Source organism: Arachis hypogaea, chromosome 1 (assembly GCF_003086295.3).
Source record: "Arachis hypogaea cultivar Tifrunner chromosome 1, arahy.Tifrunner.gnm2.J5K5, whole genome shotgun sequence".
NCBI classification, from domain to species: Eukaryota; Viridiplantae; Streptophyta; class Magnoliopsida; order Fabales; family Fabaceae; genus Arachis; species Arachis hypogaea.
Genome location: NC_092036.1, coordinates 25,329,264 through 25,401,352, shown reverse-complemented (window position 1 = coordinate 25,401,352; position 72,089 = coordinate 25,329,264). Strand labels below are relative to the sequence as shown.

General features: G+C 37.6%; 1 pseudogene; it reads left to right on the top strand.

Annotated features, from left to right (window-relative positions):
• Nucleotides 1–29,649: 29,649 nt before the first annotated feature.
• Nucleotides 29,650–35,351, top strand: LOC112800957 (uncharacterized; annotated as a pseudogene).
• Nucleotides 35,352–72,089: the final 36,738 nt, after the last annotated feature.

The following is a 72,089-nucleotide window of genomic DNA, read 5'->3' as shown; positions in this document are numbered from 1 at the left end:
AACATTAAACCTTTCTCAACAGAAAAGGCAACATACTTGAAATGTTGAATCAAATCATTAATTGTTAGCAAGTATTTTTGAAAAATGGAAAGAAATTGATTTTGAAAATATATGATTGAAAATATATGATTTGAAAAAGATTTGATTTTGAAAAATTATGAAAACTTGAAAAAAAATTTGAATTAAAAACAAAATCTTCCCTCTTGTACCATCCTGGCGTTTAACGCCCAAAACTTTACCTTTTTGGGTGTTAAACGCCCAGCCAGGTACCCTGGTTGACGTTTAAACGCCGGTTTTCCTTCTTCACTGGGTGTTTTGAACGCCCAGCTTTTTCTGTGTGATTCCTCTGCTGTATGTTCTGAATCTTCAATTCTCTATATTATTGACTAGAAAAGATACACTTTTGAAAAATTTTTTGGATTTTTTAATGATGAGGAATAATCAAAATGCAACTAAAATCAAATAAGCAATGCATGCAAGACACCAAACTTAGAAGTTTGTATACTACTAACACTAACAAATTGAGAATGCACATGAGAAACAACAAAACACACAAGACAAGAGAATTTAAAGATCAGAGCAAGTAAATCATCAAGAACAACTTGAAGATCAGTGAAGAGACATGAATGAATTCGAAAAATGCAAGAAGAATAGAAACATGCAATTGACACCAAACTTAAAATGAGACAATAGACTCAAACAAGAAACATAAAATATTTTTGATTTTTATGACTTTGTAATTTTTTTGAATTTTTCGAAAATTATATGGAAAAGAAAATAAAGAGATTCAAAATTTTTAATAAGAATTCTAGGAATCATGCAATGTTAGTCTAAAGCTTTAGTCTAAAGAAATTAGACATGGCTAGCCAAGCTTCAGCAGGACATTACATTGAAGAGCTATATTGATAAAAAGCAATCTGCTTTGGTGATGATAAAAACATCACCTTGAAACTCTAGAATTCATTCTTAAAAATTCTGAAGAAAAATACCTAATCTAAGCAACAAGATGAACCGTCAGTTGTCCAAATTCAAACAATCCCCAGTAATGGCGCCAAAATCTTGGTGCACGAAATTGTGATCATCAATGGCGCCATCAACATGGTACGCTCAATTGCAATCTCAACTATTTATCACAACTTCGCACAACTAACCAGCAAGTGCACTGCGTCGTCCAAGTAATAAACCTTACGCGAGTAAGGGTCGATCCCACGGAGATTGTTGGTATGAAGCAAGCTATGGTCATCTTGTAAATCTCAGTCAGGCAGATTCAAATGGTTATGGAGGATTAATGATTAAAAGATGAATAAAACATAAAATAAATATAGAGATACTTATGTAATTCATTGGTGAGAATTTTAGATAAGCGTATGGAGATGCTTTGTCCCTTCCGTCTCTCTGCTTTCCTACTGTTTTCATCCAATCCTTCTTACTCCTTTCCATGGCAAGCTGTATGTTGGGCATCACCGTTGTCAATGGCTACAGTCCCGTCCTCTCAGTGAAAATGTTCAACGCGCTCTGTCACAGCACGGCTATTCATCTGTCGGTTCTTGATCATGTCGGAATAGAATCCAGTGATTCTTTTGCGTCTGTCACTAACGCCCCACAATCATGAGTTTGAAGCTCGTCACAGTCATTCAATCATTGAATCCTACTCAGAATACCACAGACAAGGTTTAGACCTTCCGGATTCTCAAGAATGCCGCCATCAATTCTACCTTATACCATGAAGATTCTGATTAAGGAATCCAAGAGATAAACATTCAAGCCTTGTTTGCTTGTATAACATAAGTGGTTGTCAGGCACGCGTTCATAAGTGAGAATGATGATGAGCGTCACATAATCATCACATTCATCAAGTTCTTGAGTGTGAATGAATATCTTGGAACAAGAATAAGCTGAATTGAATAGAAGAACAATAGTAATTGTATTAATACTCGAGGTACAGCAGAGCTCCACACCTTAATCTATGGTGTGTAGAAACTCCACCGTTGAAAATACATTAGAACAAGGTCTAGGCATGGCCGAGAGGCCAGCCTCCATGATCTAAGGACTAAACGTCCAAAGATGATCCTAAGATCTAAAGTGATCAAAAGATGTCTAATACAATAGCAAAAGGTCCTATTTGTAGAGAACTAGTAGCTTAGGGTTTACAAAGATGAGTAAATGACATAAAAATCCACTTCTGGGCCCACGTGGTGTGTGCTTGGGCTGAGCATTGAAGCTTTCATGTGTAGAGACTTTTCTTGGAGTTAAACGCCAGCTTTTGTGCCAGTTTGGGCGTTTAACTCCCATTCTTGTGCAAGTTCCGGTGTTTAACGCCAGAATTCTTGAGCTGACTTTGGACGCCTGTTTGGGCCGTCAAATCTCAGGCAAAGTATGAACCATTATACATTGCTGGAAAGCCTAGGATGTCTACTTTCCAACGCAATATAGAGCACGCCTATTAGGATTCTGTAGCTCCAGAAAATCCACTTCGAGTGCAGGGAGGTCAGAATCCAACAGCATCTGCAGTCCTTTTTAGCCTCTGAATCAGATTTTTGCTCAAGTCCCTCAATTTCAGCCCGAAAATACCTGAAATCACAGAAAAACACACAAACTCATAGTAAAGTACAGAAAAGTGAATTTTTAATAAAAACTAATAAAAACATAATAAAAACTAACTAAAATATACTAAAAACATACTAAAAACAATGCCAAAAAGCGTATAAATTATCCGCTCATCAAACACCAATCCCTTTTTATTAAGTGGGTTGCAACTTCTGAACGGACATAGCATTCCAACTTGTTTGACTTTCCCTTACCTAGTAAGAGATAACTAAACAGGATAACCTTTAATTATAAATCAATTTAGAGAGTAATCCAACTATAATGGGGCTTCCAACTAATCAACTCCCAGTCAAGGCTTTTATTTACATTATTCAAATTCTCCAATTTTATTTCCTATTTACTCAACTCAAACCTTTTTGAAAACATCTGATTAATAAAATAGCACACTTTTCTGCAACTCGTTGGGAGACAACCTGGGATTCATACTCCCAGTATTTTAATTTTAAATTCCTGTGACACCTTTCTAAATTGATAAGTGAATTTCTGGTGAGTTAAGAACTATACTTGCAACGTATATATTTTAATAATTTTTTAATTCACTAATTTTCGCCGCATCAATTTTTGGCGTCGTTGCCGGGGAGTTGCAACAGTGTGTTAATTTATTGATTGGTATTTATTTTTTTTATTGCAATTTTTCTTCTCATTCTATCATTATGAGCTGTACGTTTCTTTCGTTAAATGACGCGTTCACTGCCTGACCCAAGCTTGCCAGCATTTGACCTTGAGATTGAAAGAACTCTTTCACATATAAGGCAAGCTAGGCGTCGGTGACTCCTTTTTGAGGACGAACCGGAACCGTCATCTAAGGAAGAAACAAGCTCCCTCTCTACTGATCCAGTTCATTTATGTGCAGGTGACATGGCAGCGCTCAGAAGAGTCACTATCCAGGAGGAAGGAGCCCCTAATTTTACGCTCCAACCATTCCAGGCGCACCACCCAGCAGTAGCTGTAGATTTTGAAATAAAGTCTTCACTACTCAACTTGATGCCCAAGTTTCATGGCTTACCTACTCAAGAGCCCATCAAGCATCTTAGAGATTTCCAGACCGCTTGTTCTACTGTTAAGCGTGATGGCACTGATGAAATCTCTATTCTATTAAAAGCCTTCCCATTTTCTCTGGAGGGAAAGGCAAGAGAGTGGTACTACACTCAACCCGGAGCAACTGTTTCCAACTTGGATGCACTTAGGAGAGAGTTTTTGGATAAATTCTTTCCAGCTGAAGTTGCCGATAAGCTGAGGAAGGACATGTCTATGATCGTTCAGGATGAATCTGAGACCCTCTATGAATACTTGGAATGCTTCAATACTCTTCGAGATGCATGTCCCCATCATGTGATTGACAAGATAGTTTTGCTCGGTTACTTTACACAGGGTTTGAAATCTCAAGATAGGACCACACTGGAAGGTGCTAGCAATGGTTCTATGAAAAAATACAAGACTACAGAAGAAGCATGGCAATTGATCAGGGACTTAGCTGACTCTACTAGGAATCATAGGCAGAGACAAGGTCGGTCAAGAGCTGTTGCAGAGGTATCCACTAGTAAAGAGACTGCTGCTATAGCTCAGAGCTTATGCAAAATGACTAACATGCTGAAGCAGATGCAACTAAATCAACAACAACCTCAGCAAGTTCAGCCTCCTCCACCACAGCACAGCCAGCAGTTAGTTCCACAAAGAGTGTGCAGAATCTGTGCAGATTACAGTCACTATACCGATGAGTGTCCGCAGCTCTAACAAGAAGACAACACTGTAGTAGCCACTCATAACTTTTATGACCGTCCCAATCAAGGGTACAATCAAGGTGGCAACTATAACCAAGGATGGCAGGATAATTTTAACCAAGGCTGGAGAGATAATTCTAATCAGGGTTGGAGAGATAATCATAACAGAGGAGGCAGAGATAACAATGGAAATCAGAGGTGGAATAACAATAACAACTTCAGGCAGCAGAATCAAACTCAGTCCTACAGAGCACCTCATTTAAGACAGCCTCAAGCATCTCAGCAGACTTCTCAAATCATTTACCCCTCTTCATCTCCTAATGATGAATTACTACAATCCATTGATCGGAGGCAACAGGCCATGGAAAACAACCTTACCTCTACTCTGAATGGTTTGAATTCTACTTTGCAAGCCCTTGTCTCATAGATTGGATCAATGAATAACTCCAATAATCAGTCCTTAAGCTCTGGTGGACTCCCCTCTCAACCATTACCTAACCCAAAGGGTGGTATTAATGTCATCACCCTAAGGTCCGGAACCACATTGCAGGAGAGGAATCAGGAAGAGCCAAGCCCACCAGAACACGCCTCAGCTGAAGAGGTAGTAGAAATAGAAGATGTTGAAGAGGAAGAGGACATACAGGACATAGCTGAAGAAGAAGAAGCTCAACCACAGGAGGAAGCACCAAAAGGCGCAGACACTGTAGAAAACCCCACTCTCATTCCATTTCCACAACTTGCAAGGAAGCCTAGGAAGCAGTTGGAACCTGACCCCAAAATGGTAGAAATCTTCAAAAAGGTTGAGGTAACTATTCCCCTTTTTGATGTCATTCAATAGGTACCTAAATATGCAAAGTTTCTAAAAGATTTGTGCATACATAAACACAAAATTAATGAATTAGAAACTATTCCTTTAGGAAGCTCTATATTTGCTTTAATGGGAAATTTACCTGAAAAATGTAGTGACCCAGGTCCTTGTATAGTTAGTTGTACTATTGGTGGTGTAGTAATTTATGATTGCATGTGTGATTTAGGAGCATGTGTTAGTATAATGCCTTTATCTGTATATGATGTTTTGAGGCTCCCTCCCTTAAAAAGGCCGGCAGCTCGTTTTGTGTTAGCATATAAAAGCATTATTACAGTAGCTGGAGTTGCTGAAGATGTTTTAGTGAACATTAAAGGGCTCACATTTCCCACTGATTTTTATATCTTGGAGATGCCCCATAATGACTCAGATAAGCCATCATCAATCCTACTTGGGAGACCATTCCTAAAGACATCAAAATTCAAATTGGATGCTTTTTCAGGAACATACTCTTTTGAAATAGATGGCCGAATGGTAATCTTGAATCTGAATGGAGTCATGAACAACCCTCCAGAAGATCGTTCTATCTTCCAATGTGACATCATAGATGAAACCTTAGCTAAAGTTCACCAGGAAGAGTTTGAGGATAAGTACATAGGACAAGGTCCAAGTGTGGGGAATTCTGAGGACAATGCAGTTCCAGACAAGTCAGAGCCAGACCATAACCAGAAGTTGGAATTGAAACCTCTCCCTCCACACCTCAAATATGCTTACCTTGAGGACCAGAGGAAGTTTCCAGTTATTATTGCACATGACTTCACTCCTGAACAGGAAGAGCAGTTACTTAGTGTACTGAGGAAGAACAAGAAAGCAATTGGGTGGAGTTTGGCAGACATAGTAGGCATCAACCCTCAAGTATGTGAGCATAGAATATTTTTAGAAGAGGGAGCAAGACCTATCCGCCAACCCCAAAGAAGACTGAATCCCACTATTTTTGAAGTTGTCAAAAAGGAAGTGACCAGACTATTTGAAGCAGGTATCATCTATCCCATTTCAGACAGTGAATGGGTTAGCCCAGTACAAGTGGTGCCCAAGAAGTCTGGAGTAACTACAGTGAAGAATGAGCATGGAGAGCTCATAGCAACTAGAGTACAGAACGCTTGGAGAGTCTACATTGATTACAGGCGTCTCAACCAAGCCACCCGTAAGGATCACTACCCACTTCCATTCATTGATCAAATGCTGGATCGCCTGTCAGGTAAATCACATTATTGCTTTTTAGATGGTTACACAGGGTATTTCCAGATTCATATAGCTCCTGAGGATCAGGAAAAGACTACCTTTACATGTCCTTTTGGGACTTATGCTTACAAGAGAATGCCCTTTGGCTTGTGTAATGCACCAGTTACTTTCCAGAGGTGCATGATGAGTCTTTTCTCTGATCTTATTGAGGACTGTATGGAGGTTTTTATGGATGATTTTAGCGTTATTGGTGATTCTTTTAGCCTTTGCTTAGATGGACTATCTAGAGTATTAGATAGATGTGTCAATACAAACCTTGTATTAAATTTTGAAAAATGTCACTTTATGGTAAAACAAGGGATTGTACTAGGACATGTTGTATCTAATACTGGCATTTCTGTAGACCCAGCAAAGGTGAATGTTATTTCTAGTTTACCTTACCCCTCCTCTGTGAGGGAAGTCCGTTCGTTCCTTGGTCATGCAGGTTTTTACAGGAGATTTATTAAGGACTTTAGTAAGGTAGCACTTCCCTTATCTAGATTACTGCAGAAGGATATTGAATTCGAGTTCAGTGAGGATTGAAAACAAGCGTTTGATACGCTAAAGACCGACCTGACTCAAGCTCCAATTGTGCGAGGACCTGACTGGAGCCAGCCATTTGAAATCATGTGCGATGCTTCCAACCATGCAGTAGGAGCAGCGCTGGCTCAGCATGAAGGTAAGGATCCTTTTGTTATTTCTTATGCGTCTAAGACTTTAGATACTGCCCAGTCCAATTATACTACTACTAAAAAAGAGCTTCTTGCTATTGTTTTTGCTCTGGATAAATTCCGAGCTTATTTACTTGGTACTAGAGTAGTAGTGTATTCGGACCATGCAGCTTTAAAGTATCTATTAGCTAAAAAAGAGTCCAAACCAAGGCTCATACGTTGGATATTGCTATTACAAGAATTTGATTTAGAAATAAAGGATAGGAGTGGTAACCAAAATCTAGTGGCAGACCACTTGAGTCGCCTTGAGCACATCAAGGATGATTCTACTCCTATAGATGATAATTTCCCACTAGATAACCTGCAAGCAGTATCTGAAGTAGTCCCTTGGTATGCACCTGTAGCTAATTATCTAGTTAGCCACACATTTCCTCCACACTTTTCTAAGCATCAAAGAGACAAGTTGAAAAGCGAGTCTAAATATTATATATGGGATGACCCATATTTATGGAGATGTGGCGCTGATCAGGTAATTAGACGTTGTGTGCCTCAATCAGAATTCCAGTTCATTTTAGAGGCCTGTCACTCATCTGAGAGTGGAGGACATTTTGGCCCTCAAAGAACAGCTAGAAAGATCTTAGACTGTGGATTCTGGTGGCCTACTCTTTTTAGAGACGCTGCTGAGTTTTGTAAATCTTGTCTCCCATGCCAAAAATTTGGTAATATATCCAAGATGGATGAGATGCCTCAACAAATTATGCTTTTTTGTGAAATTTTTTATGTTTGGGGTATTGACTTCATGGGTCCGTTCCCAAATTCTAATGGTTATTTTTATATATTGTTAGCTGTGGATTACGTTTCCAAATGGGTGGAAGCAATTCCTACCCGCACTGATGATGCTAACACTATTGTTTCCTTTGTGAGAAACCATATTATTTGCCGCTTTGGATCACCACGAGCAATCGTAAGCGATCAAAGCACCTATTTTTGTAACAGGAGATTCACAGGATTAATGAAGAAGCATGGGATAATTCATAAGGTTGCAACAGCATACCATCCTCAGACCAATGGGCAAGCTGAGGTGTCAAACAGAGAGATAAAGCGTATCTTGCAGAGATAGTCAAACCTCATAGAAAAGACTGGAGCATCAAGCTACAAGATGCACTATGGGCATACAGGACAGCATATAAAATACCCATTGGGATGAGCCCTTTCCGCTTAGTTTATGGAAAAGCTTGTCATCTCCCAGTTGAAGTAGAGCACAGAGCCTTTTGGGCAGTCAAGGAGTGCAACATGGGAATTGAGGAAGCCGAAGCTGAAAGGAAGTTGGAACTGCAAGAACTGGAGAGCCTTTGCCTAGAAGCTTATGAGAACTCGAGAATATACAAGGAGAAGATGAAGGCTATACATGATCAGCACATCAAGAGAAAAGAGTTCTAGCCTGAGGATTTGGTCCTCCTTTACAAATCTCGACTGAGGCTCATGCCAGGCAAGTTGAGATCAAGATGGGAAGGTCCATACAGAGTAGAGAAGGCCGAACCATATGGAGTTTATCACCTAAGCCATCCTTCAAGCTCTGAACTTAACAAAGTTAATGGACAACGTCTGAAGCTGTATCATGGCGAGAAGATGCAGAAAAACAAGGAGCTTGAGATCTTCCTCTTGGAAGATCCCCACATGGCAAAAGATTGAGCTAGTGGAGCGTCCAACTTACGGACGTTAAAGCAAAGTGCTAGGTGGGAGACAACCCACCATGGTATGATCGTTCTTTTCTTAATTTTTCATTTTTCTACTTAATAACTCTTCTCTTTATCAGCATATTTCGTGCATCTGCATTTGCATACAAAAAAATTCCACGCGACGCGACCGCATTAGCGACGCGTCCGCGTCGCAAGGAGAGGGGAGAAAATAAAAAACGAACAGAGAGTCATGCTGGAGCATGGCTGGAGGCGTGCCAGTGGCACAAAGTGTCCCACACGACCGCACGTCGCTGACGCGTCTGTGTTACATGGGAATTATGGCCTCCCATGTGACCGCGTGCCCCACGCGGCCGCGTGCCCTGATTTTTGACGTAAAAAGGGGTGCACAACGAAATCTTGTGCGAGAGTGGTGCTGGAATGGTGCTGGACGCACCAACCCTATCACGCAACTGCGTCGCTGACGCGTCCGCGTCATCCCTTCTGAAGCCCACTCATGCGATCACATGCCCCACGCGATTGCGTCACCCCAAATTTGGCAAATATATAAATTCGAACAGAGAGTTGTGCAGGCGCGAGGCTGCACTCGCGCCAGTAGCATAACATGGGTCACGCGACCGCGTGACCGACGTGACCGCGTCAACTAAATTAAAGTGCAATCACGCGAACACGTGCCCCACGCGGCCGTGTCGCTTGCGCCGCACAGCTCAACCTGAATTGCCAAATTATCTTATCTCTCTCTTCTCCAAATCCTAATTTTTCTTTTCCCTCCTTATTTCTTCCTTATCCCTTCTTCCTTCTATCTCACCTTTCACTCTCTCTCTCTCACCTCCATTAACAAGGTTTTATTTTCTTCTTCTCTCCTTCCTTTTCTATCATTCTTCTTATTTTATATGTTATTTTCTTTTCTTTTCTTTTTCTATTCTTTATCCATATTTTCTTTCTTCTTTTTTTCCTTTTTACATGGTGTTAGAAATTTATTTGAGTCCTTATTCCTCATTATATGCTTGTGGATTGTTGCAAATTGTTTGACAATTATATATTATTTTCTTTAAAGGGTTGCTTGCATGTTTGCTTTAATACTTTCTATACCTTATTTACCATGCATGCTATGTGTTTGTGAAAAAGCCCATATGGCATTATGCACTTCTCTATTATACTTCCTACTACTCAAAGCATGTTTTTCACAAATTCCCTTTACTATTTTATTAATTGAATTTAATTGTCAATACAAAGGCGATAGTTTGTTACGAAGTGATGCTTGATCTATGCTACTCATGCCCTTGCCGGCATGCCAATAATCATCTTGCATCTACTTCCCTATCGTGCACTTATTCTATTCCCTTTCTTGATCTTTTCACATGTTGTCATGACCATGTGTTTATTTCATTCATCTTTACCATGTACTGATTTTCACTCACTATATCCCCTTCCTTTCTTTATTTCTTTGGATTTAACTTACTTTCTCTTCCCTTTTTCAGCATGGCCACCAAGAAAGGCAAAGAGAAAGCTACCCCTAAACCCACAGCAAGGAAAGGAACGAAGAGAGCATTAGTGGCAGGACCTTCTTCAACTGCAGTCAAGCCCTCAACAAAAAGAATTAAAAGGATTATCAAGGTTGATGAAAAGGAGAGAGCCTTCCCAGCCAAGGACACTGCACGATTCCCAAATCGCTACTGTGAGCAGATGTTCCCCATTCTGGCAGCTCAAAATTACAACAATGAACACCTTCTTATCCTTCCGCCTCGTATCACTGAATTTGTTAAGCCACAAATCGCACAAAGACATTGGGGATTCTTACAGAGACAGCCACAACAGGTTAATCTTTCTTGGGTTGTTGAGTTCTACTCCAACTTCTACCTGCCGACTCTGCAGTCCGTCTATTTACACCAGAAGCAAGTCCCCATTACAGAAGAGGCCATACAACAAGCCTTAGATCTCCCACCTACTCCAGAAGGATTGGACGCCTTTCAGAAAGTCACAATCAAGCGCCAGGCATATACCTTTGACTGGGACACTGTTCTCAGAGTTATCGCTCGACCTGGCAGTAAATAGATCTTCGGATACCATCGTTCCCGTCCTAAGGGAATCTCAGCTTCTGCACTCATCTTAGAGGCTCACGTATAGGCACAGATTATGTCCCATTACGTCTTCCCGAGTACTCATGAGTCCTCCTTCACAGCGGACATGGCCGTTCTACTATGGTGCATCCTCACAGACCAGCCTCTTAATTTACCAAGACATATCCGGAATGCTATGGAACATGTGCAGATCGCGGGCAACCTACCTTTCCCCGCATTGGTCTCTGATCTTATCTCAGCAGCCAGAGTATCCTACAGAGCTGGAGACGCCAAAGCCATTCTTCCACGGGATGATCAGTATGTCCCTAACGGGAGATATCTCCGACCTTAACTTGCCACTACCAGCCAGTCCACAGAGGATGCTGCAGCTCCTCCCCCATCTACTAGTCAGCTGCTGCATCAAATACTGAAGCGGTTGGAAGCACACGAAAAGAAAGCCAAGCTCCGAAAGCGCCGCAACCAACGCCGTTTCAACTACCTCAAGGAGCTCCTCACAGGCAATCACAGACCCGATGATGATCCAGGCACTCCGGACTCCACTTCCTTCACCAGCACAGGGAGCCATGATGGCCTCGACTGTGGAGACACTGCCACCAGCCCACCATTGTTCCTGACAGATGGCACGAGGACGGTGCAAAGCCTTAAGTGTGGGGAGGTCGGTTAGTACCTAACTTTCGGAGGTAATTTCTCTTCCCTAGCACCAATAAATTAGGATATTTTAGTTAGATTTTCTTTCTTTTATAGAATAGGATAAATTGCATAGTAATAGGTTAGTTGCATGCATGTTCTACTTGATTGAAAAGACAATAAGTTTCTTCTAAAAAGCTATCTTTGGAACAAAATTTCACTAATTTTAATCAAAACTCTTATGTTAAAATTGCTTGAAGTTGTATTTGGAACATGATTTTTGAGCTAAAGAACACACAACCTGTGAAAAGTTGAGCCTTTATGCATGGTTACATTATTTAACCATAATTATTTTATTCTTGTGTGTTTACTTTTCTATGATTGTAATCTATATTTTGTTTCATCCTATATGTCCAATATTTATTATGTTTATATGCTTGCATGTGATTGAGGCCATAATTTATTTAAACTCACTTATCCAAATTAAGCCTACCCTTTTTAATTACCTTTGTTAACCACTTTAAGCCTTTAAATCCCATTTGTTCTATATTTTACCACATTACTAACCTTAAGCGGAAAAATAATTGTATATCCCAAATTGAATCTTTGGTTAGCTTAAGATAGAATTGTGTATGCTAGTTAAGTATGGGAATTTGTGGAAACAAAAGTTATTAAGGGAATGTGTCATGATAATACAATAGGAATTTGGATACTTACTCATGTGAAACTATAAGAATTAAAAATCTATGTGCATTGATAAGCTATGTTTATTTTTATAAAAAAATCAATAAATAAATAAGGGGACAAAATTACCCCAATGCTGAATTAAAAATTCAAAGATCAATGCACATATGACAAAATTTGATACATGAGTATAGAATGTAAAAGGGAATTCTGGGTGACTAGGTATGAATTCTAAGGTTATATAAAATATATAGGTTGGGTTAAAGTTTGGGTTAATTAAAGATTCAATTTATAAGCTCACTTAACCATATATGTATCCCTACCCTTACCTTGTGTAGAACCTATGCACAATTACTCAAGAGGGGGGGTGAATTGAGTATTGCAACAACAATGAATCTTTTTGCGAAAGTTAAAGACAATATATAAAAGTGTTATTGTACTAGTATTTTTCCAAGAGCTTAACTCAATTGCTAAGCATTTATAAGGAGCTTTTACTTTCCAATAGACACCAACTCAAATAAATTGATCAAGCTTTTCACCAATCGGACTTAAGCTACTCCTTAAGTACTTACGAAGCTACTTTTCGATCACAATTTATTTGCTCAAAGGTAAAAGACAATAATATTGAAGAGATGAGTTTGGAGAGATGCAAACGCTATTTAGAGTGGTTCGGCACAATCCTTGTCCTACGTCCACTTTCTTTCTCAATCACAATTGAGAAGTTCCACTATTGCCAAGCTTCAAGGTGCTCGCGCAAAACCTTTTACAATCCGAGTCCTTAGTTTCTAACACCTCACGGTATATGATCACCACTCGTATACTAACCCACTCCACTTAGAGATACCTTCTCTAAGATTTGCCTTGAGTACTTAGTATACCTCTTTGGTATCCTCACCGACTATAGTGTTTATAACTCTTGACTCAACCTTGGAGATCACACTCCAATTTACAAAGTGTACAAGAAAACAATTCTCAAAGAATTGTTGAGATGAAATGAGTACTCTCTAGAAGAGTGTATGATTACAAGTTTAGCACTATTGAACCAATTGATATTGCTCTCTCAAATTGTGTATTATAACACCTTAAAAGATGTGTAGAATGAAAGAATATGAACAAGATAGTTTGCAAAAAATCCAGTCTTTTGAAATAAGGCTTCAATCCATCTATTTATAGACTCCCCAAACCTTAGAAATGTTGGGGAGTTAATGGGATGGAGCCTTTTTGTCAAAACTAGCCGTTTTTTATGTTTTTGAAATATTTGCATCGATGCATAACACTTTGCATCGATGCAAATGTGTCTTTGAAGCTGAAATTTGAATTTTCAGCTAGGTTGCATCGATGCAAACATCTTTGCATCGATTCAACAAGTCGTCGCATGTTTTGCATCGATGCAAGATGAGTGTGCATCGATGCAAACCTTAAAGAATGGCTTAAAATCACTTTAAAATACTTAGGATTGATCTCAAACTTGTTGGAGTCAATTCCTATGCTTTTGTACCTTTGAAAACAAGTTTTAAACCATTTGGCTAGCATCGAATTGCAAGATGTGCATCAAAACATTTTGTGAGTGTGTGCTGAGAGATTTAGCAATTGGTTCTTAACAAGAAGTTACCTAAGTCCTAAGACACTATACTTGTCTCCAAATGTTGTGGACTTGAGTTTCTTGTTGTTGTTGTGTTGCTTTCAACTCTTCATGCTTGTTCATTCAAGTTGTTTGTTGGTTTGTCTTTCATGTCGTTTGTTGGTTTGTCATTCATCAAAACCTACGAATACAAACTTCGCATACAAGCAACATGATTTACAATTTCCCCCTTTTTGATAATGACAAACCAATTTTGAGGATATGCATTTATAAATGATTTTGAAAGCAACAATAATGCACTTTGTTTTATAGAAAGCTTTGGAGAAGACTTCAAAAAAATTTTGCAGGAGTTCCCCCTAAATATGTGCATTTGTTCCTTTAAAGGGCGTTTATCAAAGAAAACGATTTAGATATCAAAGTTTTTGCTTAGCGGAAGTCTTTTTGAAATCATTGTTTCGCAAACTTATTTCTTCTTTTCAAATCCTCAAACTTCTTCTTTTTCAAAAGTTCAAAACTTCAAATATCCTCAAACTTTTCTTCCCCCTTTTGACATTATCAAAAAGAAGGGAGTTTGAAATGTGTCATAGAAGCATGCATAAAACAATGAATTTTTTTTTTTAACTTCAATTTCTCTATTAATCTCAAGGATGAGATATTCCCATTTTCAAAAAGAATTTGATTTCCTCTTTTTATATATAATAAGCATGCATAATTCCCCCTAAAATATATCAAGGCATGCACATTAACTTAAAATAGGGGTACCAAGCCTATTTTGAGTTATTCACCAAATAAGCATACAAGCATTAATCATTAAACAAAATTATGAAGGAAATATCAAAGTATTTAAACCATAATAGAAATCCTTAGCTTACTAGGAGTTAGTTTAACAATTCATATAATCAAATAAACATAAAGCAATAAAAAGTGACTTGATGAAAAAGTGGGGTTTTGTTGCTCAAAAAAAAAATGCCAAATTCACGTGTTTTTGTGCAATTTGGTCGTGTTTGCATCGATGCAAAGCTTGGTTGCATCGATGCAACATGCATCATTTTGCCCAAAATCACTAAATTTTCATCCTTTGGTGGTTCTTTCTTCAATCCTTTGAGTTCCATCATGTATATACTCACTTAAACCTTTATAAACTTCAATTTGTTGATCCTCCATTGTTTATAATCTTCAAATTTTTTAATCTACCTCAAGATTAATCACTTATTCATCAACTCATAAACCTACAAAACAATGGCTAATTGGATATCTCCAATGCTTAAGTTAGTAAGAGATACAAAAATAGCAATATAAATACAATGAATTCAAACAAATCATATTAGATTAGAATCCAAGATACCAAGTTCATTTCGGATGTTAAAAAAACTTTCTTTACATAAAGGTTTAGTGAAGATGTCCGCTAGTTGTTTACTAGTTTCGACAAATTCAATAACCACATCACCCTTTTGAACATGGTCTCTTATGAAGTGATGTCTAATCTCAATATGCTTGGTTCTTGAATGTTGAACCGGATTCTTGGTTAAATTTATTGCACTAGTATTATCACATTTGATAGAAATGTGATCAAGCATGAGTCCATAGTCCATAAGTTGTTGTTTCATCCATAAAATTTGGGCGCAACAACTACTGGCGGCTACATATTCAGCTTCGGCGGTAGACAAGGCTACACTTACTTGTTTCTTACTATGCCATGAAACAAGAGAGTTTCCTAGCAAGTGACAAGTGCCGCTAGTGCTTTTCTTGTCCAATTTGCAACCGGCAAAATCGGAATCGGAATAACCAATCAAATCACAAGTGGATCCTTTCGGATACCACAATCCAACATTTAATGTTCCTATGAGACACTTCATAATCCTTTTCACCGCACTTAAGTGAGATTCCTTAGGATTAGCTTGGTATCTCGCACACATGCATACACTAAACATGATATCTGGCCTACTTGCCGTTAGATAAAGTAATGATCCTATCATGCCTCTATACTTCTTTACATCTATGCTTTTACCTTGTTCATCTTTGTCAAGGTAGCAAGTAGTGCTCATTGGTGTGTCCATTGCCTTAGCATTGTCCATTCCAAATCTTTTGAGCAGTTCCTTGCAATATTTGGTTTGGCTAACGAAATTTCCTTCTTTTCCTTGTTTGATTTGCAGACCAAGGAAGAAGTTGAGTTCGCCCATCATGGACATTTCAAATTCACTTTGCATGAGGTTTGAGAAAAACTTGCAAAGTGATTCGTTAGTTGAACCAAATATTATGTCATCGACATAAACTTGTACCAAAAGGATATTTTTGTTTTCAATCAAGATAAATAAAGTTGTATCAACCTTCCCTCTTCTAAAACCCTTTTCTATTAAAAACTTGCTCAAACGTTCATACCAAGCTCTTGGAGCTTGTTTAAGACCATAAAGAGCTTTCTTGAGTTTAAAAACATGATTAGGATTTTCATAATCCTCAAAACCGGGAGGTTGTTCAACATATACTTCTTCTTTAATGAAACCATTAAGAAAGGCACTCTTAACATCCATTTGATAAAGTTTGAAGTTATAAGAGGATGCAAAAGCAAGTAACATCCTAATTGCTTCTAATCTAGCTACGGGAGCATAAGTTTCGTCATAATCAATGCCTTCCTCTTGATTATAACCTTTAGCTACTAATCTAGCTTTGTTTCTAACAATTGTACCATTTTCATCGAGTTTATTTCTAAAAACTCATTTTGTTCCTACAATTGTTTGATTACTTGGTTTAGGCACCAATTCCCAAACGTCATTTCGTTTGAATTGGTTAAGCTCCTCTTGCATTGCCATAGCCCAATGTTCATCATCAATTGCGGACTCAATGGTAGATGGTTCAATTTGAGAAACAAAAGCACTATATGCAAATAAATTTCTAAAAGTGGATCGAGTTGTTACCCCTTTCGAAACATCACCAATGACGTTGTCTAGAGGATGATCCTTTGAAGTACGCCAATCCTTTGGAAGTGCATTTATTTGTGCTTGTGATGGTTCAATTTCTTCAACTTGAACGCTATCCTTTGTTGAGCTTGTAGAGGCTTCATTTAAATCTTTTTCTTTGTCTTCACCATTCAAATTTAGTGAATCAAAGTTTTCTACATTTTCATCAAAATCTTTTCTAGCACAACAACGGTTAGTTTCATCAAAAGCGACATGAATACTTTCTTCCATAGTCATGATGCGTTTATTATATACTCTAAAAGCTTTGCTAGTTAAAGAGTAGCCTAAGAAGATTCCTTCATCAGCCTTAGCATCAAATTTGCCTAAGTTATCTTTTCCATTATTTAGAATAAAGCATTTACAATCAAAGACGTGAAGGTGGGAAATATTTGGCTTTCTTCCTTTGTACAATTCGTACGGTGTTTTCTTAAGAATAGGTCGAATGATAATCCTATTCATAACATAACACGCGGTACTAACCGCATCCGCCCAAAAGTACTTAGGAATATTAGCCTCATTGAGCATAGTTCTCGCCATTTCTTCTAAATGACGATTTTTCCTTTCAACCACACCATTTTGTTGTGGTGTTCTAGGAGAGGAAAAATTATGCTCAATGCCATTTTCTTCACAAAAAGTTTCAAAAAGATTGTTTTCAAATTCTCCACCATGATCACTTCTAATAGATGATATATGCAAATTCTTTTCATTTTGAATAACTTTGGCTAATCTTTTGAATGCTCGAAATGCATCACTCTTGTTTGCTAGGAACAAGGTCCATGTAAATCGAGAGTAATCATCAACAATAACTAAAGCATAGTAATTGCCACCAAAGCTCATAGTCCTAGAAGGACCAAATAAATCCATGTGCAAAAGTTGTAATGGCCTTGTTGTTGAAATAATGTTTTTGGATTTAAAAGAGGCCTTTACTTGTTTTCCCTTTTGACATGCGTCGCAAAGGACGTCTTTTTCAAAATGTAGCTTTGGTAAGCCAATTACTAACTCTTTAGAGACCAACTTGCTAAGATGGTCCATGTTAGCATGAGCTACTCTACGATGCCATAACCAAGTTTCATCATTTTTACTAACAAGGCATTTCGCATCATTTGAGGAAACTTCATTTAGATTAATCATGTATACATTGTCAACACGGTGCCCAATTAGCACAATTTCATTAGTGTCTTGCCTTTTTATCAAACAACATTTTGAATCAAAGGTGACTAAGTTTCCTTTGTCACAAAGTTGGCTAACACTAATGAGATTATGTTTGAGACATTTGACAAGTATAACATTATCTATGGAGGTAGAAGGATTTTTACCAACTTTTCCAACGCCGATTACTTTACCGGTGTTGTTGTCTCCATAGATCATGTTTCCTCCGTTTGTAGGCTCTATTGCGGTGAACTTTGATTCATCGCCGGTCATGTGTTTGGAGCATCCACTATCAACATACCAATTTGTATCCTTAGCTCCAACACGTACCTACAAAACAATTAAAATTGGGATTTAGGTACCCAAGTGAATTTGGGTCCTTGATGGTTAGTATGAGCATAATGCCCATAAGGTGCCCATCTCGTATCTTGACTACAAAAGTTTATATGTTTAATTCTAGTAAAGCATACGGGTGCTATATGACCTACTTTATTACAATAATGACATATGACATTTGGATTATGCATCCTATGCATGTTTCTAAATGGTTGCCTAGGTTGTTTCCTAAATGCAACATCTTTTGATCTATATGCATTGTGATTATAATTTCTAAATGAAGCATGTTGAGGAGGATGTTTAAACGCTTCATTCCTTTTAGGCATGCTTGCCTTTTGGGCTTGCGGTTGCCTAATAGGAGTTTTAGCATTTTTAAATTTTCCTTTTTCAAAACCTAAACCTTCCTTATTATGAACATGCTTTTGGTTTTTCAACATTTTATCTAAGTTCTTTGAAGATTCATTGAACTTAGCTAAAGTGTTCTTAAGATTTGTAATTTCATTTTCATGCATTTTACAAGATTTGTATGGATCACTACTTGTGCTACACTTATCTTTTCCAAGATTGATATTCTCGTTTTTCAACATCTCATTTTGTTTTAAAAGATCCATATTCTTTTTCTTTAGGAGAGAATAATCTTGGGTAAGTTTTGTGTACACCTCAAGTAAGGCATCATATTCATCTTGTAAATTAAAAGAAGTGGAGTTGTCATCACTAACCTTTTCTTCGCTTGCCATTAAGCAAAGATTTGCAACCTCGTCGTCATCGGAGTCGGATTCATCCTCGTTCTCCCATGATATGTATGCTTTCTCCTTTTTCTTAAATTTCTTGTTTTTGTCCTCCTTTTGAAGTTTTGGACAATTGGGTTTGATGTGTCCAACTTCTCCACACTCATAGCATTTTGGTACCTTTGTTTTGCTCTTGAAGTTTTTCTTCATTGCAAACTTATTGAATCTTTTTAATAAGAGTGCAAATTCTTCATCTCCTTCTTCTTCATTGTCATCACTCTCTTCTTGTAGTGATGTTGTTTTAAGGGCGAGACTTTTCTTCTTGCTTTCTTCACCTTTTTGTCTATTTAGCATAGTCATTTCATAAGTGAGAAGATTACCTCGTAGTTGATCAAATGTAAGTTGATCATAGAGCCTTCCTTCCACAATGGCGTTCACTTTAGAGTTCCATTTTGGTGTAAGGCTTGTAAGCACCTTGGTCACAATTTGTTTATCATTGTATTTTGTGCCAAGCATGCTTAGATTGTTGAAGATCTTGGAGAGTCTTTCAAGAGCTTCTTCAATGCTCTCTTCATCTTTCATTTTAAAATTTTCCCATTCATGAACCAACATAAATACCTTTGATTCTTTAACGTGGTCGGTTCCTTCGTAAGTGATTTGGAGTTTATCCCAAATCTCTTTAGCGGTTTCACATGTAGAGATCTTCATATAATCATGCTCGTTAAGTGCACAATGAATGAAGTTGATGGCTTTATCATTCATTGCCACTTTCTTCCAATCATCGTCACTATATTCATCTTCTCCTTTCGGTACTTGCTTTGAGACGGAGACTTCTCCTTCTTTAGCACTTGTTGTCTTTGTTGGAATGTGATTTCCATTCTCAATCACTTTCCAAATTCTGACATCTTGAGAACGGATCCAAATTCTCATCTTATTTTTCCAATAAGTGTAATTTGTTCCGCTAAAAAGAGGAGGTCTAGCGGTTGAGTTACCATCGCTAGTGTTGTTGTTGTTAAAGCTTGTGCTTGCCATGATCTTTTCCCTTAAACGGTTAAGTCTTTCAAAGGGTTAAGCTCTGATACCACTTGTAGAACCTATGCACAATTACTCAAGAGGGGGGGTGAATTGAGTATTGCAACAACAATGAATCTTTTTGCGAAAGTTAAAGACAATATATAAAAGTGTTATTGTACTAGTATTTTTCCAAGAGCTTAACTCAATTGCTAAGCATTTATAAGGAGCTTTTACTTTCCAATAGACACCAACTCAAATAAATTGATCAAGCTTTTCACCAATCGGACTTAAGCTACTCCTTAAGTACTTACGAAGCTACTTTTCGATCACAATTTATTTGCTCAAAGGTAAAAGACAATAATATTGAAGAGATGAGTTTGGAGAGATGCAAACGCTATTTAGAGTGGTTCGGCACAATCCTTGTCCTACGTCCACTTTCTTTCTCAATCACAATTGAGAAGTTCCACTATTGCCAAGCTTCAAGGTGCTCGCGCAAAACCTTTTACAATCCGAGTCCTTAGTTTCTAACACCTCACGGTATATGATCACCACTCGTATACTAACCCACTCCACTTAGAGATACCTTCTCTAAGATTTGCCTTGAGTACTTAGTATACCTCTTTGGTATCCTCACCGACTATAGTGTTTATAACTCTTGACTCAACCTTGGAGATCACACTCCAATTTACAAAGTGTACAAGAAAACAATTCTCAAAGAATTGTTGAGATGAAATGAGTACTCTCTAGAAGAGTGTATGATTACAAGTTTAGCACTATTGAACCAATTGATATTGCTCTCTCAAATTGTGTATTATAACACCTTAAAAGATGTGTAGAATGAAGGAATATGAACAAGATAGTTTGCAAAAAATCCAGTCTTTTGAAATAAGGCTTCAATCCATCTATTTATAGACTCCCCAAACCTTAGAAATGTTGGGGAGTTAATGGGATGGAGCCTTTTTGTCAAAACTAGCCGTTTTTTATGTTTTTGAAATATTTGCATCGATGCATAACACTTTGCATCGATGCAAATGTGTCTTTGAAGCTGAAATTTGAATTTTCAGCTAGGTTGCATCGATGCAAACATCTTTGCATCGATTCAACAAGTCGTCGCATGTTTTGCATCGATGCAAGATGAGTGTGCATCGATGCAAACCTTAAAGAATGGCTTAAAATCACTTTAAAATACTTAGGATTGATCTCAAACTTGTTGGAGTCAATTCCTATGCTTTTGTACCTTTGAAAACAAGTTTTAAACCATTTGGCTAGCATCGAATTGCAAGATGTGCATCAAAACATTTTGTGAGTGTGTGTTGAGAGATTTAGCAATTGGTTCTTAACAAGAAGTTACCTAAGTCCTAAGACACTATACTTGTCTTCAAATGTTGTGGACTTGAGTTTCTTGTTGTTGTTGTGTTGCTTTCAACTCTTCATGCTTGTTCATTCAAGTTGTTTGTTGGTTTGTCTTTCATGTCGTTTGTTGGTTTGTCATTCATCAAAACCTACGAATACAAACTTCGCATACAAGCAACATGATTTACACCTTGACCCCATTACAACCTTGAAAAGACCTCATGATGTTTGCATTGGTATATTAACTGTTGTTGATTGGTTAGGAGAAGAACTAAAGTTAGAGAGCATGATTAGAGAAGGATAGAGTGATTACCCTATACACTAGAGAGATTAGAGCGTACATACATCATCAGTGAGGGTTCAATACTTGAATTTCCATGTTCCCTGCTTTCATGAGCTATGTTCTTGCACTTTTATCTGTCTTACTGTATAATGATAGAATTAGTGGAATTTGATTTGTAATTGTTTTGAAGAGTTTATCTACTTTTGATCAAGTGGGCAAGAATCATATAGTTGCATCCATATATATAGGTTGCATTGCATTGCATGAGTTTCTACATGTTCATACTTATTTATCTTATCTCCTTCAGTTAAGCATGAGGACATGCTAATGTTTAAGTGTGGGGAGGTTGATAAACCACTATTTTATGGTTTATATTGTGTTTAATTGTGTGGTTTTATCATGATCCTTACCCACTTATTCATTAATTTAGCATGCATTTATATTTCCTTCCTGAAATTATTACATGATTGAAAACTGCTTCCTAGAGACTTTTAATTATGCATTTTAATTCTCCTTTATTCCATTCGATACCGTAATCTGTGTGTTAAGTGTTTCAGGCTTTATAGGGCATGAATGAGTTGGAGATTGGAAGAAAGGTAGCAAAAATGGAAGGAATACGAGAAATTGAGGAGATAACCAGCGAGAAGTGACGAGGCCGCATGGCTCACGCGTTCGCGCGAAAGAGGAGAAATCGCAGTGACGCAGCCGCATGGCTCACGCGACCGCGCGGATTGGAAAAGCACAAGTGACGCGGAAGCGTGGACGACGCGACCGCGTGGCAGGGAAAAACGCAAATGACGCGTCCGCATGGATGACGCGATCGCGTGACGAGCGCGATCTACACATTCATAGTTCTTAGGATTTTATTTTTCTACCACTTTTTGCATTGGGATACTGAGAAGAGTTATTACCTCATCAAGACTTCATCATTCTAGTTCGTTTTATTTACTTGGCTTTACTCTTCCATGTCCTTTGCTTTGTTAATTTTACCATTGGAATATTTTTAGGATTGTTTAATACAAGGATTACTTTCATTTTTAATTGATTATTTTGGTTTTTATTTACAATGTCTTTCTTTAATTTCTTTTCGCATGTTATGAATTTTACATTCTCAATGAGCAAGTAGTTTCCTAACTTGATGGGGAGTTGATTGAAAGGAACCCTTGAGTTGGAAGGCTTAAAAGAAAGATGGTAATTGGGTTTATTGTTGGATTGTCCTCTAGTCACTAACACCAATCCCTTTTTATTAAGTGGGTTGCAACTTGTGAACGGACATAGCATTCCAACTTGTTTGACTTTCCCTTACCTAGTAAGAGATAACTAAACAGTATAACCTTTAATTATAAATCAATCTAGAGAGTAATCCAACTATAATGGGGCTTCCAACTAATCAACTCTCAGTCAAGGCTTTTATTTACATTATTCAAATTCTCCAATTTTATTTCCTGTTTACTCAACTCAAACCTTTTTGAAAACATCTGATTAATAAAATAGCACACTTTTCTGCAACTCGTTAGGAGACGACCTGGGATTCATGCGCCTAGTATTTTAATTTTAAATTCCTGTGACACTTTTCTAAATTGATAAGTGAATTTCTGGTGAGTTAAGAACTATACTTGCAACGTATATATTTTAATATTTTTTTAATTCACCAATTTCCGCCGCATCACTGAGACCAGTGACGGATCTAGAAAAATTTGAGTGGGGGCAAAATATACATAATATGATAATAATTTTTATAATTATACTTTGTTATTATAAAATATAATTAGTCTTTAAATTATCGAACTAACAAATTAAAATACTAAAATAATAATTTAAATAATAATATATAAATTAAAATTTCATTTTTTAGGTTTTATATTTTGAAAAAATTAAATACAATCAAATCTAAAATTTCATTGTCAATACAATCAAATATCTCTCTTTTTATGTATGTCGTTAATAATCATTTAAAAATTCATCTCTTATACAATTACGAAATCGAATCTTTATAATATTCATATTTAAAAAATTCTTTTCAACTGACGTAGTCTAAAAAAAAAATTAAAGTTAATTTAAAAACAAATACTAATGAATAAATAATATTATTTTAATTTTGTTATTTTTTATTATTATTATTTATTTAATCATTTTTTATTTAATTATCAATAATATAATATTAATATTTTTATTAGTCATTTTTAATTTAATATTAAAATTAGTTTAATAAGATAATCGATTTCATTTGAAATTAATTTAACAGAATAATTTTATATATTTATAATCAAATCTAATAAAATATTAAGCTAAATTCTATTGATTATCAAATATTTTTATTGTTTTAAAATTAAGATGCTACCTAGTGGTAATTTATAGGAGAGAGAATAATATTTTGAAATATATTATTTTAAACGAAAAAAAAATTAAAATAGTATAAAAAAATTTACATTACTAATAAAAAAATAACTCTAAAAAGTATTAACAACAAATAAGTCCCAAAAAACTAGACATACATTAAATATATATTCTAAAAAAAGACTTTAAATGTCATATTTTGATGTAATTTTTTATAAATAATATTAAAAAATAAAATCTTTTCATTCTCAAAAATTTATAATTTCATGTCAACTGAATTTTTTTAAAATTTTTAATTGTGAAGGATTAAATTTTTTTTGAAAAATAAAAAAGAAAAATCAAGAGATAAAATTTTACTCTAAATATTTTTATGCATCTTCTAAATATTTATTCAAACGTTGATAAAATAATTCAAATTAAATGGATATGTCATTTATTAAATACGAAAATTTTTGTCACTTTTAATAAATATAATATTTATTAATTATTTTTTATCACAATTTTCAAATCATTCCAGGATTATTTTGTTTGAATCTTTTGGATATCAAATTAGTAGTTACCTCTGTTTTGAACAAATAATCAAATATATATATAATATATATACACGGGATAATAATAATATTCACTAAGTATATAAATAGTTTTTTTCAAATTTTAAGTTTATTTATTAGTTGCAATTATAAAATAACAAATTTATAATTATTTCACTCTTTTTTTTTAAAGATTATTGTAACAAATTCATTTGAATCTTGAATTATATTACCATTTATTTTTACATAATTAAAGTTAATGAGTGAAGTTCAATTATAATGAGATCAAATTGAATTATATAGTGGGGGCAAATAAATTTTGAAACTATATTAGTTAAAAAAATTTTAAATTTCACGGGGGTACTTGTTCCCACTCCCTTAAACATGCATCCGTTCCTGGCTGAGACTTAGTGAATAAATCCTGTTTGGATAAGAAAGAAGTCTAGGCTTAAATTTCAGTGAATTTGAAAACTAGAATTGCCTAGCGGGTTCATATAGTTTTATATAGTCTCTATTTAGATCTATTACTCTACTGAAAACTTTTGGATTATCACCTGTTGCCGGATTTTATTGACACAGGACGTAACACACCTCGCTGAACGTGCAGAATATCATGTGGCAAGCGAAAGCTTTACTTTTGGAGATGCTTTATGTATGATTTTTCTCCACTTTTAAAATATATTTATATATTTCCTCTTAGAAATTTGTTGTATGAAGAAATAGGATATATTTTATACACTAAGAATTGTAATATTGCCTAACTGAACTTTTTTTTGCAGATCAAAACTAGTACTCCTTATATATCTATTCTAGATCTTTTATATATATATATATATTGTTTTATTATACTTTTTTTCATAAACTCTTAGTTAAGCTATATTTTTTTAAAATATTATGTATAAATTTTTGGCTTTTAGGTGTCATAGTATTTTATTATCTCTGTTTTTTACGACTATAACATAAGAATTTATGTTGTAAGATGTTACAAATATCTAATTTTCTCAAAACAATTTATTTATAAAGCATTTAATTTTTAGATATCGTGATCACTCGTAAACCCATTAATAGATAAATAATGCTAACTATGTCTTGAACGAATAGTATAAATAAAAAATTCAAAATACCGACCTATCAGTTTAAATTAAATTTAATTTGTTTTTCTATTTTTATAATCTTAATATTTAGATTTAATTTAGATAATATATAATATCTATAAACTCCGCCTATGTTACACTTGCGGTACATAGTCGGTCCCAAGCTCGGATAAAGGAGGAGGGTTGTGTTAGGTCTTCGGCAACCAACGTAAAAATATAGCCGAACCCCCCCATGACATGAATCAAAGACATTATTACGCTAAAGTTAGGTCGTTACCCGGAAGTAACGCGCCGTATGGCTCGAGTACGGTGTCAAAGCAAGAGCCGCTGCATCGGTGCCCGGATGTAGTGTTAAATGAGCAAGGGTTCTCGCGTTTTCGTGAACGGACGAGGGTAAATAAGCTAGTTCACAAAGAAAAAGGTAAAGGTCGAAGCGACAAAAGGTTGAGATTGGGGACATGGAACATAGGCACTCTAACAGGAAAGTCCATGGAGGTGGTGGACACCATGACAAGGAGGAAGATTAACATTATGTGCCTACAAGAAACGAAATGGGTTGGTGCAAAGGCTAGGGAGTTGGATTCTTCTGGTTTCAAACTTTGGTATACAGGAAAGGTGAAGAATAGGAATGGAGTTGGAATAATTGTGGATAAGCAGTGGAAGAAGGACGTAGTTGATGTCAAGAGGGTGGGAGATCGGATCATCTCTATCAAACTTGTGGTGGAGGGAGGTGCTTTCCATGTGATTAGCGCTTATGCACCGCAAGTGGGTTCGGACGAACAACACAAGATAAGATTTTGGGAGGATCTAGAGAGTTTGGTTCAAAGCATATCTTTGGGAGATAAGATTTTTTTAGGAGGAGATTTAAATGGCCATGTTGGGAGAGAAGTGACTGGATATGGGAGTATTCACGGAGGCCATGGTTTCGGGGTGATCAATGCCGAGGGTAAAACTATTTTGGACTTTTCCTCAACTTTTGATCTTCTCATCGCAAATACATGTTTTAAAAAGAGAGATGAACATCTTATAACCTATAAGAGTGGCATGACAAGCTCTCAAATCGACTTCTTCTTGTTGAGGAGAGTCGACCGGAAATTTTGCATTAACTGTAAAATTATCCCGGGAGAGAGTTTGACAACACAACATAGGGTGCTCGTCATGGATTTTCGCGTTGAGCAAAAGTTGAGGAAAAGACATCATACGAAGAACCCAAGGACGAGGTGGTGGCGGATGAAAGGTGAGGAACAAAGAAGCTTCCTAAGACGGGTAGGAGAAGAGGCAAAGTGGGATGGGAATGGAAGCGCGGAAGAGATGTGGAGGGAGATGGCAGAAGTTATTAGAAGAACAGCAAAAGAAAGTTTTGGTGAATCTAAAGGAATAGGACCAAGAGACAAGGAGTCCTGGTGGTGGAATGCGAGTATACAAGAAAAGATAAAGATAAAAAGAGAATGCTTTAAAGAGTGGTCTTTATGCCGCAATGCAGATAACTGGGAAAAATATAAGGCGGCTAAGAAAGAGACAAAAGTGGCTGTAAGTGAAGCAAGAACAAGAGCATATGAGGGTCTCTACCAGTCTTTGGGCACGAAAGAAGGAGAAAAAGGTATATATAGAATTGCAAAGAGCCGGGAAAGAAGAACGAGAGATTTGGATCAGGTTAAGTGCATAAAGGATAAGGATGGAGAGGTGTTGGCTCAAGAGGAGAAGATTAATGAAAGGTGGAAGAGCTACTTCTACGAGTTATTTAATGAGGGACAGAAGACTCTTCCGAGCCTTGGTCGATTATGCACAAGGAAAGAAGATCAAAACTTTGACTACTATCGAAGGATTCGGGACTTCGAGGTAAAAGAGGCTCTAAAGCAGATGAAAAATGGCAGGGCAGTAGGACCTGATAATATCCCGATTGAGGTTTGGAAGGGTCTTGGAGGAAAAGGCATCAACTGGTTAACCAAGCTTTTTAATGAGATTTTAAGGTCAAAGAAGATGCCTGATGAGTGGAGAAAGAGCACCTTGGTACCTATCTATAAGAATAAGGGGGATATACAAAGTTGCGAAAATTATAGAGGGATTAAGCTTATGAGTCATACTATGAAGTTATGGGAAAGGGTGATAGAACGGAGGTTGAGAAAAGAGACACAAGTAACAGAGAACCAATTTGGATTTATGCCAGGCAGATCTACCACTGAAGTGATATACCTATTAAGAAGGATGATGGAGAGGTATCGTAGTAATAAAAGGGATCTACACATGGTGTTTATTGATTTGGAAAAAGCGTATGATAGGGTACCAAGGGAGGTTTTATGGAAGGTTTTAGAAAAGAGGAGAGTAAGGATCGCATATATTCGAGCAATTAAAGACATGTATGATGGGGCCACAACTAGTGTGAAGACTCAAGGTGGTGTGACAGAGGAATTCCCTATTGGTATAGGATTACACCAGGGATCATCCTTAAGTCCATACCTTTTCACATTAGTCTTGGAAGTACTCACAGAGCACATCCAAGAGCCTGTTCCATGGTGCATGCTTTTTGCCGATGATATCGTCCTTATGGGAGAGTCAAGGGAAGACCTAAATAAGAAGTTGGAGTTATGGAGAGAAGCTCTAGAAGTGTATGGTCTGCGCATAAGCCGTAGCAAGACGGAATATATAGAATGTAAGTTCAGTCTTAGAAGGGAAAACTCCAATATAGAGGTGAAAATTGGAGAGAACACCCTACGAAAAGTTAAAAGTTTTAAGTATCTTGGGTGCATCATACAGGATAATGGAGAGATTGAACATGATGTAAATCATAGGATCCAAGCAGGTTGGTCAAAATGGCGGAGTGCATCTGGTTTTATATGCGACAAAAAAGTGCCTTTAAAACTTAAAGGTAAATTCTATCGCACCGCTATAAGACCGGCTATGCTGTATGGTACGGAGTGTTGGGCAGCTAAAGGGGAGCACGAACATAAGCTGAGTGTGGCAGAGATGAAGATGTTGAGATGGATGAGTGGTCATACGCGATTGGATAAAATAAGGAATGAAGATATAAGGGAGAGAGTTGGAGTAGCACCCATTGTGGAAAAGATGGTTGAATCGCGTCTCAGGTGGTTTGGACATGTGAGAAGAAGACCGATAGAACATCCAGTCAGGAGGGTGGATGAGATGGAAGATGGACAAAGGGCGAAAGGCAGAGGAAGACCTAAGAAGACCATCCATGAGGTGGTCAAACGAGATCTACATGTAAATGGTCTCTCTGTAGACATGATACATGACAGAGCACAATGACGTCGTTTGATTCATGTAGCCGACCCCACTTAGTGGGACAAGGCTTTGTTGTTGTTGTTGTAATATATAATATCTATAACATTAGATCGATATGATATTATTATAACAATATTATCACAACACATGAAAAAAAAAATTAATCTAGTAAAATCTTTAGTTAACAAATGTGATAAAAGAATAAGATAGATTTAAGGAAAATCTAAAAATAAAATATTATATGAAAATTTAATTGAGATAATTGAATAATCATGAGTTAAACATTTTCATTTAGTTAAGAATCGTTCTAATTTACTTAATTAATTTTAAGCATTGCTAAGATTCACTTTTATATTAATATGTATTCTTTTTGTTTTTGGATAATTTTTTAAAAGAAATAGATTAAATTAGATCATATAAGTATATACCCCATTATATTGTTCCTTTATTATTAGTTACTTTAGCATTTTGTTCTAAAATATCTCTTACTCTCGTTTTTCTATACTAATATATTTATACATTTTTATTTTTAGGCAAGTATGTTTAAATAATAGAACGGTTAAGTTATATCATATATTTTTTTTATATATAGTCCATTTTTTTATTGTCACTTTCACTACTAGAAAATTTGTTATTACAAACAAAAATTTCCAATAGATTTTATTTCACGAAAATACAGATGAAATTTCAGAAATTTTTTGTCGGAAAAAAATGAATTAGTATAAATTATAGACGAAAAAAAAATACGTCGATAATTTTATTGGAAAAATTAATTTTTTTCGTGGAAAATAGTTACAGACAAAAAATCCGTCTGTAATTTAAAATTTCCATCTGTAATTTAAAATTTTCGTCGGAAATAATAAGCTAAACCTACCATTGCTCGAGCCCCATTCACAGCACATAAATCAAACAAGATAAACCAGCATTCTTCACCCTTCTTCTTCGTCAACACTGATAAACCAGCTACTTCTTCTTCTCCTTTTCTCACCCTAACCACCGTAGCTACCTTCTCCTTCTTCTCCTCTTTTTTAAACACTGAACCAGTAGAACACAGGCTCTGTCTCTCTCATTCTTTCTCGTTCGCAGAACAAAGCAAGATCAAGTTCCACCACCACCGCCCCTCAAGCTTGCATATCTTCTTAGTGCTACAGCCATCATCTCCTCCGGTCAATGCCGCGGCTACCTTCGCACAAGCCCTAGCTTCTCAAATCCATTCCTATATTTTCTCCTTCCTTTACTTCCCTCTCTTCAAGTTTCAGCCACACAAGTCAAGTTTCAAAGGCAACGCGAACGCAACCATGCTATGGTCTGGCCTCTTTGTTTCTCCTCTATTTTCACTTCTTGTCTCTTTTCACAGTGCTTAAATTTTCTAACTACTTCCTTATTATTTATTTTTTAGTTTCGAAATTCGTAAATATTTTGATCATCGGTTTGGGCACTTTGCGTTTGTGTTGCTGATCTTATCGGCTTCTTCCACATCCTCGATCTGATCATTGTATCATTCCCTTCCAGATCTGATTACTGATTTCCGTTCCTAATTTTAGTCTTGCTAACCCTAAAATTCATAACATGCTTTGGGATATCATCCACGGAATCTTCCCTCTAATTTGTTGAATGGATATCAAATTAGGGGTGAAGATCGAAATCACATAATTTTATTTTTCATTGAGGAACTATTAGCTACTCAAGTGGCAAAAATATTAAAGTATGTGTGAGTAATGATTCGTGTGGGTATCTGCTTGATCATAATTGCTTTGCTTTGGTGTGCCTTTCAATCTCTCAGGCAAATGCAGCTTCCAGATGATGACTGCAAGTTGCGGTTTTTGGAGCTCAAGACAAAAAGGACTCCCAGGTTCATAGTTTTCAAGATTGAGGAGAATTAGAAGCAAGTCATTGTGGAGAAGCTTGGTGAGCCAGCTCAAGGCTACGAAGATTTCGCTGCTTGCTTCCCTTCTAATGAGTACCGCTATGCTATATATGATTTCGAGTTCTTGACCGAAGGCAATGTCCCCAAGAGCAGGATTTTCTTCATTGCTTGTTAATTAGATGTTTGCTTCTTTGTTTGTTCATATGCCTGCTGGTTGCTTTTGCTGTTGATTGATATTAATTTGATTTTCGTGTGCCTTTGTGCCATTGTGATATTAATTTGATTTTCTAGTTATAAATTAATCTCTAAACAGTTGCATTGTGTTACTTATTCCAATTTTTCTTGCGTACTACTTGAATAGCATGATGAGGTTCAAAATTTTAAATTTCTTAACCCTGTGCGTTTCTTCTTTTTGACAGTTTTATACAGGAATATGATCCCTAGTAACTTTACTATGAGTACATCTAATGTGATGGCTAGTTTGGCCACAGATCTGCTGGTGAGTTATTTTTTTATTTTAATTTACAATGTTCTCTTTGCCTTGTGCTCTCTCCTACTAGGGAGCTAGCTCAACAAGTATGCTTCTTATCTTTTAATGCAAAGGTTGTTGTTTCATTGATTTTAGGCTCTTTATCTTTCAAAACCAGTGTCGTACTTTGCCTATTGCTTAGTTCATTGAGATGCAACATTACATTCAAATCTGTTTTGACAATAATAGATATTTCAATGTGTGGTAGCTTTAATTAAGTGTCTGCCTAAATGGAGTTATTCCTACTTAGTCAAAGGACTAAAATTGAATATTACCTCCTTGTTATTCACATATAATTTTATATATTTGTACACAAACACAGAAACCATGAGGCTTGATGGACTTCAACCTCCTATTTCAATAGTGTGCAAAGTACATGTCCTTAGCTATTAGCATATATCCCTCTTTTTTGGAATGCTATAATTTCCTGTCATTTGATGATGACCGTAATCTTGACTCATGATATATTAGTGAGATGGGTGTCATGATTTTCCTTCCTCATACTGTAAAAAATTTTCCTTGTTTGTTAAGGATATAACCTCTGGTGAATTTAACTTGGATCTTCGACTTAATGGGTACAGATGTTCCCAGCTGGAAATTATTAGTTCATATAACCTCTGGTGAATTTAACTTGAAATTATTACCACAATTTGTTCCCAGCTTATTTATTTTATTGAAGAAATTCTAATAATTTCCAGTTTGTCAAATGGTGATGTGTAGCGCTACTTGGCCCTTACCAGTTCATCAGTTAGCACAAGAGTCTATGGATCCCAATCCTGTAAAGGTCTTTATGGCTCTCAATGAAAGCACCCATGTTAAACCAAATTCAATATCAATTCATTAATTTTTTGTTCTCTATACAATGACTCAATATTCTTATTTATATTCCTAACAAACTCTAATAGACTAATCAACTAATTAAGCAACTTAATATTGATTAGAATTTAGAATAGAAGCTTCTTAATTCAATTAAGTTACTCAACTTCCCTTGAAATGTTATTATGCAGGGTCCATGCCTAAGCAAAGTGGGCACTACTGTTTCTTTTATCTAGTGATGGCACTACTGTTTCTTTTATCTCTTTTCTGTTCTTATCTTTTCGGTGGGTTTGGTTTGAATGTGAATATGATCTTTGCTTCTTTTTTTCTCTCTTGGTTCTTCAAGAATCCGACAATATCAGAGGGTGAAAACCAACGAGAGGTACTTTGCAGTTCTAATCTGATCAATTTTAGTAATGTAGAAATCTTTAAAATATTTTTGTTCTTTTCACGCTGATCTCAATTTCTTCCCCTTTAATATCACTTGAGTTTCTCAATATAACCCTAATTTCAACGACCTTTATCTGATTTCTCTCATTGACTTCCTTTAACTTGTCCATTTATAATTTGGGATTTTTAGCTACTTATATTGTACATAAGCATAGCTATGTAAGAATTCCCAAATTTTTCATTCTAATTTTAGGAAGAAGCAACTGAAGTAATTACTATTGTTTTGGTGTTTCTTTATTTAATGTTAAGCATGTGTTTAGCGTGTAATTAGCTAATTGGGATTAAGCTAGTGTTTGCCTTTGATTTAGTCTCTTCTGAGGAAGAAAACACTATGTTGGTTTAGTCTATTCTTAAAGGTGAGGATATAAATATGAGCATTTCACATGCTGCTGATTCTATTGGTTTGAAAGAGATACCAAGATATGAAGTTAAAATTATTGAGGAGGATGACTGGATGAAAGGAGATCAGGTCAGTTTGCTTCTTTTCTAGATCAATATCATGAAGTTGTTCTTGTCTTGCTTTAGAAGATTGGTCTAATATCTACGTAACTTCCTTGCTATCAAAGTTCTGCATTATTATGCTATATTCACATTTCTTCAGCATCTAGTCTCTGTTCTATGATATTTGGCAAAGTTTTTCATGAGAAAAATGTCTTGGTATGCCTTTCACTCGAAGGCAGAGTAGCTGAAATTTTTTGGTGTATCTTCTAGTGTTTCTGTTCAAATCAATTTTGGAAGGGCATGAGTGAAAATCAGACGGGTTCATCTTTTATGAACTAGAAATCGAGTCAATGAGGCAATGATGCTCTTTATGAAATTGAGTTAGTCCTGTGTTCTAGCTGTTAAATACTAACTGCTAATTGTTTAGTTTCTGTTTAATAGCTATTAAATTTACTGCGTTCCTTACTTAGCATTCTTATTTGGGGAATGATCACTTATTCATATTATGAAAAACTGTTAGTGCAAGAATGTTATTGGAAATTAACTTAGAAAAATTTCAATGCTTTTAGGAATCATTTCATCCAGTTGAAGTTACTGAAGGCCTATGGGTGGTGCCCAAGTGGATTACTCCACTTATACGCATATCTCACACTTATTTTTTTTGTCACAGTTTATCTTCCCTTTTCATTACAGATAATGTGTTGCTAAACTTCCTATAGTTAGTAATTATACATTGCAAATCTATTTAAGTATTGAATTTTTTGCATCTTGTTTGAATACCATTTTTAACTTTGACCATTTTTCTTCTTGTTTTTCCCACATCCTTTTTTTTAGAACTATTTGTTCATCCTAAATTGAATATTCTTTGTGAGACTAGTATATTCTAATGATCAATCTTGAATCTTACACAGGATATTCAAGCAATGAATATAATTCTTAATCCTAGACTAGCCTTTGGAATTCGAAACCATCCGACTACCAAATTATGTCTATTACTCCTACATGACCGTATAAAAGGAAGAGAATACATCTTGGACTATGGCACTGGCACTGAAATTCTAGCAATTGCAGCTCTAAAGGTATTTTATTGATGATCTGCATATGTTAAGAACTTAAAGTAAAATGAAAAGGCTATTTGGAACTGGGATACCTACTCCAGTTTCAGTTAGCTAAAATGCCTTTGCTGTACAGTAGAGCTCATTTTCATTCTTACTTTATTTCCTTGAACATCTCTGTGTGGAAAGCTAAATATTATAACTGTCTCTATCATATTCACATATTTTAACTGTCTTTTTTTGGTTAATTTTTTGTGGTAGCTTCGATGTAAGGAATTTTTTTTCATAGCATCGATTAGAAAATACTTGGATTATCAAATTAGTGAAAACTTTCAAGAGTTAATTGACAGAACCTATGTCAGATATAAATTTTTAGAGACATTTTGATATGACATGTTCTGTACTTATTGGGCCATATATAGGGTTTAGGGTTTAATTATTAAGTTAATATGAAAGAGCATATTATTGATGTAATAGAATCAGTTGAGAAATTAATCAAATGAGAGTTCAGGAAAGCAATTCTAGACCTTTTGTAGTTTCATATTCACCAATAATAGACCTTTTGCAGTTTGGTGCTGCCTTTGCCGTTGGAGTCGATATAGATTCACAAGCAATTGCATCAGCATCTGAAAATACTACTCTAAATAACATCAGACCAGACAAGCTGCAACTGCATTTGATTGCAAGCCAAACTTCTTCATCTTGCAGGGATGACTGGCCATCTAGAGTTGTCGAGGGAGAAAATCCTTTCGAGATAGACAGAGTCACTCACAAGGATAAATATGATGTGTTTTAAATCCTCTGTTAAATCTTGCTGATCAAATTATCTTTTCTACAAAGCCTGGAGCAATTATAGGTCTCTCTAGAATCTTAAGTGAACAGGTAGTTTAAATGTTCAATTAATTCTCATTATCGATTTTCTTTATTCGGAATGCAGCTATCTTTTTGCTGCCAAATGTAGATTCTTGTTGGTGGAACTACTTTAAATCATATTCTCCTCCTAAACTCATCTCCTTTGTTTCTTATGCAGGTCCAGAACTTATTAAAAAAATATTCACTATTCTTAGAAGGCATAGAAGTGTCGAAAATGGATGACTGGGCCTGTGTGAGTGGCAGAAAAAGAAAGAATATAGATATTTGCTGATTCGTTGCTGTAGATGCTTGGTTTAGAGGTTTACCTTTTCTCATCCAATCATTCTTTGCTGTTTTAATGCCACCCAGAATATTTTACAAGAAGCAGCATGTTGATGATATACTAGGAATTATAGTTGATGATCAATACATTTTGTTTATATTTTAAATTATATTGACTTGCTTGTTTATAGTACTTTTCTTTTACTTTGATAATACGATGAATTTGTTTATTTTTTGAAATATTATAAATATTTGAATACAAATTAGATAAAAATTTGTATTAAATTTATATTTATTTTGTATGAAAACAAGTTTATTTTGTAATTAGAAAAATAAAAAAAATCTATTTTACCTCACTGACGGATTTACAGACGAATTTTCTGTCTGTAATCAGAGTGTGAGATGATTTTTCAAAGTTCAAATTACAGACGAAAAATCCGTCGGAATGTTCGTCGCCTTCGGGAAATGAATGGAGAATTTACAGAGGAAAAATCCGTCGGTAATTGATAAAAATTCGTCGGAAATTTTCCGACTGAAAAAAATCCGTCGGTAAATAATTTCCGATGGGACTTTTACAGAGGGACAAAATTCGTCGGTAACCAAAAATTCGTCTGTAATAAAGACTAAATCTGTATGTATTAATCCATTTTCTAGTTGTGTTTAAATCTTTATTTCTCTTTCTTTCTTCTTTTCCCCCATAATATCAATACTATTTGTCATTGAATGATTAATCATGTTATTAACAATCAAATCCATTTATAATTACTCAACTAATCCTTTTATTCAATATTAATTAAATATTATTTAATATTTTTTTTAGATTACTCTTAATTCTAGGTTTTTCTAGTATACATCGATTTAGTTAAAAATAATAGATAAAGAGAAATGGTTGGAGTACATTTTATAAAATAATAGATAATTTTTTTCAAATGTTCTTAATTAAAATCATCTTTAATTCATGTTATTAGAACTATTTATTTATTTATTATTTTTGCACTACCTTGTATATTATAAATTAAACTAAGTGATCATAAATATCTTTAAGAGATACCTTAAATATGCTATAAGAGTGATACAAAAATTTCTTCCAACTAGGAAATTGACTATCTATCCATTATAAGGGAGGTGGGAAATAGCAGCTGTTATTTTTGCATTTTGCAGCGGTTTTGTTTTTTTGTAATTTATTTTGTCTTTTGTTTTTGTTAGCTTTGTAACCTAAAGAGATGTAATTAATTGAATTGCTTTTATAAAATTATTAATACAAGTAAATATCAAATTTTGTAAAATATGTTATTTAATTTGTATATAGTTGTAAGTCAAATAAATTTGTAGATAAATTATTCTAATCACTGCATGCATTGCATGAATAATATAAATATTGTTATACCTTGGACTCAAATGCAACATTCACTGATATAGTTAAGGAAACAGATAGTGTACTGATGATAGACTCATAAGTCAATTGGAGAGTCTTAAATTTCAAAAAACTTGTTATAGCCCTTGTGAGCACGGTGGGTGTTGATTAAGAAGAGCTGAAAGCAGATGTTGAATGAAAAAAGAGAACAACTTCAATAACTGATACAAGTTTGTGAGATGAGATGGTTGATATAAGAGCTGAGGAGGTTAAATTGATATATGAGGTAAGAGATTGATTAGAAGCCACATCTAAGGAAAAGTTGGTATGGTGTACAGAACAAGAGAGGTTGTGATTAATAATCTATAAATAAAAATAGTTTCGTTAAAAACTTTTCTAGAAATAAAAATTTTACAATCTTTTCTTAAACATTTATATCTTTTATATTCACAACCAATCCAATTAAGATGCAAGGTTGTAATTAATAATCTAATTTATGTTAGTTGTAGGGATCGGAGGAAGACGAGGAAAACAAAACATCCAAAAACTATAAGCAAACATAGCAAGGTAGTGGATGAAAAAATAGAAGATTTCGCGATCAGATTGATAAGATACATAGTCTTCCGTTTATTTATAAGTATGAAACACTTAGATATACATAGATACAAAGAATTAAAATCATATTTGACAGACGAGACATGACTATAATATGACTATAATGATTGTGTTTTGAAATATTGAATTAATATATTTTATGTTCTTCTTAATACAAAGAACATAAAGACACTACTAAGAGATATAACTTATTTTTCTATCAGTGAGGTGTAAAATCCAGTCAAACCATAATAAATTAAATAGGAGCGAATATGGTTAGAAAATTTAACAATCGGAAATTGATAATTTAAATATGATATTTGGACTCAGTGAGTTTTTCTGAGTCGGAAAACCTCGTTTTCTGCGTAAAAACGCGCACTGAAAATTTGACCGGCAGTATCGGCTGTGATCTGTCCGATGCTATGGCTGAGAAAATTAATTACAACAACAACAACAACTACAAAGCCTTGTCCCACTAAGTGGGGTCGGCTAGAAGTGAATATTTTTAAGAAATAAGAGAGTTTTAAAAACAGTAATTTAAAACTCCCAACATATATAAACATTAGTTATGAGCATTTAAACTCATTTACCCTAAAGGAAGAGGGTAGGGACGCAGCTTTGGAGAAGAGAGAAGAGAGGAGAAAACCTAATCTAAGTTCCAACTTCAAATCATCATAACTTCAAATTATGCAGATAATGATTCTAGATAATTGGGATAAATTGTGGCTATGAACTTTGATGGTTCTGAAATAGATGAGAAAATGATCGTTGATGCGTAATTGGATGTAGATGATGAGTGAGTGCAAGTTGTCATGTTTGAGAGATGAGTACTATGATATTTGGTCATGGTGACCTTGGATTTAGATTAAGATTTATGATGATTGGTTTTGAAGAACGAATTTGAAAACCATTAAATTGAAATGCTGATGTTGTACTGAGATTGGTTTGAGGAAACCCGTGACGGGTGGTAAACTCCATTTTTTAGGGGAGGTGCTGTCGAAATTTTTCCAAGATTTTGAAAGAGTGTTGGTTATGGTTTTGAAAATAATTTTTTATTTGAGTAACTTTAACAAAAGAGATGTGTTTTGAATGCTTTTATAAATTATTAAAGGAAATCGGATTCTTGTAATTTTGTTAACTTGTCATTTCAAACTCATTTGATTTTTAAAAATGAAGAGAGTTTTGATTAATTAGTCAAAGACTTTAAAACAGTAATTTATATAGAAATTCGAGGGTTTGAGAATAAGAAAGTAAGTCTGAAGGTTTATGCTTGGAGTTGAGCTATGATTAGTGGTAATTGGCGTGACAGAGAGAGAGGATAGTGATGGAGTATGATTAAGGTATAGTGATGATTTTTGGTTGATTATAGTGGTGGTGATATTATTGATGACATAATTTGAGATTTAATAAGATGTGAGTTGATGAGACGATAAAAGTAAGGAACGAGGCTGTTGGTCGAAGGATCGAGATCCTCGAAGATAAAAGAATCAGAGCACAACACGGAAGAGCACAGAGTAAAAAGATCTTGGAACTACTATGCATTAGATATAATGGCAGACTATGCTCACGTACTCGTGATGGCGGATAAAATTTTCGAGGGCAAAAATTTCTGTTAGGAGGGTAGAATGTAAAACCCGGTCCAACTGTAATTAATTAAATAATAAATTAAATAGGAGCAACTACGGTTAGAAAATTTAACAATCGGAATTTGATAATTTAAATATGATATTTAGACTCAGTGAGTTTTTCTGAGTCAGAAAACCTAGTTTTCTGCATAAAAACGCGCACTGTAAATTTGACCGGCAATACCGGCTACGATCTGTCTGGTGCTGTGGTTGAGAAAATTAATTAGAAGGGAATAATTTTAAGAAATAAGAATTTATAATTTGGGAAGATAGAAATATTTAAAATGCGATTTAAAACTCTAATCTTAAAGGTTTTGGCACAAAATTAGGCCAACGGATAAAAATAAGTGAACCGGACCCAAGTAGACCCAAGACCCAACATATATAAACATTAGTTTGAGCATTTCATCCATAAAGGAAGAGGGTAGGGGGCAGCTTTGGAGAAGAGAGAAGAGAGGAGAAAACCTAATCCAAGTTCCAACTTCAAATCACCATAACTTTTGATTCGGAACTCCGATTGACGAGCCGTTTGCAACCACGCGTCGATCTTCTCATTCTCTACGATTATATCTAAGTTTTTTGTGAGTATCCCACTGTTCTCTTCCCAGTTTTCATTTTTCTCTTTAAATTTGAATTTGGTTTGGATTTTGAGAAAATCTTGTGATTTTGGTTGTTTAAGAGTGCTCTAGTGTGATCCATGAGTGATATTTATCAAAACCTTTAGTGGGTTAAGATAAAAAACCCTCTAACCCTTGTGATTTATCATTTTCATAAACCCTAGGTTGATGTATATATGTGAAATTGGTTATGTTAGTGTATTTGGTGATTTTGGTGCACAATTGGGAGGTTGGTGTTGCTTGTGGAGCTTGGTGAGGCTTGGAGTTAAGGGTTGGTGGAGACTTCCAAAGAAGAGACTCAATTATTTTGGCTACAAAAGGTACGGTTTAAGTTTTATTTAAGTACCGTGTGGTGTGATGAGAATTCCTAGGCTAGATGCCCCTAGGATTAAGTTTGAATTGTGTAAATGGTTGTTGCTAATATGTATAGTTGATATGTAATGTAAATTAATGATTGGGTTGAGAATTGTGTGATTTGTATATTTGGTGTGTTGAGAATTTGATAAATTGGATAATAAGTATTAGTTTGTGGAATATACTTTTAAATTGTGAATTTGGGCTGGAGGCTGTGAATTTTGGGCCGGAGGCCGAAAAGAAGTAAGACAGGTAAGTTGATGTGTGTATTGTGTGATGATATAAGAGATTGGATGGATTTTTGATATTGAATGTGTGAATAATTGGTTTGGTTATTGAACAATAAGGTTTGAGGAAATTAAGGTGTGGAATTTGATAGTTTTGGGTGAAATTGTATAGAGGAGGTAGGTTTAGTTTAGTTGAGTGCAATTATATGAATGTGGTTGAGTTGTGGTCATTTGGATGAGTGGAAATGAATTTGGCTTGTGAACATTGGAAAAATTGGTGATTTCTATGTTTGGGTAAAAACTTATTTTTGACCAACTTCGACGGTCCGTAACTCAGTCTGCGAAGTTCAGAATCTTTCAAAAATGGATTTTTATGAAAGTTTATTCAAAGATCCTTCCAACGGTTCAGAAATGGTTGAAAAAGGAATTTTGTAGAAGAAGTTATGTGTGTTGGAAGTTTGGGGTTTAAAAGTGTAATTCTACAACTTTTTAAAGCCGAACTTCAGACTTCTAAGCCTCCATTTTCACCCTCTAGGTCCTATGGTAACCTATGGATGAAGTAAAGTAAGAATCAGTGATGAATGATGAGTAATGATGATTGTATGAGTTGCTGAGGATGCTGGTGAGAGTGTTGTACATGTTATGAGCTGAATGACCGTGACAAACATTGAAATATGGCTGAGTATGTATATGTATATGATTAATGATTAAATGATTATGATTGATTGAGGAAGCTTGAACATGTGGCGAGTATGCCGAAGATGCATATATGATTAATGAATGTGGTAAATGAATAATGATAGAGAGTGTTGAGTGTGACGTATGACCCCGGGTAGTAGGCAGTGGTGTTGTCCACTTGCTCCGGGTATGAGATGGGGAAGGAGGATTATGATAAATGAGTTTAATTATGGAGTTTTGAATAAATGTGTATCTGTGATATCTGGGTAGTAGCAAGGGTCGTGATTATAATGAATGTGTATTTGTGATACCTGGGTAGTAGTAAGGGGTGGTGGTTCGTCCCGCTTGCTCTAGGTTAATGTTTGAGATCCGATAACAATGATGATTGATTTTAAACTGAATGAATGTACGTTTTGAGATCCTGGGTAGTAGCAAAGGTTGTGGTTCATCCCACTTACTCCAGGTCAGAGATTGTAACGCTTGGGTAGTAGCGGCAGTAGTGGTGAATCCACTCGCTCCAGGTTGAGCTTTTAAACACCCGCCTGGGTAGTAGCCGCAGTAGTGGTTATTCCATTGGCTCTGGGTTGAGCAGGTAGTAGCAAGGGGGTTGTAGCTCAAACCTACTTGCTCCGCGATGGGTGTTTCTGTCCATTGTTAGCTACCAGGACATGTCGGATTGGCTATATAACTGACAGATGATATCATCAGTCGTAGGGCAGGCATATGTTTGAATTGTTTGGGTTTGCCTATTTGTTTTGGATTGCTATATCATATATGTTATGTTACCTGATTATGTGCTACTTGTTCTACTTGTACTTTAATTGTGTATTACTCGTCTGTATTGCTTGTATTTGTACAACTGAGAGGTCCCTCATGCTGGTGTCGATGGACGCCGAGGGCTGTGCTTGATGAGATCAATTGATGATGTAATTGAATAACAACGATGACTATTAAATGAGATAATTTGAGCTCTCTGGGTAGACGCAGTGAAGTGATTTCACTAGCTCCAGGTGAAGATATGATATATTGATATAGCATTGCTGAGACAGAACAACTGGTGATGGTTTTGTTTATGATTCTGATTTTGATTCGTTGGAGAGTTAGAAAGTTGGGAAGCATGAGGAAGATGAATTAGATTTAGCATTTCCTTATGACAGTTGCCTGTTTATGGATTAGCGAGAACATAGGGTGAATATTTGGTGAAAGGAAGTTTAGGATGCTTAGTGAGTTTTTATTGCAGTGCACTATATTTATTTGGCACTTTTACCGTATTGGGAACCCATGGGTCGGGGGTTCTCATTCCATATATATCTCTTGTTTTTCAGATACAGGTCTAGGTGCTCAGAAGTGAGCTGTGGTTCATCTGAGAGATGGCGAAGATCTTTATAATCTCTACTTTATTTTGTGCTTAGAATCTCTCTACCTTTATTTTGAAAAGCTTATTATGTATTGAACTCTTCTGAGCTTGCCTATAGAGGCTCTCATGTTTCTTTTGGGAGAGATTAGGAGTTACTGTTGTCAACTACTTTCATACTGTACCCTAGCCGGCTAAACTTCGCGGGTCACGACTAGTGGCTATTTACTTATGTTATATATATCTATATGTTGTCCTTCTCTTAATCTCATTTATGCCTTTATTCTTATATCGCTTTCGGCTTCATGCCTTATCTTTTAGTTGTCGAAACGCGAGTGATACGTTTTCACGATTTTATTTTTTATTCTTTTCAGGCTTCTCGAACTAATATTTCTTTCAGTTATACGTATAATTATGTATTAAAAATTCACATGAGAATTGTACCACCGTAATATCATTGACTTATGACTCGAGTATAAGGATTTGAATATTAGGGTATTACATGATGCATTAAAGAGACACACTTTTCTATTATCATTTTGTAAGGCTTTGGTAGAGAACCCAGTTCGATATATGATTTATATTGTTTAAGGACCTGAAAAACCTGTTAAGTCTATAAAAGAAAAATACTGATGTGTCTCAAGAAAACATCAAAACATAGTACTTATATCCATTATGAGAAGTAATTGGGACAGATCCCCAAACATCTGAGACTAGCTAGAATTTAAGTGGGGCGTGTATAATTGTGAGATGATAATTGATGTGATTTGGTCATAAAACAAAATTAAAAAATAGAAGGAGAATGTGAATCTTATTAATAGCAAAGTTGCAATGTGATACAAAAGATTTCACAATATCCATAAAGGGATGACGAAATTGTTTATGATATAAATTTAAAGAAAGAAATTGAACAATCAAAGCAATAAGCGTAATGCTAGATGGTATAGCAATTCCTTCAAATTTATATATTCCATTCTTAGCTTTACCTCAAAAAAACACCTCCTTGTAGCCTAACTAAGATTTCACCAAGAAAATGTCAACCCAAAAAGAAACATATACATGGTTATCCCTTGATAACCTTAAAACACTAATATACATGAAGCACATTGGAAAACTTATAATGTCCATATACAGGCATTGACGAATTTACAAAATTTTGACCGTGGGAACAATATGTATAATATAATAATAATTTTTATAATAAAAATTAGTTATCAAATTATCTGTTAATCATTATGTATTTATAGATAAATATATGTATTGTTTAATTTATTTTTAATATATATTTTGTATTTTAGTATGTATTTTATATAATAATTATTTTTATGTACATATAATATGATTATTATTATAATTATATTTTATTATTGTAAAATATAATTAGTCTTCAAATATCTAATTTACAAATTAAAATAGTAAAATAATAATTTAAATAATAACATATAATTTGGAATTTTATTATTTAGATTTCATATTTTAAAAAAATTGAACTTTTTTCTTAAAAATACAATTGAAATATATATATATATATATATATATATATATATATATATATATATATATATATATATATATATATATATATCAGTGAACAACTATTTAAAAATTTACTTCTAATACAATTAAAAGTAAACTTTTATTGATATTTATAGTTGAGAAAATTCTTTCAATTAATATAGTTGTTACGAAAAAATTAAAGCTAATATAAAAAATAAATAAATAATACTCTTTCGAGTCGATTTCTAAGAAAAAAAAAAACAAATTTCATTTTAATTGAGGAATGATCATTCTAATAGATATCTAATATAAAATTCTTAAATCGACTATTAAAAACCAAAAATTGAGTAAAAATTATTATAGGGTCAAATTTAATAATTTAGTGGGAATAAATAAATATTATTATCATATACTACTTGTTCATACCTTGATCCAATAACTAAAACCAGGCCCAATAACGATAAAGGCCTAATCCATTAAGGGGGCCTTCAACCCGTATCCGACCTCTTTAAAGAGGTCGGACACGCCAACAAAGGACCGGTTTACTTATCCAATTGCCTCCGCGAATCTCTTCCCAAATCTCTACTCCAAAAGGTGGTTATCAACTCTACTATAAGCATACTGACACTCCTCATATATAATTCACGTTCTAATCTATTAAAAACCTGCCTAAACCCCTTGGTAACTTAAGTATCAGAGTCTTTTACAGGTACCATCCCCTACCACCTCACGAAGAACTTGGACAGGGGGCACCTCAGTATCAACAAGTCGGCCGCTCCCATATAAAGGGATCTGGTTCCTACGTTCAGGATCAAATCAATGTTTCAGGTAACCCTTGGAACATTGACACTGTTGCCGGAGACCTGAGATCTGACCCCTAATAATGGCAGACCACCAGTACGAAGACGGGCATATAGCATTCGAATCTGAACCTGAGCCCCAACCAAATGGCCATGGCATTATACTTCTTCAACCACCACAAACTCATGTTCCTCACGGAGAAGGGACATCGAGAAATTTTCAATCCAGGTAGATCTAATCAGAGGTCCACCCACTTATAGAGGAAGACCCTCCGCAAATAATAGAGCTGCTAGGGTTGTTTCATGGTCAACGAGAATGACTAGAACAATTTGAGCATCAAGCCGAATGTCAACGGGAAGCAGAATGGGAGCTGCGACGACAAAGAGAGTTAGAAGAAAAGCTCTTACGACTAGAGGCCGATCTCCAAAGACAAAATACCAGAACAGACCGGGAAGAAAGCCCCCCTCGGGAGAGAAGACCCATTCATAGAAGAGATATTGTGGGCTAAATTTCCTAGAAATTTCAAAACCCCTGACATGGATCTCTATGACGGAACCACCGACCCGAGGCAACACCTGTAACACCCTACCACACTGAGCTTTACGCTTAAGTCATAAAACAGAGGTGGTGTGGTATTACGACCTCTAAAATAAAATGTGTACATATAATAGCAGAAGAATTATAATATGCTAGGAGCCTTGAAGAATAGAGGAAACAAAAATCGCGAAAATAAAAGACAATGCTCAAGAAACGAGTTAACTTGCGTGCTAAGAAAGCTACAACTGTTAAGTGTAAAATAACCCAAATCAGGAACAGAGAGTTAAAGGTACGAAGTAATGAGCTCCTGACTCAGCCTGCGATGTCAAGACTGGCTGGAGAACACACACACACACACACACACACACACATATACATATATATCTATCCAAAATCCAAATGTACATAAACAAAATCCTGCCTCTCCATAAACCTCTAAGAGAATAAAAAAGAATAAGTCATGCGGAGAGAAAGCTAAGTATATATATATACATCACTGTACAATAAAATAACCTAGTAACCACTTCGCCTCAGGAGTCTAGACACCTAACGAGATGCCTCTCGACCTGCATCTGAAAAACAATAACATAGTATGGTAAAGGTGCCACACACATAATATATAAGGTTCTGGGAATGCCAGAGGCAATCCTAGAATTCCGACACTCAGATTATAGAGCTTAAAGTATTAAACAGAAGCCATAAAAGGTGGTTCTCTAAAAGTATTAAAGCCTAACTTAACTTAACTTTAAATCTAAGTCCCATACTGCCATTTCTCCATACCTCCAACTCCATCATGCATTTCACAGACAAATAAACAAATAAAGGCAAGCACAAGAAGATCACAAATACTGCAGGTAACAAATATACATTTAGCATAGCAAGTACACTTAGGCACACCCAGTTAATGCACAACAAGTAATTCAAGTAGAATGCATATGATGCATGCCTGTCCTATGGCTGATGAGGCTCATTTATCGGTTATCCAGCCAACCCGACAAGCCTGAAAACCTTAGACTGTCCCTCGACGTGCATCCCCAAGATTCTATGCATAGCTTTTTCTCAAATAATCAATATTGCTCAATGGGAGTAACATTCCCGGGAATTTATAGTGCCCGGTCACCCTTACGTCATAGGGTCAACAGAGTATCAAGTTTTTAACCTAGTACACGTGGTGGCAAGCCACGATACTTTACCCAGGGAATCTCGTGTCTCAGATCATTCAAATTCATAAGCCATATAAATAATTCAATTATAATTCATCAACATCCACATCATTCTCAATCGCATCTCATTCATCATCATACATTAGTCATATTCAATCCTTATCCTTCATTATCACACCTCCCATTCCATCCATCAATAGTTCCAATTCAAGACATAATTCATCTTTTTCTAAATAAATCAAACTTAAAACATAATCATTTTCTTAATAATTCAAAATCAAACCATATAACCTTTGAATCTAAATCTTTTTAAATAATCATATAAACAAAATCTCTAATTTTTTTATAAAATTTTGGCAGCATCTCCTCTAAAACTCGGACTTTGCCACCCTTTTTGGGTCTAAACCTGCATTCTTTTCAATTCAACATATCCTTCCTCACCATCATAATAATCACCACAATAAATCTACCTCAAATCAACAATTATACTCATACAATATTCAAATCCAACAACCAAAATTCAACTAAGAATCATAGTTCACAAATCCTAGGCTTTTAACACAAAATACCTCATTATCACAACAACCTCCACAATAGTTATACCTCAAATCAATAATTCACCAAATCACCAGTTACTCAACAAGCACCAAACCAACCATATTCATCAATAGGATACTAAGTATTAAATATATACATGTAATCCAACTTATCCTATGGTCATCTAGCCTAAGTCTTCACAGAACATTATATATTAAATGCAAGAAACCTAAACCATACCTTGGCCGATTTCCATGTAACAACCAAAGCAATTTATTTAAAACCAAGGCAGCCCCTCAAAATTCAGCAAACTCTAAGCTCAGCTTCCTCCAAGTTCTAATATTCACAACTTCAAGCTCCAATTATTTATTCACAACCTAATACACATTTATAACACATATATATCCAATTTAAAACTCAAAGCAAAAAATTCAATGAAATTAAAATAGAATTATGGTATCCTCACCTTACCCAAGCTTCACATAAGCAAGAGTAAATGTTTTCCTCAAGCTAATTGGATCCTAAAACATCAAAGAGTAAAGAAACTCAATATCTTCAGCAAATTCTCCAACAGTTGGGGATGAAGAGGCTGAGTTGAAATAGTAAATTACCTATAAAATTGTTCTGGTAGAAACGTAGAGCTCAACGCGGTGAACGCGTGGTCACAAACGGTGCAACGATCGAAGCTCAAACGAAGAAGTTACGGGAAATTGAATTCACCGTAAACGTATTTCTCTTCTTCTCTTCCCTGGGAGGTTTGCTACTTCGTTGAGGGAAATAAAGAGAAAGAAAAGCCCGTCGCTCTTTTTAATTGTTGGACCGGTTGGGCCCACAGCCCGGTTTGGGCTCGGTTGAACCGGTTCGACCTGTTCGGTCCAATCTTGGATCGATTTCTTCGAAATTGGTGTCAAAATTCTCGTTTCGATGAGCTCTATTCTAATTTGATATAATATTCACATTTCTAGCCTTCCTTATTAAAAAAAATTTATTGACTAATTATCTACTAATTTATCGGGGTTTACACCACCTTAGCAACTTTAAAAGCCGTATGTATTTAGCTGACGCCTCCGACTCCACCCGTTGCAAAACCTTCCTGACCACTTTGACCAAAGTGACAATGAAATGGTTCAACAATTTATTCCCCAGGTTGGTAACCTGTTTCGACGACTTCACAAGAAATTTTCTTACCAGATTTTTCATTCAGAAAGATAAGGTAAAGCACGCCCCGAGCTTGCTTGGAGTCAAACAAGAGGTCGGAGAAATACTCCGAGACAACATGGAAATATTCAACAATGTATGCTTGGAGATTTAAAACTTACCTACTGAGGCAGTAATAATGGGATTGGTTAATAGCCTTAGAGAAGGGCCATTTTCTCAGTCCATATCCAAGCGACACCTAGCTTCCTTGTATGAAGTGCAAGAGCGGACAGAGAAGTACATCGACATGGAGAAAAACTCGCAATTACGGGAGCCACTTCCAACACCTATCCTCCCCTACCATCTCGAGAAAAAGAAAAAGAAGATAAAAAGAAAGAAGATTACAATCAGAGAAGCCTCACTGATGCACTACTATTTCGTGGTACATCTTGTGCTTAATTGAGTGGATTTTATCCACTAATATCACACTTATTCATGTAAATTGCATGTTTTATATTTTCCTTTCTGATTTTGTGCTATGATTGAAAACATGTTTCTTTGGTCTTAATTTAGCTAATTTTAATCCTCTCTTATTACCATTTGATGCCATGATATGTGTGTTAATTGTTTTCAGAGATTACAGGGCAAGAATGGCGTAGAGGATGGAAAAGAAGCATGCAAAAGTGGAAGGAATACAAGAAGCTGAAGGAACTGTAAAGTTGTCAACTCGACCTCTTTGCACTCAATTGATCATAACATGAGCTACACAGATCCAAATGAGGCGGTTTTAGTTGCGATGGAAAGTTAACATCCGGGGCTTCGCAACGATATATAATTTGTCATAGTTTCTTGGCTGCTGAGCGATGCGTATGCATGAATGATGCGTACGCGTGGATAGTGCGGCAGACAAGCGACGCGTACGCGTGGGCGATGGGTACGTGTAACAGAGCCACGTGCTGGACGTATTAGAAATCACTGGGGGCGATTTCTGGGCTGTTTTTGACCTAGTTTTTGGCCCAGAAAACATAGATTAGAGGCTGCAGAGTGGAGGAATCATGAGACACAATTGATTATTCACAATTTTAGGTTTTAGATGTAGTTTTTAGAGAGAGAGAGAGAGAGAGGCTCTCTCCTCTCTCTAAGTTTTAGGATTTAGGATTTCTCCTAGGTTTAGGTTTATTTCTTTCCAATTCCAGGTTCAATGTTCCTTTAATCTAGTTTCTCTTCTACTCTCATGTTAGCTTTGATTTTCAATTTAATGCAATTTGAGGTATTTCGTATTTGTTTGGATTTAATATTCTATTATTGCTTTTCTATGCTTTTATTTTATACCTGCCAAGTGTTGGACAAAATGCTTGGAAGGATGTTAGAGTAGGATTCTATGTTCTTGGCTTGGTTGAGTAATTGGTGACACTTGAGTTATCAAACTCCTTTGTTGATTGATAATTGAAAGTTGTTGATTGATTTGGATTCCACTAAAGCTAGTCTTTCCTTAGGAGTTGACTAGGACTTGAGGAATCAAATTGATTAGTCCACTTGACTTTCCTTCATTTGTTGAGGGTTAACTAAGTGGGAAGAATGAACAATTCTCATCACAATTGATAAGGATAAGTAGGATAGAATTTTCAATTCTCATACCCTGCCAAGAGCTTTTCTAGTTATTTGATTTTCATTACCATTTACTACTCTTGCTTCTTATCTTAAAAACCCCAAAATATACCTTTACATAACCAATTATAAGAACGCTTCCCTGCAATTCCTTGAGAGACGACCCGAGGTTTAAACACTTCGGTTATTATTTTTAAGGGGTTTGTTACTTGTGACAACCAAACTTTTGTATGAAAGGATTATTGTTGGTTTAGAAGCTATACTTTCAACGAGAATTTATTTGTAAAATTCTAACCCACACAAAAATCCGTTCGTCACTCACACATATCATAACAACACTCTCCTCCGGGTTTTCTTGGTAGATGTATATAGAGAAATATGTCATACTAAAAAACCTCCACCTCCCCGACCAATAAACACAAAAAGGGTGGAAGTCAAACAGAATACTGCGAGTACCACAAACTCTATGGATATTCGACCAATGACTATTATTGATGTGTGAGAATCTTTTCTTTATTTTTTTACTATTTTAAATATACATTTATTAAGTTTTATTGAGATCCTAGTGTTTGAAGCCTATTTGGATGCTACTTTGAGTCATTCTATTGTTTTAATTATTTCAGGTGAAGTTTGAATCAGTTTGACAGATTCTGTGCAGAAGAAAAGATAAGGATTTTGATTCTGTTGAGTTGGCACTAAACGCCGAAGCTAGCATTTAGTGCCCAAGCACTTTGGATTGTGTGCAACCATTCTGTCAAGCTGGCGCTAAACTTGGAACTGGGCGTTTAGCGTCAGATGTCTCGTAATGTGTGTTACACCTTGACCTGATAGGGCACTAAATGCCGAACTTGAAGTTTAGCGCCAGGAACTAAGAAACGAAGAGGAGCTTACTGCCACCTGGGGCGCTAAACGCCGAAACTGGTGTTTAGCGCTAGTAACACGGATCAACCTCACCAAAGTAGCATCTTTAGTTTGATTTGGATTTTAATTAATATATTTTTTTGTTTTATGTATTTCTATTCCCAAAAACAATCTTTTGGGCTTTACTAATCATTAGTTTATTTTATTTTCGAATGAAATTAGGTAAGATATAAAAGGGAAAAGATTTTGCCCTTTGATAAACTCCGATTTTGTGGTTTATCTTGGGCTTATTTTGGGGTTTTTATCAATATTTCTCACACTTATTCACAAGAAATGCATGGTTTTGTGTTCACTTCCCAATATTGCTTCATTGTAGAAAAAAAATGCTTGTTTTACCTTAGAATTGCTATATTTTGATTCTCTTTATTGCCATTCGATGCCGTGACGTGTTTTTTTTTTGAGTGATTTCAGAATTAGTATGGTAGGAATGGCCTAGAAGGGAGAAGGAAAGCATGCACTAGAGGAAGGAACATAAAGAATTGGATTTTGGGAATTGCAGCATTGGCGCTCACGCGCAAATCACGCGCACGCGTGGATGAGGATAGCTGGAAGCGGCGCGCAAGGATGGACGCATCCGCGCAAGCCAAAGAATTTCCATCGACGCGCACGCGCAACTGGCGCGCTAGCGTGAATCTCAGAAGCAGTCGGCGCGAGCGCGCACATGGCCCGCATGCGCGGGAAGCTGCACGTGACCTCATTAAAAGAAATCGTGCCTGGCGATTTCTGAGGCTTAATGGGTCCAAATTCAAGCTGCTTCTGCATGGAAAAGACCCAAGGATGCTGAGGGAAAAGGGGGGATCAATCATTTTGCACTAAGACACAATTTTCTAGTTTTTCTTAGGTTCCTTGTTCTCTAGAGGAAGAAATCCTTGTTCTTCTCTAGATCTAGCTTTGATTTGATCTTCCTTGTTAATTCTGAATTGGGTTTTGTTAATTGCTATCTTTGGTTGCTTAATTTGAATTTCTTATTATATTTTCACTCATATCTTGTGTTAGTTTATGAATTTTGTCAATTGTTACTTTATACCCAATTCATGAATGTTGTGAATCTTGACTTGTTGATGTTTGATTGATGATTTTTATGTTAGTGGGTAATTGTTAGTTTCGATGTAATTGCAAGTTGAACATGTCTTTTGTTAATGCTTACCAAGTGTTTGATGAATTGTTTACTTTAATTATGGAGTAGTTCTTTTTACTCTTGGCTTAGGCCAAGGGAATTGGGTAAACTTGAGTCATTGGGTCTAATGGATTTGATGAATTGAGAGTCCTTAGTGGTCAATTTGATACTCATTAACACTATCCTACTACTAGGTTAATTAATAGTGAGGTGAGGCCTTATGGGTTGATGTTGACCAAACCATTTGACGTACTTCAAGTTTGGAAGTAGACTTAATGAGTTCGGATCCTCATAATTGTCAAGATATGGTTGTTAGATAAGGATAGTGACCCCAATTCCCATACCTAACCAAGAGTTGCTTTTATCATTCATATTTGAAAACCAATTTCTCAATTGTCTTGCTTAATTGTAGCTATCGCTTAGTCAAGAGTAAAATTAGATTGAATATTGTTTTCTTAGTTTTAAACCATTCATATCTTGCTCATTGTTGGATTAGTTCTTTACATTTTCAAGTGCTTGTTTGTTGAGATTCTCAATTTACTTTCTTGTCAATGAACAACGACCCCAGACTTCTAACCAATGTTGAAGCACATGTTTGCCCATTCTTCGTGAGACGACCCGAGGTTAAAATACTTCGGTTATTTTCATTGGGGTTGAACTTGTGACAACCAATTCCATTCTAAATTTGAACTGTGAGAATTGTTGCTGGTAGAGCTATACTTGCAATGCAACTTTCATTGAGAGAATCTCTTCCAATACGGTTCCCGCGTGCCCATCAAATTTTTGGCGCCGTTGCCGGAGAATGGTTGCAACATATGCCTTAACATTGGTTGTGTGAATATGTGAATAGTGTAGATAGCTTTTTTGTTTTGTTTGTTTTCAATACTTAGTTATAGTTTAGTGGTGCACGAAATTGTGATCATCAATGGTGCCATCAACATGGTACGCTCAATTGCAATCTCAACTCTTTATCACAACTTCGCACAACTAACCAGCAAGTGCACTAGGTCGTCCAAGTAATAAACCTTACGCGAGTAAGGGTCGATCCCACGGAGATTGTTGGTATGAAGCAAGCAATGGTCATCTTGTAAATCTCAGTCAGGCGGATTCAAATGGTTATAGAGGATAGATAATCAAAAGATGAATAAAACATAAAATAAAGATAGAGATACTTATGTAATTCATTGGTGAGAATTTCAGATAAGCGTATGGAGATGCTTTGTCCCTTCCGTCTCTCTGCTTTCCTACTGTCTTCATCCAATCCTTCTTACTCCATTCCATGGCAAGCTGTATGTTAGGCATCACCGTTGTCAATGGCTACAGTCCCATCCTCTCAGTGAAAATGTTCAACGCGCTCTGTCACAGCACGACTAATCATCTGTCGGTTCTCAATCAGGTTGGAATAGAATCCAGTGATTCTTTTGCATCTGTCACTAACGCCCAGCCTTCAGGAGTTTGAAACTCGTCACAGTCATTCAATCATTGAATCCTACTCAGAATACCACATACAAGGTTTAGACATTCTGGATTCTCTTGAATGCCGCCATCAATTCTAGCTTATACCACGAAGATTCTGATTAAGGAATCCAAGAGATAAACATTCAAGCCTTGTTTGCTTGTAGAACGGAAGTGGTTGTCAGGCACGCATTCATAAGTGAGAATGATGATGAGTGTCACATAATCATCACATTCATCATGTTCTTGGGTGCGAATGAATATCTTAGAACAAGAATGAGCTGAATTGAATAGAAGAACAATAGTAATTGCATTAATACTCGAGGTACAGCAGAGCTCCACACCTTAATCTATGGTGTGTAGAAACTCCATCGTTGAAAATACATAAGAACAAGGTCTAGGCATGGCTGAATGGCCAGCCTCCCAAAGAGGGTTCAATCATAAAGACATGACCAAAAGATGATCTGAAGATTGAAAGATGCCTAATACAATAGCAAAAGGTCCTATTTGTAGAGAACTAGTAGCTTAGGGTTTACAAAGATGAGTAAATGACATAAAAATCCACTTCCGGGCCCACTTGGTGAGTTCTTGGGCTGAGCATTGAAAAACTTTTCGTGCAGAGACTTTTCTTGGAGTTAAACGCCAGCTTTTGTGCCAGTTTGGGCGTTTAACTCCCATTCTTGTGCCAGTTCTTGCATTAAACGCCAAAATTCTTGAGCTGACTTGGAACGCCTGTTTGGGCCATCAAATCTCGAGCAAAGTATGGACTATTATACATTTCTGGAAAGCCCAGGATGTCTGATTTCCAACGCAATTTAGAACGCGCCAATTGGATTTCTGTAGCTCCAGAAAATCTACTTCGAGTGCAGGGAGTTCAGAATCCAACAGCATCTGCAGTCCTTTTCAACCTCTGAATCAGATTTTTGCTCAGGTCCCTCAATTTCAGCCAGAAAATACCTGAAATCACAGAAAAACACACAAACTCATAGTAAAGTCCAGAAAAGTGAATTTTAACTAAAAACTAATAAAAATATAATAAAAACTAACTAGAACATACTAAAAAGATACTAAAAACAATGCCAAAAAGTGTATAAATTATCCGCTCATCACAACACCAAACTTAAATTGTTGCTTGTTGATGAGCGGATAATTTGTACGCTTTTTGGCATTGTTTTTAATATGTTTTTAGTATGTTTTAATTAGTTTTTAGTATATTTCTATTAGTTTTTAGTTAAAATTCACTTTTCTGGACTTTACTATGAGTTTGTGTGTTTTTCTGTGATTTCAGGTATTTTCTGGCTGAAATTGAGGGACCTAAGCAAAAATCTGATTCAGAGGCTGAAAAGGACTGCAGATGCTGTTGGATTCTGACCTCCCTGCACTCGAAGTGGATTTTCTGAGCTACAGAAGCCCAATTAGCGCGCTCTCAACGGCGTTGGAAAGTAGACATCCTGGGCTTTCCAGAAATGTATAATAGTCCATACTTTTCCGAGATTTGATGGCCCGAACCGGCGTTCCAAATCAGCTGAAAACTGCCCGGCGTTAAACGCCGGAACTGGCACAAGAATGGGAGTTAAATGCCCAAACTGGCATAAAACCTGGCGTTTAACTCCAAGAGAAGTCTCTACACGAAAATGCTTCAATGCTCAGCCGAAGCACACACCAAGTGGGCCCGGAAGTGGATTTTTATGTAATTTAATCATCTTTGTAAACTCTAGGCTACTAGTTCTTTACAAATATGACCTTTTACTATTGTATTTTCATCTTTGGACATCTAGTTCTTAGATCATCTTGGTTTTTCTGGTTCCCTCTCTGGGGCTGAAGCCAATGATCACTTTTGTTCTTATGTATTTTCAACGGTGGAGTTTCTACACACCATAGATTAAGGTGTGGAGCTCTGCTGTACCTCGAGTATTAATGCAATTACTATTGTTCTTCTATTCAATTCAGCTTATTCTTGTTCTAAGATATTCATTTGCACCCAAGAACATGATGAATGTGATGATTATGTGACACTCATCATCATTCTCACTTATGAACGAGTGCCTGACAACCACTTCTGTTCTACAAGCAAACAAGGCTTGAATGTTTATCTCTTGGATCCCTTGATCGGAATCTTCGTGGTATAAGCTAGAATTGATGGCGGCATTCAAGAGAATCCGGAAGGTCTAAACCTTGTCTGTGGTATTCTGAGTAGGATTCAATGATTGAATGACTGTGACGAGCTTCAAACTCCTGAAGGCTGGGCGTTAGTGACAGACGCAAAAGAATCACTGGATTCTATTCCAACCTGATTGAGAACCGACAGATGATTAGCCGTGCTGTGACAGGGTGCGTTGAACATTTTCACTGAGAGGATGGGAGGTAGCCACTGACAATGGTGAAACCCTACATATAGCTTGCCATGGAAAGGAGTAAGAAGGATTGGATGAAGACAGTAGGAAAGCAGAGAGACAGAAGGGACAAAGCATCTCCATACGCTTGTCTGAAATTCTTACCAATGAATTACATAAGTATCTCTATCTTTATCTTTATGTTTTATTCATACATCATCCATAACCATTTGAGTTTTCCTGACTAAGATTTACAAGGTGACCATAGCTTGCTTCATACCAATAATCTCTGTGGGATCGACCCTTACTCGCGTAAGGTTTATTACTTGGACGACCCAGTACACTTGCTGGTTAGTTGTGCGAAGTTGTGATAAATAGTTGAGATTGCAATTGAGCGTACCATGTTGATGGCGCCATTGATGATCACAATTTCGTGCACCAAGTTTTTGGCGCCGTTGCCGGGGATTGTTTGAGTTTGGACAACTGACGGTTCATCTTGTTGCTTAGATTAGGTATTTTTCTTCAGAGTTCTTAAGAATGAATTCTAGTGTTTCAAGGTAATGTTCTTATCATCACCAAAGCTGATTGATCTTCATCAATTTAGCTCTTGAATGTAATGTCCTGCTGAAGCTTGGCTAACCATGTCTAATTCCTTTAGACTGAAGCTTTATACTACCATTGCATGATTCCTGGAATTCTCATTAAGAATTTTGATACCTTTATTTTATTTTCCACTTAATTTTCGAAAAATCCAAAAAAATTACAAAATCATAAAAATAAAAAATATTTTATGTTTCTTGTTGAGTCTAGTGTCTCATGCTAAGTTTGGTGTCAATTGCAAGTTTCTGTTCTTCTTGCATTCATTCATGTGTCGTAAGTGATTTTCAAGATGTTCTTGATGATTTCCTTGCTCTGATCTTTGAATTCTCTTGACTTGACTGTTTTGTGTTTCTCATGTGCATTCTCATTGTTTGTTAGTGTCAGTAGTATACAAACTTCTAAGTTTGATGTCTTGCATGCAGTGTTTATTTGATTTTAGTTGCATGTTGAGTATCCCTCATTATTAAAAATCTAAAAATATTTTTAATTTGTGTCTTTTCAAGTCAATAATACAGAGAATTGAAGATTCAGAACATACAGCAGAGGAATTACACAGAAAAAGCTGGGTGTTCAAAACGGCCAGTGAGGAAGGCAAACTGGCGTTTAAACGCCAGTCAGGGTGCCTGGCTGGGCGTTTAACGCCCAAAAGGGTAGAGCTTTGGGCGTTAAACGCCAGAATGTGCACCATTCTGGGCGTTTAACGCCAGGATGGCACAAGAGGGAAGATTCTGTTTTCAATTCAAATTTTTTCAAGTTTTCAAAATTTTTCAAAATCAAATCTTTTCAAATCATATCTTTTCAATCAAATCTTTTTCAAAATCAATTTCTTTCCATTTTCAAAAATACTTGCTATCAATTAATGATTTGATTCAACATCTCAAGTATGTTGCCTTTTCTGTTGAGAAAGGTTTAATGTTTGAATCATATCTTTTCTTGTTAGCCAAGTCATTAATTTTTAAAATCAAATATTTTTAAATTGCTTTTCAAATCATATATTTTTGATTTCTAATTTCAAAATCTTTTTCAAAAATCACTTGATTTCTTTTCCACTCTTAGTTTTCGAAAATCAATTAGTATTTTTCAAAATATTTTTAAAACCTTTTTAATTAATTTTCGAAAATTTCTTCCCCTCTTCTCACATCCTTCTATTTATGGACTAACACTCATCCTTAATGCACAATTCGATCTCCATCTTTCTTGATAAGTTCGAATTTTCTACCTCTTGCTTCCATTTTTCTTTTTCCTCTGACACCTCAAGGAATCTCTATACTGTGACATAGAGGATTCCATATTTTCTTGTTCTCTTCTCTTTCATATGAGCAGGAGCAAAGACAAAAGCATTCTTGTTGAGGCTGACCCTGAACCTGAAAGGACCTTGAAGCGAAAGCTAAGAGAAGCTAAAGCACAATTCTCTGTAGAGGACCTAACAGAAATCTTCAAAGAAGAAGAAGACATGGCAGCCGAAAACAACAACAATGCCAACAATGCAAGGAAGGTGCTGGGTGACTTCACTGCACCTACTCCCGACTTCTATGGGAGAAGCATCTCTATCCCTGCCATTGGAGTAAACAACTTTGAGCTTAAGCCTCAATTAGTTTCTCTTATGCAACAGAATTGCAAGTTCCATGGACTTCCATTGGAAGATCCTCATCAGTTTTTAACTAAATTCTTGCAAATCTGTGACACTGTCAAGACTAATGGGGTTGACCCTGAGGTCTATAGACTTATGCTATTCCCTTTTGCTGTAAGAGACAGAGCTAGGACATGGCTGGACTCACAACCTAAAGAAAGCCTGAACTCTTGGGAAAAGCTAGTTAATGCCTTCTTGGCAAAGTTCTTTCCACCTCAAAAATTGAGTAAGCTTAGAGTGGAAGTCCAAACCTTCAGACAGAAGGAAGGAGAATCCCTCTATGAAGCTTGGGAAAGATACAAACAATTAATCAGAAAGTGTCCCTCTGACATGCTTTCTGAATGGAGCATCATAGGTATTTTCTATGATGGTATGTCTGAACTGTCCAAGATGTCTTTGGATAGCTCTGCTGGAGGCTCTCTTCATCTGAAGAAGAAACCTGCAGAAGCTCAAGAACTGATTGAAATGGTTTCAAATAACCAATTCATGTACACTTCTGAAAGGAATCCTATGAACAATGGGACAAATCAGAAGAAAGGAGTTCTTGAGATTGATACTCTGAATGCCATATTGGCTCAGAACAAAATATTGACTCAGCAAGTCAATATGATTTCTAAAAGTCTGTCTGGAATGCAAGCTGCACCAGGCAGTACTAAGGACGCTTCATCTGAAGAAGAAGCTTATGATCCTGAGAACCCTTCAATGAAAGAGGTGAATTACATGGGAGAACCCTATGGAAACACCTATAATCCTTCATGGAGAAATCATCCAAATCTTTCATGGAAGGATCAACAAAGACCTCAACAAGGTTTCAACAATAATAATGGTGGAAGAAACAGGTTTAGCAATGGCAAGCCTTTTCCATCATCTTCTCAGCAACAGACAGAGAACTCTAAGCAGAACCACTCTGACTTAGCAACCATGGTCTCTGATCTAATCAAAACCACTCAAAGTTTCATGACTGAAACAAGGTCCTCCATTAGAAATTTAGAGGCACAAGTGGGTCAGCTGAGCAAGAAAATTACTGAACTCCCTCCTAGTACTCTTCCAAGCAATACAGAAGAAAATCCAAAAGGAGAGTGCAAGGCCATCAACATGGCCGAATTTGGAGAGGAGGGCGAGGCAGTGAACGCCACTGAGGAAGACCTCAATGGACATCCACTGGCCTCCAATGAGTTCTCTAATGAGGAACCATGGGAATCTGAGGCTCCCACTGAGACCATAGAGATTCCATTGGATTTACTTATGCCATTTGTTCATACCCTGGGTCGAGTCCCCCGACCCGGGATGTTCTACAGACAAAGCGACCGACCTCTTCAGGTCAGGACAACCCGACCTCTTCTCAAAGATCTCGACCAAGTCACAGGAAAGCCCAAACAAAGGGCCCAAATAGAGGAACACGTCCCAAATTCAAGGGCAGCCCAAGCCCATAGAGATAAAGGCGGTTCCCTTAAAGATGACCTCACTTAAAGATAAGATAACTAACTTATCTTATCCACAGAAGGTCACATCTCACCATTATAAATACACTGGAGCACCCAGGTATAACTCATACTCTGATTCTACTCAATACCTGCTTAATACCCTTGCTAACTTAAGCATCGGAGTCCCTTGCAGGTACCCCCCACCCTCCGGGGACGAAGGATCCGCATCACCACTAAGTCCAACAAGTCGGACACACCAGCTCCGGCCGCTGTACACCTGCCGGACACGTCGGCTCCGACCAACACAGAAGATCTCATCCTAGATCGACCTACAGTTTCAGGTAACCCTCGGAACATTGGCGCCGTTGCCGGGGAACCTGGAAGTCATCCCATTAACATGGCGGATGACCATGACAACGACCACGATTCAGGTTTGGAAGATAGAACGCCGCATAAAAACGCGGACACGATACTCAAAGATACTCCAGAAATCAACGGAGAAAAAAATTCATCAAATCCAGGAGTAATAGAAGCACTTCAAAATCGATTGGAGCAACTTGAGAAAGAAGCCCAACATCGACGTGAAAAAGAAGAAGATCTACGCCGGGAAATAAGGCGGCGCCGAGAATTAGAAGATAAGCTTATAAAACTCGAAGCTGATCTCAAAACTAAAGCTACTCGACCATCCACAGAGGATAGCTCTCAGAAAGATCAAGATCCATTCACCAGAGAAATTATGAAAACCAAAATTCCAAAAGATTTCAAGCTTCCAGACATGACTCTATATGACGGCACCTCGGATCCCAACCATCATCTCAGCAACTTCAGAAGTAGAATGTACCTCACTGATGCCTCAGATGCAGTTCGCTGCAAAGCCTTTCCAACAACTCTAACCAAGACAGCCATCAAATGGTTCGACAACCTACCTCCGAAATCCATCTCGAGTTTCGACGACCTCACCAAGAAGTTCCTGGCCCGATTCTCCATACAAAAGGATAAAGCCAAACACGCACCTAGCCTACTAGGGATCAAGCAAGGAGATCGGGAGAGCCTTCGCAACTACATGGAAAGATTCAACAAAACATGCATGGACATACAAAATCTTCCAACAGAAGCTGCCATTATGGGCCTCATAAATGGCCTACGAGAAGGACCATTTAGCCAATCTATATCAAATAGATACCCGACATCCTTAGACGAAGTACAAGAATGGGCACAAAAATACATCAACATGGAAGAAAACTCTTGACTTAGCGAAACCTCAAGGTTCGGTTCTGCCTACCAAGATAAAGAATCAAAGAAAAAGGAAGATCGCTCCGGAGAGAAAATCAAAAAATATCATAACTATACTCCTCTTAGGGTATCCTTGGTAGATGTTTACAAAGAAGTCTGCCATACAGAGAAAATCCCTCCAGCTCGGCCACTTAAAGGTAAAAGAGGAGGAGGAAATCGGAATGAATACTGTGAATATCACCGACTTCGAGGGCATTCCACCAATGAATGCTTCGATTTGAAAAACATCATAGAAAAACTAGTAAGAGAAGGAAAACTAGATCGGTTTTTGGCTAATCAGGATGACGAACCAAGAAAAAGAAGAAGGGATGAGGATGTTGGACGATCTGAACGATCACCTCGCACACTGAAAAGACACGTTCACATAATACACGGCGGATTTGCTGAAGGAGGAATCTCCAAATCATCTCGCAAGCGACACCTCAAAGAGGTATACCACGTGGAAGGAAAAAAGGAAGCCCCAGACATCCCAGCAATCACGTTTACCAAGAAAGACGCATCCAGAATCATCTCGGGACATGACGACCCCATGGTCATTACGATCATACTGGCAAACGCCAACCTTCACCATACACTAATTGACCAGGGAAGCTCTGCCGACATCTTATTCAAAACTGCCTTCGACAAACTCGGTCTAGAAGAAAAAGAGCTAAGAGCGTACCCGAACAGCCTGTTCGGACTAGGAGATACCCCAGTTCAACCGCTGGGATACGTATCGCTGCATACAACCTTCGGAAAGGGGAACCAATCCAGAACAATCAAGATAGACTACATCGTGGTCTACGTAAGCTCAGCCTACAATGCCTTAATAGGTCAGACAACGTTAAATCAACTCGGTGCAATAGTTTCAACTCCACATCTATGTATGAAATTCCCAACTGTGGAAGGGATAGCTACAATAAAGGCAGATCAAAAGATGGCACGTTGCTGTTATAATGAAAGCCTAAACCTCCGAGGTGAAGGAGGAGAGTTCCACACAATCGAGATCGGTGGAGTTCAGAGGCGAGAAGAACTCCGACCACAACCCGAAGGAGAAGTAGAAAGAATCAAGATCGGAGACACCTCGGATAAAACAACTAATATTGGCACGATCCTAAAAGGAGACATAAAGGAATCACTAATACGGTTCCTACGAGATAATGTTGATCTCTTCGCATGGAAAGCCGCCGACATGCCAGGTATTGATCCCGAACTAATGAGCCACAAATTGGCAGTCTATCCAGGATCCCGGTCGGTACAACAAAGACGAAGAAAACTTGGACCAGAACGAGCTCAGGCTGTAGAAGAACAAGTACAAGTGCTACTTGAGGCCGGGTTCATAAGAGAAGTCAAATATCCACTATGGCTAGCAAACGTCGTCTTGGTGAAAAAGTCAAATGGGAAGTGGCGAATGTGCACCGACTACACCGACCTCAACAAAGCCTGCCCAAAAGACCCCTACTCACTCCCAAGCATCGACGCTCTAGTGGATGCTTCATTAGGATATAAGTATCTCTCATTCATGGATGCATATTCAGGGTACAATCAAATCCCCATGTATCCACCAGACCAAGAAAAACCTCGTTCCTAACACCGAAAGCAAACTACTGTTACATAGGGATGCCTTTTGGTCTCAAGAACGCAGGAGCTACTTATCAAAGGCTAATGAATAAAGTCTTCTCAGATCACATCGGAAAAATTATGGAAGTTTATGTAGACGATATGTTGATAAAGACACAAAGCGAAGATACATTGTTATCCGACCTGACTCAAGTGTTTTACACTATCAGGAAACACAACATGCGGCTCAATCCCGCAAAATGCACCTTCGCAGTAGAAGCCGGCAAATTCTTGGGCTTCATGCTCACACAAAGGGGGATTGAAGCAAATCCAGACAAGTGTCGAGCCATACTCAACATGAAGAGCCCAACTTGCATCAAAGAAGTACAACAACTCAACGGGAGGTTGGCCGCTCTATCCCGATTCTTAGCAGGAGCTGCGATAAGATCTCTTCCCTTCTATGCTACTTTAAGAAAGGGAAAACAGTTCGAATGGACGACAGAATGTGAGCAAGCCTTCCTAGACTTCAAGGAGTTCTTAGGACGGCCACCTATCCTATCTCGGCCACGAGAAGGAGAACCGCTCATATTATACCTCGCAGTAGGGAGCCGGGCAATAGCCTCAGCACTAGTCAGAGAAGACGAACATGGGCAAAAACCCGTCTACTTCGTTAGCAAAGCACTACAGGGATCCGAGCTGAACTACTAGAAAATAGAAAAGTTTGCCTACGCCCTGATCCTCACATCTTGGTGGCTTCGTCCATATTTCCAAGCGCATACCATTAAAGTTCGAACCAACCAACCCATAAAAGGGATATTGCAGAAAATAGATCTAGCAGAAAGAATCCTACAATGGGCAATCGAGTTGTCCGAATTCGACCTCCAATACGAGGCGCGTACAGCAATCAAATCGCAACACCTGGCCGACTTCATCGCAGAATTTACAGACATCCCGGAAATCCCCATAGAATGGAACATATACGTAGATGGATCCTCGAATAAAACAGGAAGCGGTGCGGGTGTGATACTCGAAAGCAACCAAGGAACTCAACTTGAGCTCTCCCTTAAATTTGGATTCCCGGCCTCAAACAACCAGGCAGAATACGAAGCACTATTAGCTGGTCTGAAGCTGGCTAGGGAAGTTGGAGCTCGGAAACTCAACATTTACAGTGACTCACAAGTCATCACCTCACAAATAACAGGAAGCTACCAAGCTAAAGATCCGACCATGAAAAAATATTTGGATAAAACCAAAGAACAGCTCAGACAACTCGGGGAATATAGGATCCACCACATACCTCGTGAGCAAAATGCCCGAGCTGATGCCCTTTCAAAATTAGCCAGCACCAAACCAGGGGGCAACAACAGAAGCCTCATCCAGGAGGTATTACAGAACCCGTCAATAGCAGAAGAAGAAAGAATCCTAGCCATAATAGGTCGGGATCAAGGATGGATGACCCCCATAGTAAACTACCTCAAAACAGAAGAACTCCCTACAAATGAAAAGGAGGCAAAGAGGCTGAAAAGGGAGGCACAGTACTACACTATCATAAACAACACGCTGTACAAAAAAGGGATATCAACACCTTTATTAAAATGCGTACCAACTTCCAACACAAAGGAAGTCTTGGAGGAAGTACACAGCGGCATTTGTGGTAATCATCTCGGAGCACAAGCTCTCACCAAAAAGATACTCCGGGCGGGATTCTATTGGCCAACTCTACAAAAGGAGGCTACAGAATTTGTAAGGACATGTCCACCATGCCAGAAGCATGCCAACTTTCACATTGCCCCACCAGAAAAGCTCATCAGCGTGACCTCACCCTGGCCATTTACGAAATGGGGACTCGACCTTCTCGGACCCTTCCCACAGGGATCGGGACAAGTAAAATTCCTCATAGTAGGAGTAGATTATTTCACAAAATGGATCGAGGCAGAACCCCTAGCCAACGCTACCGCTCAAAAAAGTCGAAAATTCCTATATAGGAATATTATTACGAGGTTCGGGGTACCATACTCCATCACCACAGACAACGGTACCCAATTTACAGAGGCAGGCTTCAGAAAACTGGTGGCCGACTTGAACATAAAACACCAGTTCACCTCCGTCGAACATTCCCAAGCCAATGGACAAGCCGAAGCGGCCAACAAAGTCATATTGGCCGGATTAAAGCGGAGGCTACAAGAAGCAAAGGGAGCTTGGGCCGAAGAACTTCCACAGGTCCTATGGGCATATCGAACAACCCCTCATTCCACTACAAACGAATCACCATTCCGACTAGCATACGGAGCGGAGGCAATGATTCCAATAGAAATCGAAGAAGGATCTCCCCGAGTAGTCCACTACAATGAACAAGCAAACTCCCAACTTCAGAGAGAAGAGATCGACTTGTTACCCGAAATCCAAGAAAGAGCTCGGATCAGGGAAGAAGCCCTAAAGCGACGAATGGCTTCCAGATATAATCAAAAGGTAGTGCCAAGAAGTTTTGCAGAGAATGATCTCATCTTAATCAGAAATAACATCGGAACAACTCGACCAGGAGAAGGAAAGCTGGCAGCAAACTGGAAAGGACCCTACTGAATCATTGAAGTATTGGGGAAGGGCTATTACAGACTGTCCGAGCTTGATGGACGGGAGCTTCCCCGATCATGGCACGCCTGCAACCTAAGAAGGTACTACAGTTAGAAAAGGTAAAGGATCTCACTAAATGGATGCGCTCTTTTTCCTGAAAAGGTTTTTTAATGAGGCACCATATCGAGACCTAGATCGTACCTGACTTAAAGGGACAAGGAAATTCCCACATGTGTATATTTGCATTTTTTCTTTGAATAAAGATTATTTAGATATTCTACAAGATTCCAAGACGCATTAATCTGAAGTATTCATCGTCCGATTATAAAGCAACAGGTCGGCAGAAAGTGAAAAACAAATTCACTGCGCGACCACGATAAAGACAATCGTCCGATAAAGGTGAAAACGCGATTCACCCAAAAGACGATCTAAAGACGCCAACCATTTTCTACAAATCGGCAAAGATGAACACAGAATAATGTAAGAAGTTATCGAAAGCAATCTAAAAAAAAGAACTTGACGAGGTCTTACAGATAGCTAATATAATAACTTAAAAGACTGGCCGACGTTCAGAAATCGGACCAAGTCAACCCAAGTTATAAGTAAACCCTGAAAAGAGGTCTGGCCAACCCTATTAAAGAGGATTACTTTAACTTAGAAGGGCCTGACATAACAAAGTCAGCCCAAAACTAAAAAGTTATACAAGTAGTCCCTGAAAGAGATCTGACAAAGATCCAAAAAAGAGGACTACGAAAAATAACTTAAAGGAGACCGACATAATCAAGTCGGACTCCTACCATTAAAAAAGTTATACAAGTAGTCCCTGAAAGAGATTTGACAAAGATCCAAAAAAGAGGACTACGAAAAATAACTTAAAGGAGACCGACATAATCAAGTCGGACTCCTACCATTAAAAAAGTTATACAAGTAGTCCCTGAAAGAGATCTGACAAAGATCCAAAAAAAGGACTACGAAAAATAACCTAAAGGAGACCGACATAATCAAGTCGGACTCCTACCATTAAAAAAGTTATACAAGTAGTCCCTGAAAGAGATCTGACAAAGATCCAAAAAAGAGGACTACGAAAAATAACTTAAAGGAGACCGACATAATCAAGTCGGACTCCTACCATTAAAAAAGTTATACAAGTAGTCCCTGAAAGAGATCTGACAAAGATCCAAAAAAAGAGGACTACGAAAAATAACTTAAAGGAGACCAACATAACCAAGTCGGACTCCAACCACTAAAAAGTTATCAACATAATCCCTGAAAAAGACCGAGTAAAGGCCCGAAAAAGGGGATCACTAAAATAACTTTTGAGGGGGACCTACATAAAGAAATCGGTCATAAGGCGCTAAAAATACAAACAAAGAGCGAGGAAACCGAGAAACAAGTCGGACCCCCCACAGGCACGGCCTCAAAAGGATCCAAGCTACAAACGATAAAGCACGCAAACAACCTAAAGAGGCCAGAACAGCAAAATTTCAACAGATATCATGCATAATACGACAAAAGCTTTAAGAGGTCACCACAAAACCAACCTCAGAAACTACTTTTGTTTTTCAAAAAGAGTTGCAAGACAGACAACTAGAAGCGTCAAACAAAACAAAGTTCAAAAGCCCACAAACCGGGCTATTTACACAAAATATCCAGAAAAAGATCAGCTAAAGATCGAGAGCTTTCCCGGCAGCATCAGTATGAGGAGAAGGCGGACAAGTCTGAAGGGGCACGGCATCTACGGTTCCATCATCCCGGTTCAGAATCTGGCAATCCGAATCAGATGTAACGGGAGGAACAGAGGAGGTCGATACCTTAAGAGAAGGCACTGGGGGAGGATCAGTCTCTTCATCATCCTGGTCATCAGGGACAATCTTACCATCTCTCATGACATTATCCAGGCTGATGAGAGTCAAGTCGGCATCAGGAGCAACAACCCGGAACTGTTCCATCAGGTTCTCGGAGGCAGCAGTTACGCTACCCACAAGGTGACCCTGAAGCTCACTATAATTAACCCAAGCTGTTTCCAACTCCTCCCGAAGACGCATCAATTCCCTATAAGCCGAGACATAGCTATCCTTATGTTTCAAAGCCATGTCTTCGACCAGCTTCAGAGAAGCGGCAAGGGCAATAGAGTTGGCCTTCTCACCCTCCAGTTCCTTTTCCACCTTGGCCAACTTCACCTCCAACTCCTCCTTCAGACCCTTGATTCGATCAAACTCTGACTTGGCCTCCTCCATAAAAGATTTGGTAGCATGAACCGGAATCCCCTGAATTGTTCGAAAAATAGCCGCACCCATGTGGGCCATCTTCACACTATTTTGGGTAATAAAATACAAATGCTTTAAAAGAGACACGTCGTCCATAGAAAGCCCACCATAGGGGGCAATTTGCTGGTCAACAAATTCAATATGATCAAAGTCCGGAGCATCCAAGTTAAAGGGTTCGGATGTTTTTTGCTTTTTCGAAGGTGTGGAACCAGAAGCAGTAGCAGAAGTTTGAGGAGGATCAACCTGATGAAACTGGGGAGTAGGAATTACTTTCCTCGGCCCAAGGGAACTCGGCACAAGGGGCTTCAGGGGGACCTGTGAAGATCCCTCGCCGGCCACCTTGGCCGAGATGTTCAGAGCAGCAGTTGCCTTCTTTGCCCTTTTGAAGACCTTCATAGAGTCGTTATTCTTTGACATCTCTACAAAACACAAAAACAGTCATGACAAAGAATTACAAAAGAGGAAGAAAAAGGAAATAAGTACAGAAACAAGTCAGATAAATACCCAAAACAGTTCGAACCAAAGATGGGTCATTCAAAAACCTTTTTGTATCAAGATGGGGCGGCTTCCCCCATAGATCCTCAAGAACAACAACAAAAGCACGCTCAACATCATCAAGCATCTCCCAAGTATAACGAGACACTCTCACATCCCTCTGCCACTCTAGAGGGAAAGAAGGCTCATCATTTTCGTCAAGAAAAAAGGGGCGGGCCCCCTCGACAGCACGAACCTTAAAAAAGTAATTCTTGAAATCCTTAAAGGACTCATCATACATAGCAAAAACTTTGTGGCCCTGGGCGGACCTGAAGGAAACCCAGGAAGCCTTCTTTTTTAAAGAACCGCCAAGCTTGGTAGAAACAAACAAGTAAAGAAACAGAGTCTGGGAAGGTGTTACATCTAGTTCATGGCAGAGAAGTTGAAAAATTTTAATAAAACCCCAGGAATTGGGGTGAAGCTGGGATGGAACAATATTACACGACCACAACAGGTCGGTTTCAAAAGCAGTAAAAGGAAAAGTAACATTCAACTGGCTGAAAAAGTATTCATAGGCATAAAAGAAGGGACGCTCCCTCTCAATGGAAGTCGGAAAGCAAACCCTCTCATCAGAATCAGGAGCAACAAGCTCGTAATCCCCCTCGCGAGCATTGTTACCACAAATCCTATGACGCTTCCTCAGCTCTGTGCAAAATTCAGCATCCACAACGGAAACACACAACAAAACAAGGGAGTCCAGCCAATCGGACATCCCCTCGGGAACTCTGGAAGACATCTCTACAATGTTATTGCGAGAAGACATGAGGCCAACTAAATCCTACAAGTAAGAAAAGAAAATGAGGTTACTACAAACATCTCGGACAAAGGGGAAAACAACTCGGTCAATACTTCTGAGGCAATGAAAAGCAAGAAAAGGAAAACCCCAAGACTCAAACCAAAAGTCTCGGGGCATCCTTTGGAGGCAGCAACAATGCAAGGTTTCCAGATCACATCCCAAGCATTTCTCAAAAAGGATTCAAAACAACAAGCGCTTTTCATCAAAGAAAAACACGGCAAATCATTACAAAGCCTACCAAACAAAACATTCCCAAAGCAACAAAGCATGGGACCATTAAAGACGCAACCTTTTTCGAAAAAGGATCAGACAGGAAGCAATCTCCAAAAAGTAAGAAACAGATACAGATCTTCTACCAATTTCAAAAGCAACCAGAAAGCAACAGTAAAACCCCAGAAAGCCTCAATAGAAATTCCGAGAAAAACCACAAGAAGGAAGATAAGAAAAGCATATCACAGCAACAAGTAAAAAGATTACAAAAAGATCCAAACTTTCGAACATGCAAAACCAGAACATTCACCAAAATTAAAGACGAAGCTACGGAAAAAGCAAGAAAAGCTAGTACTAACCTGGAAAAGAGCAGCAAGCTTCAAACAGGGAAGACGAAATCTGGAAATGCCTTCTCACGAAGAATGCGCACGAAAGTAAATGTCGCAGGAACCAATGCAAGATCCAAGCGCCAGAGAACACCAAAATGACGTCGCGACGAAAGGAAAACAGAAGTACAGAAGCAGAGAGTGGAGAGAACTGAGAAAAGAAGTTACGAAAGAGCAAAGGAGAGAAACCGTTTTCAAGTTTTTTCAAAATCCAAAGTAAAGAGCCTAGGAGAAACGGGGCAATTAATGCTCAAAATTAAAAGCATTAAACCCTCGCACGTTCCCAAAAAAGCGCCGGTGTAAAAGCGCGCGTCTTCTAGAGGAAACGTTCTACATTCAAAGCTGATACAAAGGAATCAACAAAATGCTTGAGTTCGGCTTCACCAAAGAAGGACCGAAAGTCAAAGACTCGGCCTCAAAAAAGAAGACCGAGCTCAAGCAGGGGCACTGTTCATTCCCTGGGTCGAGTCCCCCGACCCGGGATGTTCTACAGACAAAGCGACCGACCTCTTCAGGTCAGGACAACCCGACCTCTTCTCAAAGATCTCGACCAAGTCACAGGAAAGCCCAAACAAAGGGCCCAAATAGAGGAACACGTCCCAAATTCAAGGGCAGCCCAAGCCCATAGAGATAAAGGCGGTTCCCTTAAAGATGACCTCACTTAAAGATAAGATAAAGATAAGATAAGATAACTAACTTATCTTATCCACAGAAGGTCACATCTCACCATTATAAATACACTGGAGCACCCAGGTATAACTCATACTCTGATTCTACTCAATACCTGCTTAATACCTTTGCTAACTTAAGTATCGGAGTCCCTTGCAGGTACCCCCCACCCTCCGGGGACGAAGGATCCGCATCACCACCAAGTCCAACAAGTCGGACACACCAGCTCCGGCCGCCGTACACCTGCCGGACACGTCGGCTCCGACCAACACAGAAGATCTCATCCTAGATCGACCTACAGTTTCAGGTAACCCTCGGAACACCATTCATGAGCTCTAATGAGTATTCTTCCTCTGAAGAGGATGAAGATGTCACTGAAGATCAAGTTGCCAAGTACCTTGGAGCAATCATGAAGCTAAATGACAAGTTATTTGGTAATGAGACTTGGGAGAACGAACCTCCTTTGCTCACCAAAGAACTGGATGACTTGTCTAGGCAGAGATTACCTCAAGAGAGATAAGATCCTGGGAAGTTCTCAATACCTTGTACCATAGGCACCATGACCTTTAAGAAGGCTCTGTATGACCTAGGGTCAAGTGTAAACCTCATGCCTCTCTCTGTAATGGAGAAGCTAGGGATCTTTGAGGTGCAAGGTGCAAAGATCTCACTAGAGATGGCAGACAATTCAAGAAAACAAGCTTATGGACTTGTAGAGGATGTTCTGTTAAAAGTTGAAGACCATTACATCCCTGCTGACTTCATAGTCCTAGAGACTGGGAAGTACATGGATGAATCCATCATCCTTGGCAGACCCTTCCTAGCCACAGCAAAGGCTGTGATTGATGTGGACAGAGGAGAATTGATCATTCAAGTGAATGAAGAATCCCTTGTGTTTAAGGCTCAAGGATATCCCTCTGTAACCATGGAGAGGAAGCATGAAGAGCTTCTCTCAAAACAGAGCCAAACAGAGCCCCCACAGTCAAACTCTAAGTTTGGTGTTGGGAGGCTACAACCAACTTCTAAGTTTGGTGTTGAACCCCCACATTCAAACTCTAAGTTTGGTGTTGGGAGGTTCCAACATTGCTCTGAGTATCCGTGAGGCTCCATGAGAGCCCTCTGTCAAGCTACTGACATTAAAGAAGCGCTTGTTGGGAGACAACCCAATGTTATATTTTATCCATTTTCCTTTGTTATTTCATGTTTTCTGTAGGTTGATGATCATGAGAAATCACAAAATCAGTTGAAAAAGCAAAAACAAAATGAAAAACAGAAAGAAAAATAGCACACCCTGGAGGAGAACTTGCTGGCGTTTAAACGCCAGTGAAGCTAGCAAATGGGCGTTTAACGCCCAGTCTGGCACCATTCTGGGCGTTTAACGCCAGAAAGGGGCACCAGACTGGCGTTAAACACCAGGAAAGGGCAAGAAGCTGGCGTTAAACGCCAGAAATGGGCACCAGCCCGGCGTTTAACGCCAGAATTGGCATGAAGAGCATTTTTGCTCGCCACTTGGTGCAGGGATGACTTTTCCTTGACACCTCAGGATCTGTGGACCCCACAGGATCCCCACCTACCCCACCACTCTCTCTCTTCTTCACCCATTCACCAATCACCTCAACACCTCTTCCCCAAAAATCCCTCACCTATCAAATCCCATCTTTCTCTTCAGCACTCACATCCATCCTTCATAAAACCCTACCATTCAAATTCAAACCACTTTCCCTCCCAAACCCTCCCTCACATAGCCGAACCCTACCCCTCTCCTCATTCCTATATAAACCTATCTTCACTCCTTCATCTTCACACAACCTAACCACTACTTCTCCCCCTTTGGCCGAACCACAAAGCCATCTCCATCTCCTTCATTTCTTCTTCTTCTACTCTCTTCTTTCTTCTTTTGCTCGAGGACGAGCAAACCTTTTAAGTTTGGTGTGGTAAAAGCATTGCTTTTTGTTTTTCCATAACCATTTATGGCATCCAAGGCCGGAGAAACCTCTAGAAAGAGGAAAGGGAAGGCAAAAGCTTTCACCTCCGAGTCATGGGAGATGGAGAGATTCATCTCAAGGGTGCATCAAGACCACTTCTATGAAGTTGTGGCCTTGAAGAAGGTGATCCCCGAGGTCCCTTTCAAACTCAAAAAGAGTGAATATCCGGAGATCCGACATGAGATCCGAAGAAGAGGATGGGAAGTTCTTACCAACCTCATTCAACAAGTCGGAATCTTAATGGTTCAAGAGTTCTATGCCAATGCATGGATCACCAAGAACCATGATCAAAGTGTGAACCCGGACCCAAAGAATTGGCTTACAATGGTTCGGGGGAAATACTTAGATTTTAGTCTGGAAAATGTAAGGTTGGCATTCAACTTGCCCATGATGCAAGTAGATGAACACCCTTATACTAGAAGGGTCAACTTTGATCAAAGGTTGGACCAAGTCCTCATAGACATTTGTGAAGAGGGCGCTCAATGGAAGAGAGATTCAAGAGGAAAGCCGGTTCAACTGAGAAGGCATGACCTCAAACCCGTGGCTAGAGGATGGTTGGATTTTATCCAACGCTCAATCATTCCGACTAGCAACCGGTCCGAAGTTACTATAGACCGGGCTATCATGATTCATAGCATCATGATTGGAGAGGAAGTAGAAGTTCATGAGGTTATAGCCCAAGAACTTTATAAGGTGGCGGACAAGTCCTCTACCTTGGCAAGGTTAGCCTTTCCTCATCTCATTTGTCACCTCTGTTATTCAGTTGGAGTTGACATAGAGGGAAACACCCTCATTGATGAGGACAAGCCCATCACTAAGAAAAGGATGGAGCAAACAAGAGATCCCACTCATCATGAAATCCCTGAGATGCATCAAGGGATGCACTTTCCTCCACAAAACTATTGGGAGCAAATCAACACCTCCTAGGAGAATTGAGTTCCAACATGGGACAACTAAGGGTGGAGCACCAAGAACATTCCATTCTCCTCCATGAAATTAGAGAAGATCAAAGAATCATGAGAGAGGAGCAACAAAGGCAAGGGAGAGACATTGAGGAGCTCAAGCACTCCATAAGATCTTCAAGAGGAAGAACAAGCCGCCATCACTAAGGTGGACCCGTTCTTTAATCTCCGTGTTCTTTATTTTCCTGTTTTTCGAAAATTATGCTTATGTTTATCTATGTTTGTGTTTGATGATCATTAATGTCTTAGTG